Here is a 72089-nt window from a genome sequence, read left to right as displayed (position 1 = left end):
AACCATTCCTTGAAAAAAACAAATATTCAAGGGATAGTGCGGATTCTTATCAAGACTAACACTTTACACACTTGGTCTTAGTTGGTCTGTGTCTCATCCAAGACATCACAACTTACCAATCTCAAATGTACAAGAGTAGAAAACATTTTACTCTTACATTTGACTAGTGTTAATAAATCTTCCTTTATGTCACTCAAGGTTACAATCTTGGAGTATGACTCTAAGAACTGTTTTGGAACGAAGTATGATTCATCTTCTTGATTTTAACCAATCCAACAATTCATGACCTCTCTTCTTAGCCATAACAATGCACTAAGACATCCTTAGAGTATGAATTTGTGATATGGTTTCATAATCATTAAGATGATCATGAAATATGATACTAAAGTACTCTCCCATCCTTTCAGATTTGAGAAACTTTTATCTTTCTGCCTAATTTGTTTCTTCTCATTTGTTTTGTCATACATTGTAACCTTTCCAATGTTACAGAATTATACTTAACCTTATAAGTATAATCATATTTACTAATCTTTAGTAAATCATGACAAATCAATCTTTGTGGTCGACCTTGACCAGCGCACACCTAGTGTACCTAATTCCTTAGTCCTTCAATTGACTCACATATACATGTGATCAAAGAATTAGCCTTAATTTTCAAAGATGAAAATTCTCATTCATCATACAATACAACTTGTATGATTCCAAGTTTCTGTCCAATTGAAACTTGGGTGATGAAAAACTTTCTTCATTTGGTAAATTCATACACTACCACAAATGAAAGAATCAAATCCACTTTCCAATATTGCTATTACTGGAAACATATAAGCAACAATTTTCCACAGATGCCCTTGTAAGGATATTTTTAAAATAAATAAAATTAAAACCCTTTTTTTCTGTTATTTTAAAACTTTGCGGAAAAACTTATCCTTACAATCCACATGAAAACCTTGTTGTTATCTATTCATAAGCAATATATTATAATTCTTAAGCAACAGCTCAAAATTCTGATTACCGAACCATGCGATCGAAACCCACCTTCGCAATCAGAATCAACATATACTTACTTTAAGCTTCCTATATTTTCTTTGATTCTTAAAAACATCAACATGTGACCCATTCACATTATGTAATAAGAATCTCCAAATAGGAACTTAATGGAGTTAGTCAGTGGACTTTAACTGAAGTAGAGTCAAACTTTTTGACTTGATCAATCTTATGATCTTTCAGGTAAATATGGCATCTTCGCAACCAGTGTCCCTCCCTTTGGCAATAAAACATATAGACCCTTTGGTAATGGCCCATGAGACTATCTCAGACTTAGCCTTTCTCTTTACCATTTGGTCAACCGAGTTGACTATAGCCGATCCCTTTCCATTGGGAAGAGAAATGCTTTTCTAGATATCCAATGCTACCATTGCTAATGTCCATTTAAGGTTTGGGAAGTTGTTCTTTTAATCAAATTTGCTTTACTGGTATTCCAAATCATTGTTGATTCCACAACACCAAGCAAATAGATAAGATCATTAAGACTCGTGTCATAGTCTGTCTCATAGTAGTCCCAAAGGGACTCACTATGTTACCAAGAAGGTGATTAAACATCCAACTTTCACAAGACTTTGACACCCAACTCTCCCGGCTTGTCAATATGTGACTTTATCTCCAAGATATGAGCACACATAGACTATGCTTGCCAATAAGGATTGAGTGACTTTAAACTTTTCAAGAACTTGTGGGTGAGGGAGAATAATTGGAGGAGGTGGAGGAAGTGAAGCATGATGTTGAGGGACACCATCTTCAAGAGGTTTGGGAAGATCATAGTTGTCTGAACTAGACATCTATAATGGGAGAAAATCAAGTTAGTTGATTCAAAATCCTTAATATAATACCCAATATGAAATATTAAGGCTAGGACCCAACACAATATTTTATAATTTGGAAGAGGGATGCCGTAATCCAAGCTATAAAATATTTGAAGGTAGGCGAATGACGATTCACCAATTTCCACCATGAAAAACGAAATAATTTATTAGGTTTTAATTGGATTTGAAATTCCTAGATCTTTTGAGATTCATTTAACTTTTCAATGGCATGTTTCAATCTCGAGTGTGCCCTCTCAAATTTTGTGACTGGGATGCCGAGGATCACAAAACAAGGTGTGAATAACCATACCAATTCACTTGGTACCCTTAATATTATCACCTAATCAATGTGCCGGTTAACCACACACGCTCCATTGATCTATGACAAACATTAAGTTACCCTTCGTGATCCTTACTAGTCCAAGTTAGTGTGTCGGTTAACCACATACGCTCCACCAACGACTTGGTAAGGTACAAAGTGTGAATTCCATGGGCTAGCACCAAATTCACATTTTTCCTAAAGTAACCAAGATTGGGAATTAAATAAAAAATATTTAGTTACTTTATAATATTCATTATACTTTTAATGAGAATTTAAAGTCATTGTCCTACCCGTTCGGCTAACGACCCTCCACCGATCAAGCAAGCGGTGGGTGAGAGTATACACCCATTAAGTCGCTATTTTATAGGCAACAACCTTATACCCACCTTATAGATCGGCTTCGTGAATGAGTCCTACTAACGGTAAAACGACTTGTTCTTATACATATATATATAATAATTAACCATTAATGTTATAAATAGTATAAGTGTTGAATTTTAACTTTTAAAATTCTAAGTGTTGGAATTAAAGTTTATTAAAGTGTGTGAAACTTTTCCAAATTCCAAAACTTGAGGACAAGTTTTGTAACTCTTCAAAACTTTTCATTTCATAACTTATGAATTAAAGGTTCATAAAATGAAGACTCTTCATTTTATGTAACTTATGTGTTTTTAATGTGTGTTAAAGAAAAGTGACCTTTGGATATCCATAACTTGAGGACAAATTATGGATTCCATTAAAACACATAAATGATCAAGAATTAATCCTAAACAATTCAGCAAATAATTTCTATCATCTTCTAAATTCATAAGAACATGAACATGATTATCAAAGTTTCAAGAATTATATGAACACATACAAAGCATGAAATTTTGATATATGCTATTGTAAATGGATTAGAACAAAAATTACACCAACTAAAATAAGTTTTAAAATATCAAAACAATTTAGGGTAAAGTTTCTAGTCCATTTCCAGCAGCAAAAGTCGAAAATCTGCATTCTGAACCTTCTACTCGCCGAGTGCACGAACCTACTCGGCGAGTAGGATGAATTTTGCCTTGGACTCGACGAGTCCCCCCATGGACTCGGTGAGTCCATCATGCAGACGGCAAAAATTTCAACTTTTTTCACTATTGTGCATCAAGTATCAAACAAGCAAGCCTAGGCTCTGATACCACTGTTGGGTTTTGAACAATCTAACACTTCCTAAGTGTGCATGCAACCCTAATAAACCTTGGATCTATGTTTGTCTAAATACATGCAAAATAATAATTTTTCCAAGGTTCGTAAACTATCTAACATGGCATGGGGTACTTTTAAACATAAAAGAATTAGATGAGATTACATACCTTTTGATGATGAGTTTGATTCCTAAGGAGTTTGAGGGCCAAGCACCAATAGTGTGAATGCCTCAAATGGAATCACAAATCACCACAAACTCTTGGAAAACTTTGAGAGAGTGTATACACACTATAAAATCGGCCACACACAAACACACATACTATAGTTACACTAGTTTCACTAGTGGCTATTTCATGCAACATAAGCATGCTTATATAGTGTACATGATTAGGGTGAAACCCTAATAACCAATGACCTTTCCTTTTCCAAGGATCCATGGGTTAAAAGCTCCATGGATCATCCATGGACTTCCATACAAGCCTAGCCCATTAACAAATGAGTATTAGCCCACACCATATAAAACCAATAGCCCACAATCTAATTAGTCTTCCTTTTAATCTCTAAATTAATTCATAATTAATTTAAGACTAAGACTAATTAAATAACATGACTTCATATTAATATATTATAACTTATAATATATTAATAATCATATGTGTATAACTCTCATAAAATTATCCATAAATAGTTTGGATGAAATGCAACCCAAATGGACCATGCCGGGTCAGGTCAAGTATATACCAAATAAGTTATGGACTTAGACACCTTATCCAACATATTATTTGTTGGCGGGCGAGGCCCTGTGACAAGCGAGGCGGCCTAAGTAAAACAGATTTGTATCCGAGCGGGGCTCGAAGCCAAGCGGGGCCTGGAGCGGCGGGGCCGTTGTAGCGGTCGAGGCCCGAGGTAGGGGGCGAGGCCCAAGATAGCGGGCGTGGCCCAGTATGTGCAATATGTGGTTATGCATGGTATGTGGTAGGGTGGGGAACTCACTAAGCTTCGTGCTTACGGTTTTCAGTTTTGGTTTCAAGTACTTCCGGTAGCGGAGGGAAGAGCTCGGGGTGATCGCATGGCACACACCATAGATTAGACAGCCTGGGAATGTTTACTCTGATAATGAATATGTGTTTTGAAAACTTACACTCATATTATGTTTTGGAATGATGACTTTACTTTAAGTAATGATTTATTAAAAGAAATTTTTGGTCTTAAATTTTGGGTCGTTACAAGTTGGTATCAGAGCCTTGGTTTGAGGGATTCGGACATGCTCTCGGGTGTGTCTGAACTCAAACTGAGGAATTGGTAAGGAAGTTTTCAAAATGGAAAGATAGTTTTGGTAAAAAGAGTTTTGAGAAAGAAAATGGTTTTAGAAAAGTAAAAAGAATTCAGAAAGAAAAGAACTTTGACAAGAGAAAAGAGTTGTGGTGCATGCAATCAACCGAGCTCAAGTAAGTACCCCAAAATACCCATACGAGTTTATGATTTGATTATCAGTTAATAGAACAGCATGCTAGATTAGGACTAAGGATCTAGGGAGGATGCCTTATGTGCCTATTATATGTGTTTTTGATCTGCATGATAGTGCTGAATAGTCAGTAGTAGGATAGTCTGATTAGGTTATGCCTGAGTTTATGAGCTATATTGCATGCTAGTTAAGATTCTTGCTATGTGGATATGATTGCTTGAGTATGTTATGGTTAGGCTTTCCCTTGTATGAATGCTGCTTGGTTTGTGCATTGTGGGGTTCTAAGTGATGGGTTTTGAGCATTCTAAGGGTTCCTAACTGTACATGCAACCCTAATAACCTTGGATCTATATTTGTCTAATTATCATGCAAAGTTGAATTCCCAGGTTATATTCCTATCTAGCATACATGGGGAACAATTCTAACTTGAATAATCGATAGAATAACTTACCTTGTTGTTGTTTGTGTTCCTTGAAACCTTGTGAGCCTAGCACCCCAAGTGTGATGCCTCAAATGCTTCACACAACACCAAATGCTCTTGGAAGAACTTATGAGAGAACACACACTTCTTGAAATCGGCCAAGCCCTCTTGTTTCCTTAGTGTAGCCGATTTTGGTGGAGAATATGTTTCTTATATAGTGTTGACACATCTAGGGTTACACCATGTAAACCCTAATGTGTCATGACTCTTCATTTCCATGACCCATGGGTTTGTAACTCCAATGGAGCATCCAATGGGTAGAACCCAACTTGATGATCCATGGAGCCTCTTAGCCCACTATACAAGATATGGATGATTTACATAATCAACCCATATATTTAATTAGTTCTCTTTTGATCACTTAATTAATTCTAAATTAATTATTGATCAAACTAATCAAATAATATTATTAATATATTAGAACTTATAATATATTAATAATCTCCAAGTGTTATTTCTCTCATTTAGTCTATCCAATTGCATGGTGCCATGCAACCCAAATGGACCATGCCGGGTCGGGTCAAGTACATACCAGAAATAGTTATGGACTTAGACACCTTATCCAACAGTCTCCCACTTGGATAAGTCTAATAACTATTACTGCAAGTATGACTTCAGGAACCGAACAACAATCGTAGCTCTTTTCAAGGTTTCTCGGAACTGAGAAGATGATGGTATGCCATTTAAGATAAGTGATCGTATAATCCTCTGTTCTTAGATATCAGTCGGACAAATACATGGAACAATGTCTTACTTATTATCCAACAGTTTGTTTCCCGATTTCCGATTAGTTTGACACAAAACTTCATTGAACACATCAACTTAGTTCTGACCGGGCCCGGTACATAGGTCAAAACAAAATCATCGAGGGGCCTAGATATCAGCCTCTAATCCAAGAAGGAACAGATAAACTTCGACTCATATGTTTGTTCTACCACTCATTGAATTACACACAAGAGCACGATTTACAACATCGAGTTACCAATGCGTTTTTCGTACAATAAATGCTTAACCAACTTGTAAGTAACAAATCATATCTCTAGGTTTGAAGACTTATACGATATTACCGTCTCACGATCACTCGAGATAGAATTCCATGAAGTGATTCCAGTGAGCGTGGGTTGAGTCCAATGCTCAGAACTTATGAGCACTCATGATTGCTGTAGCCTTGTCCAAGACCTCTACAACCAAACATGACAGTCTTGATTCATAACTACTTCCGACATATGACCGACTGTGGAGGTTTGAATAATATGTTATACCAAACAAAGATTATTCTGGAAGTCAAAACATGCAAAAGAAATATAGTAAACGATCGACAAGAGATAGCAACACTTTACTCATAAATAAAACACTTTTATTTATCATCAGATGTCAATTACAATTTACAAATTTCGAGGTTATCTAACTACTAAATCTAATATCATCCTTCAGCCCTATGCTCCGAGCGTTCTGGAGATGCTTAACCCGAGTCAGTCCCTTCGTGAGGGGATCTGCCGGATTCTCATCTGATGATACCCTCTTTGCCACGAGGAGTCCTTCTTCGATCCGATGTCTGATGAAATGGTATTTTCTGTCGATGTGTCTGGATCTCCCGTGATCCCTTGGTTCCTTGGCTAAGGCAACAACACTTTCACTATCACAGAAAATTTCCATTGGCTCTTTAATAGTTGGTACAACTCCAAGGTCTCCAATGAAGTTCCTCAGCCATAACGCCTCCTTTGCCACCTCGCTAGCTGCAATATACTCTGATTCACAAGTAGAATCTGCCACTGTCTCTTGCTTGGAACTCTTCCAAGAAATTGCTCCTCCATTTAGGGTAAAGACCCAGCCCGACCGAGAGCAGAAATTATCCCTATCAGTCTGGAAGCTAGCATCACTATACCCTACAACTCTCAAGTCATCACTCCCACCGAGGGTAAGGACCCAGTCCTTAGTCCTTCGTAGGTACTTGAGAATATTCTTTACCGTAGTCCAGTGTGCCTTGCCAGGGTTCCCCTGAAACCTGCTAACCATGCTCAGGGCAAAAGCTACATCAGGTCGAGTACACGTCATAGCATACATGATCGATCCTACAGCCGAAGCATAAGGTATTCGACTCATTTGTGTTGTCTCAGCCTCAGTGCTAGGGCTTTGTGTCTTACTCAGTTTGGCGTTACTCTGGATGGGCAACTCTCCTTTCTTGGAGTCCTGCATGCTGAATCTCTTCAACACCTTATCCAAGTAGGTACTTTGACTAAGTCCAATTAGTCTTTTACTCCGATCTCTCAAGATCCTTATCCCTAAAATATAGGCAGCTTCACCAAGGTCCTTCATAGCGAAACACTTCCCAAGCCAGGACTTTACTTCCTGCAGGGTTGGAATGTCGTTTCCTATGAGTAGTATGTCATCCACATACAATACCAAAAAGCTAACTATACTCCCACTAGCCTTGACATACATACAAGATTCATCTTCACTCCTAGAAAAGCCAAATTCCTTGACCTTTTCATCAAAGCAAAGATTCCATCTGCGAGGTGCTTGCTTTAATCCATAGATGGATTTCTCAAGCTTACACACTCTATTGGGGTACTCGTTGCTGACAAAACCCTCTGGCTGACTCATGTAAACATCTTCAGCCAACTTTCCATTAAGGAAAGCGGTTTTGACATCCATTTGCCATATTTCATAGTCATGAAATGCAGCTATGGCTAACAGAACCCGAATAGACTTAATCTTGGCTACCGGAGAAAAGGTCTCATCATAATCCACTCCAGAAATTTGAGAGAAGCCCTTTGCAACCAGTCTAGCCTTATAAGTGTGTACTTTACCATCCATGTCGGTCTTCTTCTTGAAGACCCATTTGCACCCTACAGTCTTACGACCTGGTACATTCTCAACCAAGTTCCAAACTTGATTGTCATACATGGATTGTATCTCGCTATCCATAGCCTCTTTCCATTTAGCAGACTCGGGGACTGCCATGGCTTCCTCGTAGCTGTTAGGGTCATCTTGACTTACTAGTGTCCCATCACTAATAAGTGTCTCACCTTCTGTAGTAATATGGAATCCATAGTAATGATCAGGTGCACTCCTAACTCTCGTGGAACGCCTCAGAGGTACAGATTTGTCAATTGTCTCAACAGGAGTTTCCTCCTCAAGTTGAGGGCTAGAGTTTGAAGTTCCATCACCACTTGACTCTTGAATTTCTTCAAGATCAATTTGCCTCCCACTGTCTCCTTGGCTTATAAACTCTCTTTCTCGAAAGACTCCTCTTCTTGCTACAAAGACCACATTGTCACTAGGTTTGTAGAAGAGGTAACCAAAGGATTGCTGTGGGTAGCCGATGAAAATACACCTCTCGCTTCGAGGTTCGAGCTTATCATGAGTCTCGCGTCTCACGAAAGCCTCCCAACCCCAAATCTTGATGTGGTCTAGTTTAGGTACTTTACCAGTCCACATCTCGTGAGGAGTTTTGGCAACTTTCTTTGTAGGGACTAGATTAAGGATATGGGAGGCAATCTCTAAAGCATACACCCAGAATGAGATTGGTAGCGAAGCTCGAATCATCATGGAACGAACCATGTCTAACAAGGTTCGATTACGCCTCTGAGCCACACCATTCAACTACGGTGTCCTGGGAGGTGTCAATTGTGAGACAATCCCACATTCCCTTAGATAGTCAAGGAACTCTGAACTAAGATACTCACCACCTCGATCGGATCGAATCATCTTAATGTTCCTGCCCAATTGATTCTCGACTTCCTGTTTAAATTCCTTAAACCTTTCGAAAGTCTCTGACTTATGCTTGATTAAGTAGACATATCCATTTCTACTGTAATCATCGGTAAAAGTCAAATAATAACGATTAGCATCCCTTGTGGCATGTTTGAATGGTCCACACACATCCGTGTGTACAAGGTCCAACAAACCTTCACCTCTCTCATAAGAACCTGTGAAGGGTGACTTTGTTATTTTTCCAAGTAAGCATGATTCGCAACTATCATCTGACTTTAGGTCAAACGACTCCAAGACTCCATCCTTTTGGAGTTGGCCTATGCGTTTCTTTCTTATATGTCCAAGACGATAATGCCATAATGATGCTTTATCCAAGTTATTATTATTAGTAGAATCAATACACAAAACATTATTTCCTAAGTTATCTACAACAAACACAGCTTCATACACACCATCACAAGGTAATGCTTTAAAATAAAGAACATTATTAAAGAAAGCATCAATAGAACCAACTTCATTATTACACGAAAAGGTATACCCATGTTTGTACAAAGCATGAAAGGAAATAATATTTCTTGCCATTCCTGGCGAGTAACAACATTTATTCAAATCTAAACTAAACCCACTACTTAGCGATAAAGTATAAACTCCAATCTTGGTGACAGGTGAAGCTTTCCTATTCCCCATGATCAAGTTTATTCTTCCTTGCTCCATATCCTCACTTATTCTTAGTCCCTGCAAGTCACAAAAAATATGAATACCACAACCGGTATCAAGGACCCAAGATTTAGAATGGGGTGAGTTATTAGAAATGATAGTGTAAATACCTGCATGGTTGGGTTTGACTTTCCCATCCTTCACATCCTGCTGGTATTTTGGGCAGTTCCGCTTCCAATGAGCCTTTTCATGGCAATAGAAGCATTCAGCCTCTTTTGGGTCAGAAGAAGGAGTAATGAAACCTTTCTTGGTTCCACTTGAAGAAGAGCCATCAAGGGTCCGAGCCTTGGTACCCTTCGAAGATCTCTTTCTCTTCCTCCCTTGACTTCTCCCGATTGCCAAAACCGGAGTTGAGTTTGGAGTAGGAGTGATAGCAACCGACTTCCCCTTAAGACCTGATTCTGCGGTCTTGAGAAGTCCCTGAAGTTTGCTGAGAGTGACCTCTTCCTTATTCATGTGATATGTCATGCGGAATTGATCATAGCACGATGGTAAGGAGTGCAAAATAATATCTATTGCAAGCTCCTCAGGGAAGTTCACATTAAGCTTCAGCAATCGATCCACATACCTTTGCATTCTCTGCATGTGGCTCGTGACGAATTCCCCATCCTTCATCATGGTGGTTATCATGGAGCAAATGATTTCATACCTTTCTTGTCGTGCACTTTGATGGTATCTTTCCATCAAATCTTGGTGCATTTCATAAGGGTAGAAGTCTTCATAAAACTTTTGGAGTTCAGCTGTCATTGTGGCCATCATGATGCAAGCCACTTTGGTAGCATCTCTTTCATGAGTATGAAAGTCAGCGATATCCTGGGGAGTTGCAGTGGTCTCATCTATTTCCTTAAGCTCCTTGTCAAGGACATATTCTTTGTCCTCGTAGAGGGTAATCATCCTGATGTTTCTGATCCATTCATTGAAGTTGGATCCATCAAAGGTGACTTTCCCACACAAACTCATAAGAGTAAAGGAGCCATTAGGATTTGAGCCAGAAGCAGCATTGTTTGAAGACATCTGAAAGAAGAGAACAAGTTTAGTATAGATATAAGAGAGTCCTTAACAAAACACCCAAATGTAATATTAAGGCTAGGATCCAATCAAAATATAATATAACTTAGAAGAGGTATGCCGTAATCTAAGCTATACCATATTTGAAAGGTAGGTGAATGACGATTCACCAATTTCCACCATGAAAACCAAAATATTAGATATTAGGTTTTTATTGGTTCTTAGAAATTCCTAGATTCTTTGAGATTCAATGAACTTTTCAAAGGCATGTTTCAATCTCGAGAGTGCCCTCCAAGTTTTGTGACTGGGATACCGAGGATCACAAAACGAGGTGTGAAGTAACCATGCAAATCACTTGGTACCCTTAAAGTTTATCACTCAATCGATGTGCCGGTAAACCACACACGCTCCACCGATACTATAATAAACCTTAAGTCACCCTTTACCTACCTTGTTAAGTCCAAGTTAGTGTGCCGGTTAACCACACACGCTCCACCAACGACTTAGAAAAAGTGTAAAGTGTAATTTCATGGATTAGCACCTTATTCACATTTTCCTAAAGTAACTAAGATTGGGAATTTAATAAAACATTTACTTACTTTATAATATTCATCATACGTTGAATGAGAATTTATAAGTCCTTGTCTTACCCGTTCGGCTAACGACCCTCCACCAGTCAATCAAGCGGTGGGTGAGAGTAGACACCCATTAAGTCACCATTTTATAGGCAACAACCTTATACCCACCTTATAGACCGGCTTCGTGAATGAGCCGTACTAGCGGTAAGACGACTTTATTCTTATACATACATACATATATATATATATATATATATATATATATATATGTAATTATTAAATCAACATAATATAAGTATAAGGGTTGAATTTTAACTTTTAAAATTCTAAGGGTTGGAACTAAAGTTTTAACTTAACTTTACTTGTTCCAAAACTTGAGGGAAAGTTTTGTAACTTTCAAAACTTTTCATTTCTTGTAACTTATGAGTTTAATAGAGTAATAAAATGAAGACTCTTCATTTTTCTAACTCTTGTGTTCTTTTTAATGGTTTTAATTCAAGTGTGACTCTTGGTTTTCCATAACTTGAGGACAAGTTATGGACTCCATTAAAACACATTATGATCAAGAATTAATCTACCATGTAGGTTACAAATAATTCCTATGATCATCTAAAACATCATAAGAACAAGAACATGAATATGAACACATTCATAAATCAAAATTACACTTAAAACTTGTAATTTTGATAACTAGTTGTTGTAAATGAATTAGAAAGAACATTACACCATCAAAACAAGTTTTCAAGAACCAAAACAGTTTAGGGTAATGTTTCTAGTCCATTTCCAGCAACTAAAATCGAAATTCTGCAATCTGTCGACCCTACTCGCCGAGTGCATGAACTTAATTGCCGAGTTGGTTGAAGATACACATGAACTCGACGAGTCCCCCCTATAGACTCGACGAGTCCATTCGTAGACAGCAATATTTTCGACTTTTTTCAACTTTTAAGCACAAATAAAAAGCAAACAAGCCTAGGCTCTGATACCACTGATGGGTTTTGAGCATTCTAAGGGTTCCTAAGTGTACATGAAACCCTAATAACCTTGGATCTATGTTTGTCTAATTATCATGCAAAGTTGAATTCCAAGGTTATATTCCTATCTAGCATACATGGGGAACAATTCTAACTTGAATAATAGATAGAATAACTTACCTTGTTGTTGTTTGTGTTCCTTGAAACCTTGTGAGCCTAGCACCCCAAGTGTGATGCCTTAAATGCTTCACACAACACCAAATGCTCTTGGAAGAACTTATGAGAGAACACACACTTCTTGAAATCGGCCAAGCCCTCTTGTTTCCTTAGTGTAGCCGATTTTGGTGGAGAATATGTTTCTTATATAGTGTTGACACATCTAGGGTTACACCATGTAAACCCTAATGTGTCATGACTCTTCATTTCCATGACCTATGGGTTTGTAACTCCCATGGAGCATCCATGGAGCATCCAATGGGTAGAACCCAACTTGATGATCCATGGAGCCTCTTAGCCCACTATACAAGATATGGATGATTTACATAATCAACCCATATATTTAATTAGTTCTCTTTTGATCACTTAATTAATTATAAATTAATTATTGATCAAACTAATCAAATAATATTATTAATATATTAGAACTTATAATATATTAATAATCTCCAAGTGTTATTTCTCTCATTTAGTCTATCTAATTGCATGGTGCCATGCAACCCAAATGGACCATGCCGGGTCAAGTCAAGTACATACCAGAAATAGTTATGGACTTAGACACCTTATCCAACACTAAGTGATGGGAGTTAGCCATTAGGTGGATACCTCACGTCGCATGTGATCAGGGTTGAATAATCTCAGAGTGTTGGATTTGGTCCTATTTCAGCTCTTGTTTGAGTCCAACCATTGTAGGAACGAGTCTTTTACTTGAAGGATTATCTGAGCCTCGTCACATGTGATGGTATCCAGGTAATGGATAACTAGCATTGCAAGGAGGCCTTCAGCAGCTGAGGACTGGTTTGAGTTGAGTCAAAGGTTTCCCTAAGGTAAGCCTAGGATGAGGTAGTGCTGGGAGCAGTAGTAGTAGAAAAGGGACCTAGTGGAGTCAAAGCAGTTCTTGAGGAAACTACAAATAGATGTGGAAGGTAGTATAGGCACGTACTACTGAAAGCAGAGGATCCGTACTCGATTCAGGAAAGGCCGAGACAAGACCGGGAACCTGGTAGTGAGTATGTTTGGTCTCGCGGCAGTGTGGAGTATTCTGATAATGGTTATGTTATATGTTTCAATATGGTGACATTGCATGAGGGACCAATGGGCGGATCAGGCGCTGGTGAGGGATTGGGCTCGGGTGTAGGGGCTAAGCAGCTCGAGGAGCGGATGAGAGAGTTGATATCAGCCGAGGTGACGCGCAGTATTCTAGCTCAGACTCCTGTGATCTTTGGCACGGTTAAGGAGGGTATATTGGAGATTTTGGATGAGAGGCTGGGAGCCTTCCGTACTGAGATGATGGCCTTGATAGGAGCGTGTACCTTGACATTTCGGGAGTTCAGGGCTTGCGGGGCACCAGATTATCATGGGGCTAAGGACCCCATCGCTAGCAGCAGATGGTTGGCTGATGTTGCCAACGCATTACATACGAGCCGGTGTCCTGAGGAGGACAAGGTCAGACTCGCTTCCTGTCTTCTGAAGGACAGAGCGAGGGATTGGTGGGAAGAGATTGGTCATGCTTTGGGTGATGATGCTGCATTGGACGTGATGACTTGGAGTGCTTTCTCAGCTAGGTTCAGAGCGGAGTTTTCGCCGATTATTGAGGTGCAGCAGTTGGCCCAGGAGTTTCAGGATTTGACGTAGACTACGGAGACTGTAGCGGAGATCACCGCCAAGTTCAGGGAGAGAGCCCTCCTTGTTCTGCAGTATGTCGCGGATGAGGAGATGAAGAAGGCACGATATCACGAGATGCTGAGGGATGACATCAAGGAGTTCGTGAGCAGGTCCGGTTGTAAGACGCTGGAAGATATGATTTCTCGGGCCAGGGAGAGGGAAATTGATTTGGAACAGATCCGGAAGAGGAAGCCAGATGAGGTTCAGGTAGCCACAAGTTCGGGCAAAAGGCCCAAGGGATCGGAGTCGAGATCGAGGGATTATCAGGACCGTAGTCGATGCGGAAGGTGTGGCAGGACGCACAGGGGCGCGTGCAGGAGTGGTAGTGGTGGTGAGTCTGGCTGTTTCAGGTGCGGTCGGACTGGTCATTTTAGCAGAGATTGTACTGTTACCATCACTTAGGGATCAGACTTGATGTGTTTTCACTGCAATCAGCGGGGCCACAAGAAGGCCCAGTGCCCCAGTTTGCTTTCAGCAGGACGGGTGATGGCACCTGCCCCTGCAACTTTAAGGATCACAGACGGCCATCAGGGCCGTGTGGAGGCGCCTGCAGTTGGAGGCGGGGCTTTTCCGATGGCTACTTTCGAGACGCGAGCAGCACCGAACGTTGCAGGTATGCAACTTCCGTTTTCAGTTCTTTTATTTTGTGCATGATTATATTGTTATGGTTCTGCATCATTATCTATATGAGTATTTTATTTTTTGAGCGGGTTGTATATGATCGAGTTATATGACATCTACATACCTTGGATATTGGTTAGTAGTTAAGGGATGGGTTGTATCGAAGAAGGTTACTTAGGGTGCAGTATCTGCAGCATGCCTTGGAGGGACTCGGTATGTCTCGCTAGTTCGGAGTCGTATAAGTTTTAGAATGGACAAGTTAGATCCTTAGCTATGGTAAGCTTGGGATTCCTCAGCGGATTGATTCTGGTAGCAAGGATTGGGATTTCTCTTCATTAAGCATCGAGGCGTGAGCAGGATCGAAGTGGGGGAGAATCCTCCGAGTGTATAAGGGTAAGGGCACGCAAATCCAGATCGGGTATATGATTTCTGAGAAGGAAAGGAGGTAATTCAGCGTTTGACGGATTGAGTAGTTCAGGGTTGGGAGTTTGAGAACTTCCCATCAGTGCGTGCGTGTAAAGGGTAATGGTGGGTATGTGGTTCGGATTCAGGTTAAAGGGGCGCATGTAGGACTCGTGTGAGTCGGAATGGAGATCTTGAGGTCAAATAGCAGGAGATGTTTTCGTGTTAGCAGTCAGTGGTGGAAAGTGATGTAAGACTATGGGGAGGTCGTAGCATTCACTAGCAGTCAGTGGTGGAAGTGTTGTCAGACTACGGGGCAGCCGTAGCATTCTGTAGTAGCTTCGTTGGCGGAGTCGGGGCGGGGCCCTTATCTCCTAGCATTCAGATAGGGATCGGGAATGGGGAATGGATGAGAATGGTATGGAGTTGCCTGTATAGCCATTGAGAGATGAGACCTTGGAAGAGGCCGCTCTAGGATATAGTCGGGTGAGACCCGTGGGCGAGGCCCGTATGAGGATAGCAGTATAGGTGAGACCTAAGAGCAGGGTTGCTCAGTAGTATGGTTGGGTGAGACCCGTGGGCGAGGCCCGTGAGTTTTAGCAGCATAGGTGGGACCTGGTAAGGATCTTAGTGTCTAGATAAGGGGATCGGGGATCCCAAGAAATTGTATTGCCAACATGGTAGAATAGATTGAGCAATATAGTTGGCGGAAGTTTCTTCGAATGTCGCTGGGAGCGACTAGTGGTTGTGCGGGGTCAGCAATCGGTGAGAGTCGGTAATCCAAATATTGATAGGTTGGTAGGGACCAGGATGGTCTCAGTTCATCCGGAAGCCAGATAAGGAATAGCAGGATTTCTAGTCAGTAGCAGTGCGGGGATGCAGAGTATGGTGGAATTCAGTTAGTCGATCGTGGGTTGCTCGACACCGAATGATAGTAGAAAGAATGCCAAGTGGATACTGGCAATGATGACCCGTACAGAGTAGCGGGAGTAATAGATTAGGTGAAGACAGGGTCTTCACAGTGGCAGAGGAGATAAATGGTTATGGAGCGTTGCCTTGGGAAGGCAAGGAAATCGCGCAAGGAAATAAGGGGTGAACCCCTATGTTGCAGTACTCGGAGAATACTAGAAAGATTGCCGGTTGAGTAAGTTGTGTTTCCAGGATGTTCAGGGTCAGGATGCACCCGAGATTATTACCGGTAAGGATTGACGTTAGTTTGAATGACTGAGTGGAAGGCCAACAAAGTTAGGCAGCTGGTGTTAGAATGGATGGTGGGTTATTGGAGACAGATCGCAGGCAGTGGAGTGTAGTAAACTTCGAGGATGAAGTTTAGTTTAAGTGGGGGAGAGTTGTAACACCCAAAGTTTCGAAGGACAAGAAAGGAAAGAAAAGCCCTAATTTAAGGGTAGACTCGGCGAGTCCAAGGAGGGACTCGGCGAGTCCGAACGGGATCCGGGTCGAGGAGTAAGCGACCAACTCGGCGAGTCGGCCAAGGTGAATCGGCGAGTCTGTTCTGAACAAGGAAAACCCTAATCTCGGGAGTTGTATCCTATTTAAAGGGTGTTATGTCCCTCCCTCAGCCCCCATATCACCCTAGAGAGCCAGTGCACCCTTGATTTCGGGAGAGCTTCCATCATTTTGAGAGTTAAAGCTTGGAGGAAGGAACTTTAGGGAAAGGAACTTGAAGGGCCAGTAGGTTGCTTCAAGGAGGAGGTGTAGATCCGAGATCTACTTCAGTGGTGTTCATCTTGGAGGTAACAAGCTGCTATCTCCCCTCATTTGCACCTAGATCTTTGTGTGTGTTTTGGGCATTCTTGGCTTAAGAGTAACCTTTCAGCTAGAGGTTCAGATCTGAGGTTGCTACCTCAGATCCATGCTTATTTTGGTCTAGAATTCCGTAAAGTATCAGCCCTTGAGTGGATCATGGAGCCTTTTTGCCTTAAGCCCTAGTTTATAGCATATTTTGCCTAGATCTCCTTCTCTATATGTAAAGTTTCCAACTTTACGTGGGGAAAAGGCTTGGGAAGGGTGGATCTACAGTTTGGAGTTCATGCATGACTCAAATGTCCTCTGCATGTAAGGAGATCTGAATGGACTCGGCGAGTCCTTTGAGTGGACTCGGTGAGTAGCATGAAGTTGTGGAGAAACTCGACGAGTGGGATGGACAACTCGTCGAGTCGTATGAAGATTGCCTTGTACTCGGCGAGTCTGTTCTTGGACTCGGCGAGTCAGGTCGCGAAACCCCAAACCCTTCGAGTTGAGACTCGAATCAGTGAGTCGGGTGGAGACTCAGTGAGTTGGACAGGTCAGGACTCAGAAATCGGTAGACTCGGCGAGTCATGGACTGACTCGGCGAGTCGAGTCGCGAATGGAAGGAATCTGATCATTTTGAACTCGGCGAGTCAGTAGGGTGACTCGGCGAGTATGGTTGACCTGGAAGGTTGACTTTGACCAGGACTTTTACCTTGACCAGGGTTGACTTGGTTGTCTTTCGGGGGTCAGTTAGACTCAGTGTTGCATTGATATTGGTAGTTCGGGGAGCAAGGGGAGCAGGAGTTCCCTGAGCTGTCGGGCAGCAGCTAGTGAGATCTACAGCAAGTTCAGTCAGTGCAGGTGAGTTTCCCTTTGTGTGAATGTGTCTAAGGCCACAATTTCGGCCCATGTAGTTATGAGTAGAAGACACGGGGGTTAGCCCTAGGCACAGTATGCTAGTATTATTTTCAGGACGAGGTCCAGTAATAGCGGGCGGGTGCCCAAGGAATTGTTTATATGATAGTTTATACTTGTTGTCTGTGTGATACATGTATGTGCCTGGTAGGGAGGTGAGTGTGGGCGAGGTCCCGTATCTCACCAATAGCAGAGTGTGGATGGGGTTCCATATCTCATTAGTAGCAGAATAGGGGCGAGGCCCAAACTAGAACAGGAGTGAGAGTGGGCTAGGCCCGTACCTCACTACCATTAGGAGCGTGGACGGGGTCCCATGACTCATCAGTAGCAGGACATGGGCGAGGCCCAGGATAGGCGAGGCCTTAGGACAGAACCAGTTGCATGTGTTAGTTATGTGTTGTGAAATGTTTATGTGTATTATTTGTTGGCGGGCGAGGCCCTGTGACAGGCGAGGCCTAAGTAAAACAGATCTGTATCCGAGCGGGGCTCGAAGCCAGGCGGGGCCTGGAGTGGCGGGGCCGTTGTAACGGGCGAGGCCCGAGGTAGGGGCGAGGCCCAAGATAGTGCGTGTGGCCCAGTATGTGCAATATGTGGTTATGCATGGTATGTGGTAGGGTAGGGAACTCACTAAGCTTCGTGCTTACGGTTTTCAATTTTGGTTTCAGGTACTTCCGGTGGCGGAGGGAAGAGCTCGGGGTGATCGCATGGCGCACACCATAGATTAGACAGCCTGGGAATGTTTACTCTAATAATGAATATGTGTTTTGAAAACTTATACTCATATTATGTTTTGGAATGATGACTTTACTTTAAGTAATGATTTATTAAAAGAAATTTTTGGTCTTAAATTTTGGGTCGTTACACTTTTGGAGCTAGGTTATGAAGATGAGAGGTCCCTTTTGATTTATACATTAGATCTACACCTTGATAGGTCCAGAGAGTCCCTTGAGCTTAGCTTTATGTACTTCCATGAGTGTGTTGAGCCTAAAACACCATTAAGGTGGTTATTTCATCAAATAGAGCTCGATATGTCATGCATGGACATCAAGTTCAGACCTTTATTTGACTTTTGAGTACTAGAAGGCCAGATCTATGGATTAGAGGAACAGATCTGACCTCAAAAGGTCAAATGATTAATTCCATGGAGGATACTCACTGAGTCCATGAGAGAACTTGACGAGTCGGATCGGGTTGCCCCGCGATTCGTGACCATTGGTAACCCGTTGAGTTGGGAGGTCAGCTTTACGAGTCGAGTGAGGTATTAGAAGGATTCAGGGTATACACATGAACTCCCTGAGTCAGCGAGTGCACTCGGCGAGTCTGTTCAATTTTGACCATTGACTGGGGTTGACTTCCGAGGACCTTAGGGTTTTGGTCAACTGATTCAAGAGAGGCCATGGAGGGGTAGAATGGTATTCTACCTATCCTTTGGAGATGAGAGCATAAAGAGAGTATTGATTTGAGATGTTATCAATGCATAGGTGAAGGCTAGAACGAGGATATCAGGCACAAGAGTTACTAGACATCTTACAAGGTGAGTCTTCTCACTATACATTACCTAGAGTGGTATCTATCTGCAGACCGGAGGGTCTTATGTGTACGTGTATGTTTGTGATTATTTGCAATGTGTTATATGTATGATATGTGATATATAGACCGGACCAGACGGTCCAAAGACTAATGAGGCCAGAGGGTCCTCGATCAGACCGGACCGGAGGGTCCAAAGAGCTAGACCGGACCAGAGGGTCCAATGAGCTACGGGACTTGAGGGTCCCGTCGAGACACATTGACCGGAAGGACATACTGATTTATAGCCTCGAGTGGTTTATGTGATGTATGTGGTGTTTTGGTCCATGACTAAGACCAAAATAACACCTAATCAATATCGAATACTCTATACTTGGGGTAAAATGACCTTTTACCCCTGGCCTAATTTGATCCATGACTAAGACCCAAATCCACAATATAAAAGGCCCAACACTAACTAATCTTCCAAGGCCCACTTGTGGCCTAATTTTCCAAATTGGGCCCAAACCCCTCCAATGGGCCTTACCCTAAAGCCCAATAATTTCCTTAGTCCAAAAGCATGTTTTCAAATGGCCCGCTAAGGCCTAAAGCAACTAGATCCATGAAATGGCCCAAACCGAGGCCCAAAGGAGCGAAACCCATTCTGATTGAGTACGCAGGGTGTACTCAGTTGTACGTTGTACGTACACGCTTGATGAATTGTACGTTGCACATACAGACTTGTACGCCAATCGTACTCCTCTATTAAGCCAACTTTTTCCATTAAGCACTTAATTCTTAGCCCAAAGGTCCAAACCATAGATCTGAGTCCTAATCAATTTCTAGACCCATAAAGTCACTGACTTGGTGACTTTGCATGCCCAAATGAATCCAAACTCAAAATATAACATTCTACATTCATGAAAATTGCCCTAACTCATGCATTGATGGATCTAAACCTCAAAAATGGAAACTTTATGACTCAAGGACCAAAATAACACTAAGAGTGGAAACTCTAAGCTTCAGAAATGATATGAACTCATAAGATCTTGTCAATGGGACCAAAAGGGTCCATAAACCCAAACCAAAAGAGATCTAAGTTAAGAAGCATCAAGTTCAATACTTTTTACCTCAAATGAGTGCCAAATGATGATGGGGTTCTATATCTATAAGCCTTCACTCCTATAGTGAAGCTTCAAGGATGATCACCTTCCTTCAAAGCACCAAAATGCACCTCAAAATGGCCTTCTAAGCTCAAAAACACACAAGTATGGAATTAGGGTTCGAGTATAGGGTAAGGAGGACAAGGAGGCTGATAAAATGAGGGTTTCAAGTCTATAACGATGCTTAAATAGTGGCCAACCTTGAAAATTAGGATTTTCAAGGTCTTAATGTATGCCCCGTGTACACTTTTATACACCCAGTGTACACATCTGGATCCCCGATCAATACCCTTGCATGAGTAGGCTAAGCATACCACGTGGTATGCCCCGTGTACTCGCTTCACCATTTGTATGCTAAGCGTACCTTTTTGTACACCTCGCGTACAACTCAAAGGTCAAAATGGGACAAATTTAATTATGCAAGGTCAAAAGAGAAACTTACCGAGATTCAAGTGTTACAAAGTAATTTTCCATCTCATATATAGATTTATAACATATAAAACTCATCACAAAAAACCAAGATCTAGACTTTAAATCTCAAAGGGACCAAGAATGCATCTTTCTAAACTAAATCCATTATGTCCAAGTCTCCAAAACTCATATCTGAATCAATATGATGTTAAATAGATAAACTTTCCAACTTTATCCATTATAAGGCCACAAACTTCCAAGATCTAAAACCCTGACCAAAAACTCATCATTCTTTACATATGGAGTAAAGAGAACTCTTGCATGCACTCTCTACTCCACCAAATGACCATATATTATCCCAATATCAATCAAAAGCTCCAGAGCTTTACACACTCTATGGAACAAGCCACTAATGGACCAAAATTCATTAAATTGGATGAAAACTCCATATATTCATAGATCTGAAGATAAAACATAACAAAGCTTAGAACTTTATGATTGAAAAAGGTTTAGGATGTGAATGGAGGTTGAATGCTTTAAATACATAACTTCAAAGACCAATCTTTCTTGTTCTTCTTCCTTCTAGAGAAAAATACCACTAAAAGAAAGCACCAAATGACCATTAAGAGAGTACCAAAATGGATTTAGCAGAGAGGATGAGTTCCAAACACTTTAATAGAGGCTAGGGTTTCACTGGAGGTATCTAGATGAGGTGGAGTTTGAAAATGACGAAGTCCTTAGGGTTAATGGCCTTTAAATACCCCCAAACACTACTAGAAAAACAGCCTTTTACGACGCTCATTGCGCGTCGTAAAACGCTCAGATGACGCGCAAATGCGCGTCAAGGAAGGCCCTGTCATAAAGAGAGATGACGTGCTTTTACGCGTCGTCTATAGACGACGCGCATTTACGACGCGCATTTATGAGGCGCATTTACGACGCGCAATGCGTATCAAGGAAGGCCCTGTTATAAAGGAAGACGACACGTATTTGCATGTCGTAACCTTACGACGCGCGTGTTTATGACACGCATTGCGTATCAAGGAAGCCCCTGTCAAGAAAGGCCATGTCATAAATAAAGATGACACACATTTTTGCGTATCGTAATTTTATATGTTTTAAAAAAAAAATTTCTAGATTTACTAATTTTTGAATTAAATTTTATTTAATCTCACTTAATAAATAAAATATCATATACAAAAATACAATTCATTGCACAAAATATAATGTCATACAAATAATCGTTCCATGGAAAGATAAAACAAATCAATAAAAGTTATAACGGAAATTTACAAACTAATTAGATACAAGAAATATGAAAAACTTGAAATCTCTAAGATTAATAATTCTAGCATAAGCTTCACGTGAGATACATACAGTTGGACCAGTAAGCATGGATGTTCCCGAATCCACAATAGCAGCAGAAGAACACGTACACGATATCTTTTGCAAGAAGGTGCCTGTCCAAAACTACTGTTGAAGGTTGCCATGATAGCTGTTAAGATTTAAGCATAACAAGAAACCAATCAGTGACTATAATAAGCTAGAAAACAAGCAACTAATAAACAAAATAAGCAACTATTTAAGTCAAACTATGACTATGTATTGTTCATGCAAGAAAAAGAAGGAAAAAAATGTTGATTTATTGTTGTTCATACAACACTCTCCAGACAACACTTAATTGAAGAAAAGAATAAGGCTAAACTTACAAAGAAAAAGAATTCAGGAAGAAGACAAGTTTGAAAGCATACAAAATAACATTTAGCCAAGCAAGTGTGATCTACTAGTAAACTTGAAAATGCAAAATTCTGAGTAAATGCCCTAAATACCCTCAGAATCATTAATCATAATAACAAGTAGCAGACCTTGTAGGAGGCAATGCAGAGGTCTGGCCAGATGGCATAGCATGATAAGCACCATCCATTGTGATATAAGGTGAAGCAGCCAAAAGCCCCAGCAGCACCAGCCAAAATAGGTAGCCTACAACAAAATTTCACAATTTTAACCATTTAATCACCTAACTATTATTATCTTAAATATTTATTTACTTATATATATTTAAAGTACCATGTCATTTCTGAATTCCCCATTCCATTGGGCTGAGTAACGTAGCCAGGGAATGCCATGCCAACAGCAGGAACTCCAATATTAGTTCATATATTTGTTCGTATCATTAGTTCATTAATTACAATATTATAATTTTGTAGGTTTTTCAAAGTATGATCTCTTCATGAAAAAAATATTGAAAGTAGGATGCTATAATAAACAAATAAATGAAAGTACCCCGCTATTTTTTGCATTTATCCCAGTTAACTCAATTACCTTCAATTATCTTGAGTTGCATCCTTTTTAACAATGTTCCATTTGGATTTTAAAGCTTGAACGCATAAAACATAAAGTGAAATTTAAGAAGCAACAACAGATATACATTTGTAAATTTGGTATTTGGATCTAGCAACGAAATGAATAATGTAGTTGGTGGTTACCTTTAGTTACTTGAGATTTGTGTAACGTGCCTACCTGTTTCACTTAATGCAACAGCAGTCATAACTTTCTTCCTATATAAACCAACATCATTTCATGCCCATCTATATCTGCTCTTCTAAATCAACTTATCTTCACCATTGCTAACCCAAACAAACAAAGCCACAAACAAAAATTAATTATACAAACATAGATTCACAATTATAAAATAAATTAAAAAACTTTACTTGAAATCAACACCATAAGAAGCACTAAGAGCCATGACACGACTTGGATGGAAAATAATAGCAGAAACTATAGAATCCCTGTAACCATCACATATTCAAAAAATGTTATACCTGAAAAAAAATCTATATACATATTAAATAAAAAGGATTTTATAAACAGCAAAAAAAACAACCTATGGGGCACATATATAACAATAGACAAGGTAAAATCATTGTTGTGTGGCCCACATTCCCAAAACTTGTGTGTTACAAAACCTCCTATTCCTTGTACATACATTCTGGTTTCAACAGTACCCATCACAGGGCCATAACACGAACAACAGCAACTTCTAGACTATTAGCACCATGTCATTTGTTAGTATCTGCTATTTGTTCATGGTGTTTAGGCGAATGGTGGATGATTTTGTTTCCAAAATCCACTTTTCGTAATTTTCAACCTAAGAAATTAGAATTTGATAAGAGAATATAAAAAGTAAAGTATATAAAAATAGTAATAGAAGACTATTAGTATCACCTCAGCTAGCATCTTTGCACAGAAATCTGGGTGGAGCATATCGAATGTGAAAACTCCTGTAACAAGTTCAGACATTAGGTTTCTGATACTTTGATTTCTGCTGACATCATCATTAGCCATGAATGCGTTTATGAAAGAGGGCACAAAGAAGCTTGAGCGAATCAGTTCATATAGTTCTCTATGAAGAGGCTGAAAACCAAGGAAAAGGAAATCAGTGATTGCTGATTATACAACATATAAAATATAAAATATATATCAAATATATTACCTGATAATTGTATATGATTCTTTCCCTGTATATGTTGTGCTTCTTAGCTTGTTGAAAGTGATGAAAAAAGATGGATTAGTTATTAAAATAGACTTTAACATATAAACTTCAAGTCATTTAAGACGATTAAGGAAAATTTCTTACTGTATTTCATTCGTTATAATGGTCGATAATTAGAGAATTTTTCTATATAGGGAAGTATTATATTAATGATATGAATTCTAAATTATTGTAGGTTATTGAACTCATATGAAGAAAAAGGTGCTTAACAAATGTAATCCCTAGCCTTTTTACATAGACTTGAATACAATCACTCTATGCATAAACATTTTGTCAACTTTATGTGTAAAGCACTAATTGTGTTTGCTTCCTAAACAGAAAAAACACAGGGAACATAGAAATCACTGGTACCATGATTTCCTAATGCCCAAATGTTGACAATAAATTTGGTGCAGCATGTGACAATGCAACTGCAATAATCCTCATTGCTTCTAATAATCACAAGGTCCTGCTCCACAAGAAAAAAATAAGAATTCTAAATGTACAAATTCAACCCTTTTCATGAATTGTTTTTTGACTTCAAATCAATATATTATCTTCGGTTGATGATATCTAACAATTGGAGTTAAAGTTGTAACATATTTTGCATTTAAATGGTTGGATATGAGGAGTTATAGAATGACGTAACTTACAAAAAAAACATTTATTAGTAATAGCAAACTGTAATAAACTAATAATCACTTTAAATGAACATACATATAGTACTTAAGGAGTTAAGTCAATGGAGTACGAGCTCATGGGGTAATAACTTGAAAATTATATTCAGGAATCTTACCAGCTTCTCTACATTGTCCTTGAAGGCATTTCCTTCAGCTGCAAACGTTATAAAGCTTCTGTATTGCTGGAATGATTTAGCAACACTGCCACCAAATAATTCTGTTTGACTTTTGAGTTTTGACCAGAATTTCAATTCAAAACCCCCCTTTGAAGGAATCTAGACTACTGCAACAGTTTGAATGTTTTGACAGAAGGGTCCTCTAGTAGCACAGAGGACCCCTCAGTGCTTTTGAAAAGCTAGTGTAGTGATGTGGAGTCAGAGTTTGTTAATAACTGAATTTTATAATGTCAATGAAATTCGACCCGAGTGTATGCATTATTACTAATTTTATAACAACATAATGGTTTTTAAATTTCTTTCCCATACTATTTCAATTCATATATAGCTGCCAAAATCAAGAATAAAAAGTGAATACGAGAAGAGTACTAAACATATATATATATATATATATATATATATATATATATATATATATATATATATATATATATATATCAATCTATTGCTTATGAATTAATAATGGTTATTAATAACCACTCACAAATACTTTTTAATTCACAACAGATTGTTAGTCTTATAATTTTTATTGATTTCATTTTACAAAACTTAATTAGAAACCGGGTACCCGGTATCGGAACTGGTGCGGCGGTTCCGGTTCTGGTTCCAAAGTTTCAAGAACCGGCGGTTCCGGTTTCGGTTCTAGACAATTAGGTCGGGTACCCGCCTATGCTCATCCCTACATCTTACAATCATATATGGAAATAAGAATTTGTTCGGCGACTCAATAGATATTTTATTACAAACAAGTAAAATATCATTAACCTTTAACTTCATATGTCTGGATCCTTACAAGGCACAAAGCAGACATCAAGAAAAAAAATGTTAACATCTTCCATCATTACTCTATCCACTTCACAGCTATGTCTAAACTGCAAAAATGATGAGAACTTACATTTTATCGAACATTTGGTAGGAATATGATCGAATCCACTTTGAAGTTGTTTATTTGTAGCATTTCTAAACTGCAAAAACGATGAGAACTTACACTTTACCCCTTGATCCAAACAAACATGTTTTTTTTCATAGCACAAATCTTGTAGATATTTACCTGAACCAAAGAGATAAATATTGTTCCACAACCATTGGAGATTTTTATTTTATAAGACATGAACATATGCTATAATCTCGAACTCCACTTACGGTAATGACCAAACTACCCTTGAGCCAACATCAATCACCTCCAACCCACATGCTGCCACGTCAGTAGCAACAAGAATTGGAGTCTTCCGACTCTTAAATGACCTCAATGCCAACTCCCTTTCCTATCAATAAAAAACAAAAATTAGAAATTAACTTTTACTCATTTTTTTAACTTTAACTCTAATTTTTTTTACCGGTTGTGTTTTGTCTCCATGAATTGTAGTAGTGGGAAAACATTATATAAATTAAAAAACTATATATTAAAATGATTCAAATTAATAAAATAAAATTAAAAACTTGGATTTCTCTAGGAAAAGTGGCACTGAAAAGCATTGTTTGTCTTCCAGGAGGTGGAGGCATGTCTGTTTGTTCCACAATTTTTCTTATGTGAGGCTCAAATCCCATATCCGACATATGATCAGCTTCATCAAGAGCTAAATACCTTACCATTTGTAATGACACTTTTTCCCTTTCAAGTAAATCAACTAATCTTCCAGGTGTTGCCACAATTAAATCAACTAGCTTCATCTTTCTTTCGCGTTCTTCTGTTTCTTTGCCTTGGTGCACAAGGTGCAGGGGAGTAAATCTACACATTTAAGATAATAGAAGTAGTGAAATTAGTATACTATAAATATGATCTTACCCATTACTATGAAAAATTATTTTATCTCTATCAATAAATATCAATATCAATACCTACATCTCACATGAATGGTGTCAATGGAAGGGAAGAAGTAAGATGTAGGCAGCCCCTGGCCCCTGAGTGGATGATCTCTTTAACCTATAGGATAATGATTTTGTCTTCTCTTAGATAATAAATAATAACTACAATCCCATATACATTAAGACATGTATACTGAGTTTCTTGGACTTTGTTGCTCTTTCTGCAAGAACTTTCATATCGGTACCACTAGTTTGAAACATAAACAAAAGTCTGCCTCAGTTTCACCTATTGTGTCTCTGTTAACTAAACTAATGCAACTGAAACACTTGTACACCTCAATGAGTGAATATCACACATAGACATGACAACATCCACAAACACTCTATAAATATATGATCTCATGCATCACACTAAACTGGAAACAAGGTAAAATCAATTAAGTTCTTGTAGTCTAAAAATGATACTCAAACAACTTTGGAAAGATCTATATATAGCCATAGCAGGTACCTTGAGCTGTAAATTTCTCATCAACCAATGAGATGTCAACAAGCACCGATCCATTCTGTAGAAGGTTCCCAATTGATGAATTTAGCATGAATGATTCTAAAGGCGATCGGTACCCAGGACTCCCACTCAAAGTAATCTTCAATAAACTGCCATTTTTATGGGAGGATTATTCATTTTTCATATACTTGTGTGTATGTATGTGTTTCTGTGTAGATGAAATTGAAGAGAGAGAGAGAGAGAGAAGATTACCAGATGGGATGATTCTTAGCCTTACAAAGGTTTCGTGCTCTGGTTCTTTTCTAAGAATATCAATAGAATGAAAGAAGATTAACTTCAGTAGATAACAGAATGTGTGTGGATGGGTCCGTTTATCATAATCAAAAAGCTCTGATCTTTCTGGTAGTATAGGACCTCCAGTCTCTTATGAAAAAAAACCCTAAAAAGAGAAAACACAATCGATCCAATAATCAGTGATTTTGACCCAGGAGGGTTGTAATACTGATGATATAGAGGTGCAGAAAACAGCTTCAAAAGCGTCATCGTCTTCAGGGTGCAAAAACAGGAGAAGAAAAGTAGATAGACACCGCCGATTGTGCTTGGAGAGATGATCATTCGGTAGGAGCATGGCCGATGGGGAAGGACCGGTGGTCAACGACAAAGGTGAGGAACGAGATGTTTGATGAGACCGATAAGAAGGAGGTCAGGAGTAGCGGAGAAGCGGATCGGAGAGGAAAGAGATGGACCGAGATGGGAGAGTCGATTTAGAAGATGAATGATAGAAAAAAGGTAGAAGGCAGGTTTTCAAAAATTTGGGGATTTCGTTTCCCGTCTAAACACGCGTTTCATTAAAATTATAAAGCGACAGGTACAGAGGACGCACGTTTAAAAAAAGTGCCCTCCGTGTTTTTAATTTTTTTTTTCTTTAGACACTAATCTAAGGGCACGCAATAATGCGTGACGTAAATTATTAAATTTTTTGAAGAGATGACACTATTTTAAGATCACTCTCTTTTGCGTAACATAAATCAGCGCGTGTCGTGGTTTGCACGTCGTTAAAGGCTATGTTTCTAGTAGTGAAAAACCCTAAACAAGCATGCAGCCCACTGGGTCGGGGGCGCTCTATGCTCTTAAATGGCACTCTATGCTTTCCGATTAATTCTTGATTTTCCATGTTTTGGCTTCAGCTTCAAACGATCATAACTTCTTTTTTCTGACCCGTTTTCAGTGACCTTTATATGCATGCGAAGGTATTGACAAGACCCACAATTATGTCCACTTTACTTTTGTCTTGAAGCATATATAACTTAATTTGTTAATACATATAAAAGTACATAATATCACTTTTCCTGTTTTACGCCTTTGGCTCCAACGCACAATTCAAGGACTCAAATCACTTAACCAACATTATCAGCATCCAATAAGGTTTGAACTATATTCCCTTGAAGCGCGAGACCTTTATTCAATCAAATTATATTCTGCTATCTCAAAATCAGAAACATCCCAAAATTAGACGTTACATTTTTTATTAAGAAAATTACTTTACGGACTCCAACAAGCCTCTCGAAACTGATATCGAAAATTTACTTCAACCTTACTAAGCATTGGTTTTAAGAAATCTCGTGTTGATCACTCTTTTTTTCATCCATAAACATGAGAACGCATACGTAGCAACACTTATCTATGTCGATGGCGTAATTATTGTGAGTAACAATGATGATAAGATACAAGAAACCAAAGACTATCTTGTTGAAAAATTCAACATCAAATATATTGGAATTTTGAAATATTTTAGGGCATTAAGGTTGCTCGAACTTCAGATAGTTTTGTTTTAATTCAACGAAAGTATACATTAGACATCCTTCAAGGTAGTGGGTTACAAGGTTATCGTCCAAGTTCTTTTCCTAGGGAACAAAACTTGAAACTTGAAAAAAGTGAAGAAAGTCCCAAAGACTATCTTGTTGAAAAATTCAACATCAAATATATTGGAATTTTGAAATATTTTTAGGGCATTAAGGTTGCTCGAGCTTCAGATAGTTTTGTTTTAATTCAACGAAAGTATACATTAGACATCCTTCAAGGCAGTGGGTTACAAGGTTGTCGTCCAAGTTCTTTTCCTAGGGAACAAAACTTGAAACTTGAACAAAGTGAAGAAAGTCCCAAAATTGATGCAAATTGGTATCAACGTCTTGTTGGAAGACTTCCCTAAAGTCACGAGGTTGGATATTGTATATGCTATCAACATTCTTAGTTCATTTGTTGTTGGTCCACCAGGATGCAACAATACGTGTCCTTTGTTATCTTAAGGGGACACGTAGGCAAAGGATATTTTTTCCCAAAGCAGGAGGCTTAAACCTTGTTACTTTCTGCGATGGTCATGGAAAACGAAGAAATAATTAGTATTTTCTTGTTCTTCCGTTGAAGCTGAGTACCGAGCCATGACTACTACAATTAGTGAAGTTCTCTTCTTACAATGGCTTTTAAAATACTTAGAGGCAACTCCTATGGGCCCCACTCCTTTTTTGCAACAATCAAGGTGAATGTCATATCGTAAATAACCCGGTGTTTCATGAACGCACAAAGATGTTCGAAATGGGTATCCAGTGTCGTAACTAATTGGTATAAGTTTGGAGATGATAACAAATTCCTTTTAAGGTTGCCCTTAAAAACTAAAATAGCTAGAAAATGATTTGAGAGAGTGATATAAATAGTTTATTAATTTATCATAGATTGATAAATTAATTAGAAATTAGTTGAAATTAATTTAGAATTAATCAGGAAATCATTTAAAGGTACAAAGACTGAATATTATTTGTTCAATATTTGAACAACTGGAATGTTCTGGAACCAATAGGGTTAGACGAATTTAGGGATAAATCCCTTTATGATTTTCGTCCATTGCTGCTGCTGGTAAGGGATAAAAATCATCATACTTCCTATATCGAGAACCCCCCCCCCCCCCCCCTCCCCCGCGGCAATTGAAGCAAATATTTGTCCTTTCGGTGGTGGGAGGATTGACGAATGCCATGACGAACAAAGACATTATTGAAGACACTTGTTATTTCCGTGTGAAATGAATTGTAATTATTAAAAGCTATCGGTAGGTTTGTAATTATTAAAAACTATCGGTAGGTTACGAATTATATTCCAAACGAGGCTAACACTGACTTCAGCAACATCGCTCTACCACCTTTCGATAGAGTTATAACCTTCCCGTAAGACTTTTTTTTCAAAATCTATCCATCACCTTATTCTATCTTTCAACCCTTGTCATGTTTTGTCCCACCGGTAATCTTAAATAAATGAATGACAATTTATGAGGTTTACACCCGGTAAGAGAAGCATAATACATGATCCCTTCAAACGTCACCCCTTGTAAGACCCGACATCAAATAAAAACATTATATGATGCTCACCATATTAACGATATTTGTGTGTCCCCCGTCTCACCATTATAGCATCATCCGTATAAAATTAGTGAGATTGAAACGTTATCCACCCCTATCATCAAACCTTGGCTTATAAACGGTATTGTTCATAAGCCGGACGGGTTTTAATATATTTAAATTTAGAAAATGAGGTTCACTCCTAAATCAGCTTCCATTTTGTTAAAGATGTTACAGGAAAATGACTAATTTTTTTCTGTTTTCAAATTACTTAACTGTCCCAATATTTTCAAACTTCGAGTTTCTGATCTATTTTTATATGTTAAAGAAGGGCGATAGGAATGTAAAGAAAACTGAGAGAAACGTCGCATCCTGAACAACTGTTAGGGTCAACACCTTGATAACATCAATCCAATCTTTTCGTGTAAAAGCTCTAATACGGAAAACCGAAGGACACAAAAAAACCAAAATCTATTTCTTTTTCCTTTTCGTTTAATACATCAAACTTTTCTCTTTTCTTTTCTTGTTCAATTTTGAATAAAAACTATTTACTTTATTATTATTATATTACTGCCAGTATTTTTCTACCAAGTGAATTTCTTAATATATTAATCTAACCTTCTGCTTTTTCCAAAAAAACAAGAAAATGTAACCATAAAAAAAACAACCAAAACAGTGTGTATAATCAATCTCTCTCAAAAAAAAAAGTAAAACAGCATCCAAGCTCTTTTAGCAACAGAAAGAAAAACCTCGAAAAAATAATAAGATCTAGTATCGGCTTTTACTAGACAAGTATTGAAAACCTACATATATCATAAAACACCAGCAGCAACAGCTCTACAAAGAAGCCCCAACTCATTTTACACACTACCTCCAACTGCACCAAAACAAAAAGGTTAAATTTATAGATGATGAATATTTTAAATTATGTTTTTTTTTTTTTTTTAGTGTATACACTATACACACCTGAATACATGGAAGAAGTTACAAATCATCTGATCTGCGCAGGAGAACACAGTAAACCCGAAGCATCAGATCCCACCACCGCAAGATCACAAACACTACAAATCTTTCCTTCCTGTGAAACAACAAAATGCGAACTACAATACGGACACAACACATCCTTCTGCCCACGATAAATCGGAACATAAGTGGCCCCACAAACAACAAACGGATTCCTAAAATCATAATTCAACTCCGACGAATCCTTCATATTCCTCTCAGCAGCTTGCATAACCGAACGCGCTGTTTTCGCTTGGTTTTCCGCCGGGTTCGTCTCCAATATTCGCCTCGCAAAATTCGACGCGGTGATCAGATTCCCCGCTTTGTAACAGACAGTCATCGCGTTCATCAACGCGAGCCTCAAGTGAGGTAACTGAAGGTTACAGTGAGTGAAATAAGCTGCTAATTCTTGTTGACGAATAGGGTTGTCTTTCGTTTCCCTTCTTTTTAACTCCATTTGTAAACCCAAAACGTATTCCTTCACGATTACAATCAACTCTTTGACTTCATCAACCTCTCTACGTGACTCCACAACAATCAAAGGAATCGTATGGAGAATGTTGAGGAAAACGCGTAGTGCTTCGGTGAATTTCCCGGTAGTTGTGGCTTTGTAACCGGATTTTAGCTTTTCTTCTAACTGAGAGAAGGTGAACACGAGTGTGGGTGGGGCCCGCACGTTTGGAGTTGTTGACTCGCTCCAGTTTCTTTCGATGGCGAGTGAGACGACAGGAGCTGAGGAGAACGCGCGTAGGAAACTATGGCTTCCCGTGTGGAGATCCATGAATAGAGATTTTAACGGGGTGAAGTTTTTGATGCCGAGCTGGCGGGTTAGTAACCGCATGGCGGTGTCGAAATTCCCGGCTGCCACGTGTTCGGCGGCCAGCGATGATTTTTGAACCCAGATTTGGCTCACAGGCATGCCAGGTGGCGGTGCAACGAATGCGGTTGAGCGGGTGGTGGTGGTTTTCGGTGTGTCGGTGTCTACCGGAAGTTCGATATCTTCTAGACCCCAACCACCCTCTTCGTTATCTTCGTTTTGTTCTTCGCCTTCTTCCACAACAACGCTGATGTCACCATTCTGGGTGTCGTCCACGTCAGCGATATTCAAACCTTCACCCCAATCGGCATCCGCAGCGTCTTCGTACTCTTCGTGTGCAACATTTTCAAGACCACCTTCAAAGATTCCTTTCATGACTCTCAACAACGGCCAGTCACCGCCACATAGGACAGGAGTTGGTGGGACCAAAAGGGAACCGGATTTCCCCGAGGGTAAAATTGGAACATTGTGTTCAAGTTTAACAGAAAGCTCTTCAGCAAGATCAGTCAACCCATGGGTTTTAGCAGTAGCATAAGCCAATGGCAAATGCCCAACATTTTCCAAAATCTTGATTCGTTCCTTCACATCGCCTAAATACAACGCGTTATGAAACTGACCCATGACATCGTTTTTCACTTCCGCGATTTTCATCATTTTAGATAATTTATCTAAATTTCCTGTGATGAGATACAAAAACGAAAGCCTCTCGAAGTTTTTCGTCCTCTGATACGCGTATTCCACAATTCCAGAATTACCCTGGCGAAGAGCCTCGACACCTAGCCTATACCAATGATCTTTTTCATCTATCTCTTTAGCGGAAGCAACAGCTATTTGTATGTTCCCACTTTCTAAAGCTAAATTGAAACGGGTTCTTTCGTCTTTTACAAAATGAAGGGCAACTTCGGGAAAACCTTTTTGTTGTAGATACGCGATCATAGCTTGTCCGCATAGCTCTGAGTTTCTTATCATGCTCATGACATGGTCGTATCTCTTTTTCAATAAAGACAACTTGAAGATATATTCGGTTGAATCGATAACAATAGGGCGATTTTTTCCATCTCGATCGAGACAAAAGATTGTGTTTCCGAATATTTTTGTGATGTATAAAGGGACATCGAGTGTCTTTATAATTCCACTATCGCCATTGGGTAAACAGTATTTGATGTGTGTTAATGTTGTGTAAATGAACACACCATTATCATCCCATGATCCACTTTTGACACGGATTGTTTCATGAAGAGTGCATCGATGAGTGAGTTTTTTATCAGCTATGATTATCGAATGCTTACTCAACAATGCAACATTCTCCATGTCGTTTGACCAAACAACGTACCTTACAAAAGAAGTTTGAAGGTCCCCGAGGATTAAACGTTGTTGAAGGTCGAAAATGACGACTCTGTCCTCCGCTCGACATAGTAAATTACCTTTACCCGCGTAGAAGATAGCATCAGAAGCAACTGGAAGAGCACTCTTTTTCACAATTTCATTTTTCAAGTTTTTCACCAACACTTGATTGGTGCTCTTTTCAAGAACTGCAAATCGATTGCGAGCTATGAAGATTGCAGAGCCACCAACTCCTCTTTTTGCTTCTTGAACTGTGTCACCTCTTGAGAAGCTATCTTTAGGGACAATGTAGAGTTCGTATGATCCGCCTTCAGCTTCTGAACAGATTAAGACTGCGTTTTCTGTAGGGCTGTAAGAAAGGGTTCGTGGGCCCTGGTTTAAACTGACTGATCCTGGCCTTCGGATTGGAAGGATTTGAGTTTCTTTTTGAGTTGAGTACTCATAGAAACGAAGAAAACGATCTTTGATGTAGAAAAGAGAGTCACTACTAACAGAGAAAGCAGGGCGTTCTCTTTCTAATTTGAAAACTATCATGCCACTATCGTGTCCAGCTGCAAGAAGATTCATTTCAGGGTGACACCCAAGAATCCAGAATCTATCATGCTCCCTGCGAAAAGTTTGAAGGCCTGTTCTTTTTGTAGCATCCCATACTCGTATGCTTTTGTCCTCTGAATTCGATACGATGATGTCTTGTTTTGAGTGAAAAAGAACACATGACACGTTGTTCATGTGACCTCTTAACGTGTCTACTTCCCAAGCCTTTGTGTCTGAAACAGAAAAAGTAAATCTTTTTTTAAGTATATTGGGATTTGGAATGTGAAAAGTCTATAAAACTTGAAAAAAAAGAAAAGGGTACCATTCATTCGCCAGATCTTGACTTGGCGATCATCAGCTCCTGAGACAATAAGAGGGAGAGTGGGATGAAAAGAAGCCCAATTGACTCCTCTATCATGACCCTCTAAGACATATTTTACAACAGCATCAACCCCACCGAAGAAATCTGTATTCATTTGACCTAAACGAAGAATGTCATCAGCAGGAGAAACTGTTTTCTTCCTCAGAGCACCAATGTCCCAAACCCTAACAGTTTGATCTAATGATGCTGATACAACAAGGTCTTCTTTTGGATGGAACAAAGCGCACATTACATAGTGATTGTGTCCTGTCAAAACAGAGATACAAGTACGAGATTGCCAATTCCATATCCTGATAGTTTGATCATCACTTGCACTAACAATCCAAGGGTATTCATGGTGGAATTGAACTGTTCGGATGTAATCAAGATGCCCAAGAAGTGTGAACAAACATCTATGGAGTTTGTAGTTCCATACTTTGATCTTGTAATCATCTCCTGCATGAACCATTACATGTTTAGTGTAATAGACATTGTGTCATATATCTTATACACATTTGAGAGGATTTGAATTTAACAATATAAAGGAATATATACATATAAGACAAAGTAAAGAGGCCTTCTGTTTCTTTTCAAATGATACTAAACCCTTCAAGGTTTGTAGATCTCACTTAATTTCCATAACTAAAGGCACTTACAAGGATGCATTATGTAAAATCCAATGTAAATTTCATAATCAGATTCAGAGTCATTTCCATATTTTTCATACTATGTGCATCATAACGAAGTAAGGCTGCACTATGGCCATTCTATATAGTAGTGAGGTTCCAATCATCATTACAATCAAAAATTGAATTTTGTAAAACCAACAATTCATACCTGTTTAAAGTTCAGATCAGTCTAATTAAAAGCAAAACAGGAGCCTCTAAATTTGCAAGTAAAAGAACAAACGTATTGGTGCTACATTGGATGTTAATTCTCAATTGTTATAACTTATACGTAGAAGGAAATAACTTCACATGATCTCACAATGCTATGTACATTACTACATTCGAAAAATAGATCAGCCTACACAACCGATTATAAATCTGTAAATCTCAAGCGTTTCAATTATTCAAAAGTTTTACAAACCTCCGGAGACGAAAAGAGGTTGTGATTTGTGAAAATGAACGCCACGAACGGGGCCATCATGCTCGTCAAATCGATCGATGAGAGTTCCCATTCTGTAATCCCATAGTTGGATCACACCGCTGTGAAGACTAGCCAAGATCCATGGTCTCTTGCTGTGGAAACTTAGGCCTTTCACTCTATTGCTTTTGGTTTCAAACTTCGTCAACATCTTCGCTCCGCTTCGTTAATCAATCAATCGCACAAACATCAATCCATCCAATCAGATTCATTTGATTCCGTGCATTGAAAACAAACAAATAAACCTAGATTTCGAGGGTGCATGATAATTACCTTAGATCTGAGAATTCGGAGCCCTAAATTTGATGATTGTTCGGATCGGTCCTTTAGATGTGAAGGTGAGGAGTAGCAGATTTGTGCGTGCGTAGATCAGGTGTCATTTGAAAGAGAATTAAGAAACGAAGTTGCTGGTCGATCCCCTCTGTGTTGACAACGTCGGATCTGGAGCATGAGAAGATCCGGGCTTTCTTAATATATGAAGCCCACAATCCACATTACCTTGTTAGTTGTTACATATCCGGTCCATTTCATAGAAATGGTTAATGTCATTTATCAATCAATTATTTAAAATATAATACAATTATTTCCATCTAGGGGTGAGCAATTCGGTTTTTTTTCAAACCGAACCGGTTTAGAAAACGGGTTCGGTTTTTCGTGAATAGTAAAATTGGTTCGGTTCAAACCGGTTCCGTCATTATTAAACTCGAACCTATCTAAACCGGTGATACCGGTTCAATCGGTTCTAAACCGGTTTGATTAGTTTGTCTACCGGTTTTAAACTGGTTCACGGTTATTAAAACGGTTCCAATGTCTAAAATCTTGAACGGGTTCAAACCGGCGGTTCGGTTCTTGAATCGGTTCGGTTCATAGTGGACCGGTTTACCTGTTCGGATCCTGAACCGGTTTTTTTGTGCAAGCCTACCTCCATCCATGCAATTTAACTACTTTCATCACATATATATACACACTTGTGTTTTTACCGATATGTGTATTATCATCACTTGTATGCCAATTAAAAGTCTTATAAAAGTTTCTAGTTCACCCACTTTGCAAGAAGATTCCATCTATGGAATCTCTTAGGCAAGAAAATACTAGATCTTTTTGGTGTCAACTCCTTTTCTTTTGTTTCTAAACCACATCATCTACATAACAGTACATTTTCCAAAAAAATGCAAATTCCATTCTTTTGTCTAGATGTTTCTCGTATTTCAAGTTACGGTTATAAAACTCTTTTGCACTCTTTTACCTCATGATTAACTACATACCACATTATTACATGATAGATGTATCAATTAACTAAATGTGAGATATGAATCACTTTGAACACATTAGTAGATTTATGTTTTGTAAGCCCCGATTGCACACGCCATAGGTTTTAAATACTTTCTTAACCACGGGTCGTGATTTCCTTAAAAGAGAGGTTTAATGGCATAGGAAATACGGGTTTGAGATCTCATCACCGATTCCCAACTTCCTAATTTCATACCATGCATCTAGTTTTACATCAATGACCATTGGTCACATTTTCATATACGTAGAATTAGCATGAATATCCTTGTCACATTTACCTTCTCAACCTTTGGTAACACCATTTCATCCCATCACTTTCTTTGACTTGTAATCCATCATGAATTTTCTTTTGGCCAATTGGACTTTTTTCTTGTTTAAAAACTTGAAAATAAATAGCCAATCGAGAGAAGTACCAATAAGAAGTTAAAAAAGTAATAATAAATAAATAAATAATCAAAATTAATACTTTTGAGATAGAGCTTAATAGAATATCAGTCAACAATTACGGGTGCGTTTGGTTGTGGAAATTTGTTTTCATTTTCTTAAAAAAATGTTTTCGAAAAATAGAGTTAGGTTTTCATTTTCAATTTTCAATGAAAATTTTAGAAAATTCGTTTGGTTGGAATCAGTGAAGTTCTTAAAAATTTAGAAATTTTGGAAAACTGTAAAAATTATTATTCTAATTTACATACAATTTGGAAAACAAATTTTTTTTATTTTCTAGAATAAAAATTTGAAAACTAAATCAACCAAACGCATTTTCAAAATTTTAGTTTTCATTTGAAAATTTTCCGCAACCAAACACACTCTAATCCATTATATAAAAAAAAATTAAAAAAGTAAATAAAACAATATCCAAAAAATAGATACGATGGCATAGCTTACTTCAATTCCCTGCTTTTTCTCTCTTCTATCACCTGATTCAAATTTTTTTTTATACTTTTCATGTTCCAAAATCAGTGAATAATAATATTCACGCTTCCAATTATAAGATTATTTCTTATAGCCTACTTACACTTAAAAAAAATTGGGCCTTTCAACATTTTGGGCATGTGTAATGGGGCCTGGTGTCATGTCAATGAATATCTTGTTTGTCAATCCCAATCTCATTTCCATCAAATTTTCCTTCATTATGCAATTTATGCTCGATTTTACCATCATCCAACATCTTCTTCAAACTACTTTCAGCCTTTGAGGTTTTCCCTACACAATTACATGTGGTTAAAAACACTAAATTTAATTAAATTGTCTAATAATAACTAGATAAGAATCCTGCAAACACCAAAGAATTGAACGTTTCTTTGATCATGGAGAAAACAAATTTAAAGGTATGTAACCAAATTATTTATTTCTTTCATAAATTTTTAGATTTTATTTTTTGTCAAGAAGGCATTTATCATAGGCTTTGATTTCTTTTCGCCATCACAGGAGACTCAGAAATTGCAAACATTTCTTATTTTTTGATAATTGATTTAGACCTCAGTTATCATTCCATGCAATATTGTATCATTCTATGATCCTTCATGTCTTCAATTCGCCAATTCAAGAGTACACGTATGTAGCAAGATCTATTTTATCATCTAATGCCTACATTTATTCATGTAATATATTTTTGTCATCTATTTATGTGACAGGGGAAATTAAAATAAATACAAAAGGTTTAGGTACTACACAAAGTCATAAAAATACATTACTTCTCTCTTAAATTGCATCATACCTTGTTGCAATATCCTAAAAATAGGAATATAGAGAATGTTTTATGTTGTATTGAAACGATAGGACACCGACCTATTTAGGTTGCGTTTAGTTACGGAAAAACAGTTTTCATTTTCCGTTTTTTGTTTTCCCTTTTCGATTTTCGTTTTCCGTTTTCATTTTTCATTGAAAAATTTAGAAAACGCGTTTAGTTAAACTTATTTATTTTTCATTTTCAGTTTTAGAAAATTAGAAAACGTGTTTAGATGTGTATTTTTCTATCGGTTTTCATTTTTAAAAAACCGTAGCGGTGGTAGGGTGGGGGTGGGGGCGGTGACGGTAGCGGGTCGGCGGCGGTGGTGGTGATGACAGGCGATGGTGGTGGCGGCAACAATTGTGTCAATGGTGGTGATGGTAGCGGCAGCGGTGGTGGTGGTGCTAGTGACGAGTTAGTGGTGGTGGTGGTGGTGATGGTAGGTCGGTGATTGTCATGGTGGTGTTGGGTTGGTGGGGGTGCGAGTGTGTATTTGTGTGTGTTTGTGGGGTAGGTGTAAGTTTTTGTGTGTGGGTGTATGTGTCTGTGAGGGTGGGGATGGGGATAGGTGTGGGTTTGTGTGTGTGTGTGTGCGCGCGGGTGTGTGTGTGTGTATGGGTGGGTATGTATGTGTGTGTGTGTTTGTGGGTTGGTGTGTGTGTGTGTGGATGGGTATGTGTGTGTGTGTTTGTGGGTGTGTGGGTGTGTTTGTGTGTCGGTTGGTGTGTGTGTGTGTGTGGATGGGTATGTATGTATGTGTGTGTGGGTTGGTGTGTGTGTGTATGGGTGGGTGTGTGTGTGGGGTGGGTGTGTGTGTGGGGTGGGTATGTATGTGTGGGGGGGTTGGGTATGTGTGTGTGTGTTTGTGGGTGTGTGTGTGTGTTTGTGTGTTGGTTGGTGTGTGTATGTGTGTGTGGATGGGTATGTATGTATGTGTATGTGGGTTGGTGTGTGTGTATGGGTGGGTGTGTGTGGGGGGTGGGTATGTATATGTGTGTGTGTTTGTGGGTTGGTGTGTGTGTTTGTGTGTCGGTTAGTGTGTGTGTGTGTGTGTGTGTTTGGATGGGTATGTATGTATGTGTGTTTGTGGGTTGGTGTGTGTGTATGGGTGGGTGTGTGTGTGTGTGGGGTGGGTATGTATGTGTGTGTGTTTGTGGGTTGGTGTGTGTGTGGGGGTGGGTATGTGTGTGTGTGTTTTTGGGTGTGTGTGTGTGTTTGTGTGTCGGTTGGTGTGTGTGTGTGTGTGTGTGGATGGGTATGTATGTATGTGTGTGTGGGTTGGTGTGTGTGTGTATGGGTGTGGGGGGGGGTATGTATGTGTGTGTGTGTGTTTGTGGGTTGGTGTGTGTGTGGGGTGGGTATGTATGTGTGTGTGTTTGTGGGTTGGTGTGTGTGGGGGTGAGTATGTATGTATGTGTGTGTTTGTGGGTGGGTGTGTATGTGTGTGTGTTTGTGGATGTGTGTGTGTGTTTGTGTGTGGGTTGGTGTGTGTGTGTGTGTGGATGGGTATCTATGTATGTGTGGGTGGGTGTGTGTGGGATGGGTATGTATGTGTGTGTGTTTGTTTATAAAAAAAAATTTGAATTAGAAAAATGTGGAAAACAATGGTTATCAGTTTTCCAAAATTTTCCAACTTCTTTGTAATTTTAGAAAACGAAAAATTTTCATTTTCCGTGAAAATTTTAGAAAAATAGACGAACTAAACGCGTTTTCAAAATTCTCATTTTTCTTAGAAAATTTTTCCGAAAAACGGCTTATTTTTTCGCAACTAAACGCACCCTTAGGGATTTTATTTTGTTGAGTTTTTAACAGCTTTCAAGAGAAACATGTTCAGATGATACGCCATCTCAACAAACCTACAACATTTCAAATAAAACATAAATAATATTGTACTATTTTACCCTATGTTGTTTAAAATAAGAGTATAATGTTTAATTACCTTAAAACTATTCCATTCAAACAAAAACCATCTAATATACTCAACATCTTCCTTTCCAATTACGATCTCTAAAATCCTTATAGCAGTATCACTTTAGATTATAGAACAATTAAAGTAAGAAGTGCAAAAAAATTAAGGTAAAGTCAACCTATTATCCTCCTTGTCCATAGCTTACAATGAAAATAGAGAAAAAGAAATGTTATGTACTTATTCATTTAAATAAACTAAAATCCTATTAACTATTATCATACCATAACATAGTAATCTCCTTGTTTTCCATTATAGTGAACTTTAAGCACTCCATGACTACCACCCAAACTATTGATTTGTTTAAATAAAAATAGAAGAATGTTAATCTGTTTACTAATCTAAAAAATATAATATTCATTGTCAATAGAAGTGCATTGTCATTTCGTGCATTTAACATGTTGATTAATATTTGAAGAACAAATTCTGATTATTTAAGAAAGTAATAGTAAGATGACTAAAAATGATATCCTTATATAAAGTTCAAATATTAAAATGTTCGAATGACGATTAATTTTCTTTTAACTATAATTAAAAAAATTTATAAATTTGTTTATTCCACCAATTATCTTTTTCGCTGATTACTCAAATGTGGCGAAAAAAATCGTTAAAAAAGTAAACATATTAATGTGCAAAACATCCCAGATTTGTCCATAGGTGAAAGACAAATGATGACCATATTAAATCTTTAGATCTTAGGCAGAATTTTTAACTGAAATTTAGAATTATGGAATTAGGGTTGGATTTGTGTGTCTAGCTGAACAGGGTAACCAAGCATAAGAAAATTAGAAAGACAAATATACAAAAAAAAAAAGTCGATCTTTGGAAGTCGAGGCTGGTAGAAGCACGCAATTTCTAATGAAATTGAGGAGATATAGAAAAGCGGAGACAAAGGTACCTAATTTGATTGCAAATATTTCTTGTGTATAGGGTGGTGATGGGGAGTGACGATGCATAAGGCGATGGTATTAAGAGATTTTTCTATGAAAGCAGACAAAGAAGAGGCTGTAGGAAATCAATGGAACATAATACACACAAATCTTAGTAAAGCCTTACACTGATTCCATAAACAATACTGATGTCGATCCCTTTCATCAGCCTTAACCCACCGCCCCAACCGGTCAAGTGAAGCAATCAAGCAGCTTCCGTCGCTAGTTTTTGCTTAGGTGACTAAATAATATGTTGAAACAGACGAAGAAAAGACGAATAGACGATATCTGTGAATATGATCTCCAAATTCCAATAGTAATAGCTAATATGTGATTGGAAGATAATGGAGGGCGATGAAATTGCTTGTGGTGAGTGTACAACCCACGAACAACAGTAGCTGTCTATTGTAGGTAAAGTGAAGTGGGTGTGGGTTTGGGATAGATGAATTGACACAGTGGCGGTGGAGAAGAAACTGGAAGAATCACGGAAAGCTTAAGACGAAAATGAGTCGGTGACAGTAAGCTTATTTCTATTGGCTTCTCTAGTCGGTGGATATCTGTGGCGAGTTAGAGTAACCTGCAGGTGGTGGATATCGGCGTATTGATTCGGTGGATATCTGTGGGCGAGTCAGAGTATACTGGCAGTAGAGACGTTAAAAAAAAAAATTCACCAATGGCAGGGAAGAACTATTCACAATGGGTGTTCTCTTTAGTATATTATATAATAAATTATATAAATTAACCAGTAAAAAAATTATTAAAATATTCATTTCATACGGATAAGACAGCCATTTACACGTAGAGTGACTAAAACCATAAAAAAAAGTTCAAAGTTAAAAGATAATCGTTATAAAAACAAAGTTAGACTGCAATCTTAATTTGTTATCAACACATGAACCTATTTTGCGAAAGGGTTTGTAGTTTATCAGTATCAAAAGTTTGTGGAAAGATGTCTCTCAGCCATAGATTGATGGTTAAGTCTATTTGGCGACAAAATGAGTAGTTTAACAGTAAGATTTACAGAGTGTGTGTATGTTTAGAAAAAAGAACAATAACTTATTATGTATTTTATTCTAATACATGGGTAAGAACTTAGAACTGACACTTTGTGTTTTCATGTCGTTTATATGATGAATTTAAATGACACGAAATTCATGGACAAAACCAAAATTTCATTATAGATTACATCACAATTATTTTAATAACTGTCTATATATATATATATATATATATATATATATATATATATATATATATATATATATATATATATATATATATATATATATATATATATATATATATATATATATATATATATATATTCTATTTTACTAATTGTTGTCAGAGTATTGACAAATATTGAGTTGCTAATATATATATATATATATATATATATATATATATATATATATATATATATATATATATTCAGGTTCATTTGAGACCAATCTAATTTTGTGAGATCGTAAGATCAAATTTAAAAATAATTTCAAAATGTAAAATAAATGGAAAAATCCAAAAATTCTTTTTTTAAATATTATTTTCGGAACATGAATTAACTAAAAAAAATCCCGTTTTTTTTTTTTTTTTTTTTTTAAATACGTGAAATGCTCTAATAGAATATTACAGTGACATATTCTAAAAATAATTTTAAAATGCAAAACAAATTGAAAAATCTAAAAATTCTTTTTCTAAATATTATTTTCGGAACTTGAGTTAACTAAAAAAATTAAAAAATAAAAAAAATCCTATTTTTTTAAAAAAATACGTGAAATATTCTAATAGAATATTACACTATACATATTCTAAAAAATAATTTTAAAATGCAAAATAAATGGAAAAATCCAAAAATTCTTTTTTTAAATATTATTTTCGGAACTTGAATTAACTAAAAAAAATAAAAAATAAATAAAATTAAATAAAAAATAAAAAAAATGCATCTCACGGTCTCACAAAATTAGATCGTCTCATATGAATCTAACACTATATATATATATATATATATATATATATATATATATATATATATATATATATATATATATATATATATATATTCGAAAAATACAAAAACTTTTTTATATTTGTTTATTATAACTATGTACATTTTTTTGTCACAATTCATCTTACTGAAGGATCACATTATTATGTACACCTACAAACTTTCATCAAGAAATGATCACAACACTATACGAAAAATGATTGCCAACACTATACAGAAAATGGTCGCAAAAGTTTCCAAAATTTATATTGTTGTAATGATGATTAAATTTTAAATTGTAGTGATAAAACTTATATCGATACATATAAGTGAAGTTATACAAATAGTTTAAATTATAACATCCATACTTCTAATAATAACTAAAGTTTAGTAATAAATATATGGAAGTCTAGATGAATCCATAGTAGGATTTACTGATATTAAATTCCACACCTTCTAATTAATATATCAATAACTATATGAAGTATAAATCGTGTCTAAAGGTAAAGGTAAGATGTGAAAATAATACAAAGTTTCTATAAGAGTATAAAATACAAATGGAGTTAAAATGATAAAATATAGAATAGTTTTATAAGTTTGAAGGACTTAAAAGAATAGTTGTCAAAATTAATTATCAAAAAAATTCTTTATGTTAGTATAGCATAATAAGTCTATTAAATAGGTTAGGAGGGGCAAAGCAACCACTTGCCCATCTACTAGCTTTGTCATTGACGAATTTGTAAAATATAAAAAGGACACGATTTGTAAAATATGGTTTGGGTATCAACCACGAACAATACATGTAATTAATCTATGTGACACATTACACGATACAAATATGCACATTTTTAACTGTGTTACACGAAAACATACTTACACAAGATTATATACGAATTTATACACGCATTGCCTATTACCATTTTTTAAGTTAAGAAAAATGAATTTATGAAACATCAACTTATTAAACTTTTTCTAGAATATGCAACTAATAAGCAAAATGACAATAACATATAGATTAAATTATAGTCCAAACACATTTAACATCTTAGAAAATCTAGAAAAAAATATATGATGTTATAAATTTATTGTTAAATGTAGCTAGAGCACATAATCTCATAAGAAAATGCTTTATAAATCATAATCGTTGAATAATCAGAATCAAAATCAAGGATAACTTAAAAGCATGTAGAATACAAATGCTTGAATTGTTGTTGATTTATAAATCAGAACAAGTATATCATAAACCCTAACTACATAAATCGAAATAATTTATTACCAAGTTATAGTTAAAATATAGAAAAAATCAATACCTGTTCTGTAAATTGGAGAATGATCAGGTGTAGAATCCGAATATGAATCTATAGAATGAAGCCTTTCTATGACCAATTTAGTATTTATCGTGATGAAATCTGAAACAAATTATAATCACGAAAAACATGTTGATTCAGAAATAGATGAAAATTGAGCTTGGTGATTATGTTTTCTAGGGTTTTGATTTTTTACAACAACAGATAATATCAAGCATAATATATATAATTTTATATTAAAGTACACATTTCAATTCATAGACTAACAAGATATCATGTAATAACATTTCAGAGTATATAGAATATTTTACTAGAACATACGTTATAATAATTAGAATAGTTAAAATATAACATAATAACAATCAAGAATATATAAAATAAGGGAAAATATCATTGTAGCCCCACGAACTTTCACATTTTGATTTAAAATGTCCCTATTGTTATTTTTTGGCTTTACAAGGGCAGGAATTCTCTTTTTACCGGCTTTTAAAGCCATTTTCTAGAAAGTGAAGGGGTCACCCCTTTCACAATCAGCCAGTTATCTTGTACACATTATTAAAAAAAGCCAACTCATTTGTCATATCAGATGTCACCTAATGTATACGAATAGGAGAGCACGAAATTGAGGGAGAACAACCATGTGGAATCCATCGCCATTATCGTCACTTCCCCTCAAAATAGCATGCATCATTTCTTTCTTTCTTTCTCATTGCTACTTCTTCGTCTTACTCTCCCCCAACCCCCAACCCCCGTTATTATTCCATCTCAATTCTGAAAGTCAACTCCAAGAAACAACGACTACTGCCACCGCTGGAGACATACTCGCACTCCTTGGCACACCTCAGCAGGTTGCATTCGTCGACCCCCAATTGAGAATCTGAGATAAGTCAAGTATCCAACAACGAACCTATTCGTCCAAATCAATCAAACACAACGCCAATTCCGAGTCGAACGTTTAGGTAACATAATTTTGACTTTCCCATTGACCCGTAAGAACATCTGTTCAATTTCCGATGACAGATTAAAGTTGCGCTTCTGATATATGTACTTCAAATCCGATTACACCATTCATAGATCAATAATTCCAATTTTGACCTTTTTAGTTTGACTCACAAGAACACCCTTACAAACACTATTTCATTCCATTGAGTTCCTGTCACGATTTCATTCGCTCGTATGACACACCCTGTGAGTTAAATTAACCATTCAGAACCCAGCACATCATAAACACCAAATCCCACTTCTTCAAATCGATTTTAAGATCAAACAGCTCATCGGTCGAGTTCATTACCACAATTATGTGACAATCGTCAATCTTGAGTCAACTCGAGTCATCAAGTCAAACCGGTCAACTCGATTAAACCTTGTGTATTAGAGTTTGTGTTATGTTCATACTATATAACTTGCTATATCAATGGGAAAATTTCACTTGGGAAAAATCTTGTGTTAAAATTTCCTGAGCCTTAGAGTAAATCGACGAACTAAACTGATAAAAACCATGTTGAATACTCATCGGGAATGTGTAAGATCCTTAAACAAGGCTTAACAGTGTTTGTGGACCTTACTATGCGAAGCCGGACACTCACAAATGCCACACTCGAAACCTCTCTCAATCGTTTTCACTCTATCTCTCTCTATTTGAAATCTCTCTAAGTATGTGAAATCTCTCCCAAAACTCTCTTTGTATGAGAAATCTCTCCAAGAATATCAAATCTCTCCCAAATCTCTCTAAGTATGTGAAATCTCTCCCAAATCTCTCCAAGTATGTGAAATCTCTCCCAAATCTCTCCAAGTATGTGAAATCTCTCTCAAATATCTCTTTGTATGAGAAATCTCTCCAAGAATGTCAAATCTCTCCTAAATCTCTCTAAGTATGTGAAATCTCTCCAAGTATGTGAAATCTCTCCCAAATCTCTCCAAGTATGTGAAATCTCTCTCAAATATCTCTCTGTATGAGAAATCTCTCCAAGAATGTCAAATCTCTCCCAAATCTCTCTCCAAAGTTTCCCGTAACTTTTTAGAATCATTCGGGTCATTCCGACGCTTAACCGTGTCAAAAACGGCTTAAAACGGGGTAAAAACGAGAAAAATAGACATTAGGAACCGAAACCTCTCAAGAAGAGAGAAGCTTCTTAGGACTCGAAGGTCCTCTTAGGGACTGAGAGCAAGGAGGAGCCGAACCCTCCTGAGCTGAAACCGAACCCTGCTTAAGAAGAACCGAACCCGAACTCTGCTTAGGAGGAACCGAAACCGAACCCTGCTTAAGAGGAACCGAACCCAAACCTCGCCCAGGAGGAACCGAACCCGAAGGTACTGTTCACCACTGTTCATTCGGCACCTTTCGGTCGGACGCGTCGCCTCTTATCTCCGGACCGAACCCCCCTCTCGCCTTCGCCTCTCGCTTCCTTGCCCCTTTCGCTTCCCTCTGTTCGTTTCGTTTCCGGCTATAGCCCCCAGCAAGGACCGAACCTCGGCCTAGGGACCGAGAGGTCTCGCTGGGAATGCCTTTCTTCCTGGTTTTCGCATAGTTTTGCATTTAAGGCCCGTTTTTAATTATTTTAACGCGGAATTTTCTCCAGAAATTATATTTTAACATAATAAACTCTAAATATTCACAATTTAATCATATTTTTATGAAAATCATTATCTAAATAATAAAGATCTAATGGGGGATTTATTTAAGGTGGAGTGTTGACTTTGCCTTAACTTATGACACAAACAACCACCCCACACCCACTCTATGACCAGCCATACCTCCCCACCTTACCTATGTCACTTCAATGCCCCCTTACACTCAAATTTCAGTCACTCCCACGTTTTTTTGAGCTGGAACAAACAACCACACTCCTCATTTTCTCTCATTTCTCTCATTCCACTAAGTAACAAACACCACTTTTCTCTCAAACTTTTTCTACACAAATTTTCGAGATTCAAGGCTGATTTCAAGTGTTCTTCCACTCTTAGTAAGTAAAAAAAAATTCATCCTCCCTATATTTATTTCAATTCCTTCTACTCAAATATTTGATTGCTTACACAAACTCCATAACTATAATGTTAGATTCTCGAAAATCTTCAAGGTATCTCCAAGTGTTCTTGAACTAAACACTTCCATTCTTCAACAATCATCTACTGAAATCACTTAAGGTGAGTTCATACCCCTACATTTTCATGTTTTCTCAAGTTTTCAAGGGGAAAATACAAGTTAAAACACCAAGAACATAACTAAATATTTCTAACAGCCTTCATCAGAAAAGTTCAACTCCATTCACGGACTGTTTTGGGCATCTTAAACATTTTTGTTTTCAAACTTGTACAAGGTGCAAATAGTTCAAGTTTGTAGCTTTAAAATGACTACTTGCACATCTCCATAAGATTTTTCTACAATTTATGGTGATTTTTACAAAACTGCCTATCATTTCAAACAACAATCCGGACCAGTCTGTGATTATGGACTTTTTCACCCAAGTTGGAGGTCATTAAAAATCGTGATAAAAATTATGAGTAAACTAGACACATTTTGTGAACTCTCAGTATTTACGGATCTAGTTTTTGACTTCGTATGATTTTTTTATGATTTTTCCAAAACATGGCAGAATGGCTAAAGTTAGCCAACAGCATGTAAATATCATAACACTTTGTATTATGTTGAGCAAAGTGTATAATCATAAGTTCTAATATTTGAATGTGTTTCCTTGTTAGTTTATCATTATGAACTGAAACTAAGTCATTCATATTAAATATTATTCATTCACTTTAGAACACGTATTTTTAACTATAAAAATTATAGTTTGATAAATTCACAACACTAATACATTTCCATAAAAGAATTCATACATACTACATACGTTTTAGATAAACTATAATAGGTATAGTTTATGATACATCACTCAACACACTCGTACAAAAAGGGTACATTCATACAAGAAAGATTTATATTCACACACATTTCACGTAAACTTGTTAACCTATGTTGTGAGACTCTCTCTCTCCCCGTACGTCCGAGTGCGGGATATAATTCCTGGTAGTTATAATCAAAATCTCCTTGAGGGAGAACGTGATACTTGTATATAGATCTATATTGGGTTTGACACCCCACACCTTGCTGCTAGCTACAGTGGGACCTGCAGGTCTACAGGTGACAAATGTCATTTCATTTTCGCGACGCCTGAGAAACGTTGTGGCAGGTTCACATAGTCACAGTATGATTATAGCGACTCACTTAGGGAGTTAACAATTCATAAAGTTTACGGGATTTCATAAAACCGAAGTAGGTTTTAGGTTGAGTAAAAATTTACTTTCCATGTCATTTTAAACTCACGACATTTCTACTAAGTAAGGATGATTTCTTATACATTTTGGTCTTTGGTTATAAGGCTACATTTTACGGAATTCAAGGAGAATATCGGATTTTTCTGAAACAAACGCGACATTTACATGTGAAAGACTTCTACTAAGTTTATTAATAAAAGCTTATGAACTCACCAACCTTTGTGTTGACACTTTTCAAACAACTTGTATTCTTAGGAAAACACTAAACAGGTAATCAAGTGCTTTTGAGGATGGGACGTTAAGGCGTCAAACTTTTCATATTTTGTCAACGTATTGTAATTGATTTTGAAACATGTAATTCTTACAAGTGATGTAACTTTTTCAATTATATATATGTTGGTTGTGTTTGCTTAAATTACTATTGAAATTGTGGTTGTGATACTATACATGAAGTCCTCCACCCCCGGACGTTTCTGCCATCCTTGGTTTGGGGGTGTGACAGATTGGTATCAGAGCACGGTTTATAGTGAATTAAGTATGTCAAACCACATAAGATATACAAACTATAAACACATTTGGGACTAAAAGTCTCTGATTCTTAAAGTGCTTTAACGAGTTGTACTTTTAGAAAACAAATAATTTCTTGTTTTAAATTATACTTACATGCATTCTATACTAGCATGGTGTCATAACTTAGGAGAACATAAATTGAAAGAGGAGGAGTCGAACATTATTAATACGCCTTAGCATGTGTAATCAGTTCTGGGAGGGATATAGCCTGATCAACTATATCCGTCCAAGAAATAAATTACGCACACTAAGGAATAGTCGTAATGAGCGACAAATCTGATAACCTAATTACACTCCATAAAGAACACGCTAAGAACCAAATATAAACATTTAAAAATACTATAGGAGTATTTGTACGTTTCTATAGCGCCAGATTATTATTTTCCGATATGTGCTTCTTAACCCCGTTTCTCGTGCAGACGACATGGCAGGATTTCATATACCCGGGGACCCCTATTTTCCCAATCAGGGAAATGCGGGATAGATCGATAATGAGCCCGAGGAGGATCCCGAAGAGGATCCCGAGGAGGAGCCCGAGGAGGAAGACGAACAAGAAGAAGAAGAGGAAAACGACCAAGAAGAAGAGGAAGACGAAGAGGAAGAAGAGGAAGGTGATGAGATAGTCATGTTTGGGAACGAAGCGGAGGAACCACCAGAAGTAATCAACCCTCCCTACATCGCGAGGGTACCCGCGCACCGTTTTGGATACAACGGACCTGAACCCCCTTGGGTAACAACGATCGAAAGATGGAGCCGACAACAACGCCAGCGGTCACCATATGGCTACCAACGGGGTTACTATGATCTCACTCATGGTGGACCGGCTGACAGAGCTCTCCCCGTCACGATACAACGAATAGCAAGTATGGATGATCGTGGTAGGACGACGACCGATCAGGTCCAGGAGTTAAGTGCCATCGTACAGTCTACTACTGATCGCACCAGAGACCTGGAACGAGACTCCCACCACAGAGACCAACTCATTCAAGACCTTCTCGCAGCTCAAGCAGAAACAAGAGAGTATCGGGAAAGATACATGGCACTCGAAGAGAGAATGGTTGCAGCCGAACGCAGATTGGCGGAACTACAGGGCGCATCGACATCATCGCAACCTCCGTCAAAGAAGGGTCGTAGTGATTAGAACTCGTTACTATTCTCACGTCTTGGTAGTAAAATTTTATGAGTACGCGTTGGTGCTACTCTTTGTATGTAGGTCGACCCTGCGACTATGTGATTACACTATTCAAAGGGCTTTTGTAATGCCAAGACTATCTTTTGTAACGATGTAATGTAGACCCTTATGAGGTCAAACTTTTCCCTCTAAACGTTATGTACTAAAAGTTATCAATGAAATTTGGCATGTGTTTTATTTATTGAATGTTTGGCACTATACATCATAACCTGATCACACTAACAGTTTACGAATAATAAAGTTATGATAAAATACAAGAGGGATGAAACCAGTAACACTCGACTCGTTATCACTATTGAAGTCTTACCGACTGGTCATTTTTTTTTATGACAAAACCATGCCACCAAGGAAAAGACCAAGGCCTTCCAACAACACAGTGCCGCCTCCACCACCACCTCTGCAGTTTGATCCTGCAATGTTCCAGGCTGCAGTAACGGCAGCCGTGGCGGCAGCAATGTCACAAATGGGAACCAATGGTTCTGGATCCGGAGCTACCAATTCCATTCATGGGGATAGCACGGGGCGTACGAAGGAGTGCTCTTACAAAGACTTCACGAATGGAAAACCCGACCCTTTCAATGGAAGCGGGGGCGTTATCACGCTGGTGCAATGGTTCGAAAGGACCGAGGCAGTTTTTGAAATCTGCGCTTGTCCCGAAGCGAGCAAGGTCAAGTATGCGGCATTCACATTCACTGGAAAAGCACTTACTTGGTGGAATGGCCGAGTTAAATCACTTACTCCCGCAGTAGCTAACGCAATCAGCTGGGAGGATTTGACAGCCCTAATGTTAAAGGAATACTGCCCGAGGGGAGAAATACAAAAACTTGAAGAAGAACTTTGGAACCTCAGAATGACAGGCGCTGATCTTGAAACTTATACTGCCTGTTTCAACGACCTAGCACTTCTCTGTCCAACAATGGTCACTCCAGAAGAGAAGAAGGTGGAACGATATCTCTGGGGGCTGTCATCCCAGATTCAAGATAGTGTATTGGCCTCGAAACCCACTACCTTTGAGAGCGCCAAGGAATTGGAACAACAACTCATAGATCACAGGGCTAGCCGTGGTACCGTGATAACCACCACCGACCGAACAAAAGGAGGAAACAATAAGAGGAAGTTCTGGGGAAATAAAAAGAAACAACCAATGCAGGACCCCGCCAAAAAGCAACAGATTGTTGCTGTTCGTGCCGCCACTACTGCTGTCGCTCCAGCGTCGCCGAAACAGTATACGGGAACTCTTCCCAAGTGCAACAAGTGTAACTACCACCATAACGGTGCTTGTCGAGAGTTACACTGCAATAACTGTAACAAAAAGGGGCACACTGCACGATTCTGTAGAGCGACTACCCAACCCGCCGCACAAATCGCTATGACCGCCAACACCGGAGCAAGCCAAACCTGCTATGGATGTGGTGAAATGGGACACTTCAGGAGGAACTGCCCTAAGGCACGAGCCCCTAATGCTGGGGGTGTAGGGAGAGTCCTAACTTTAGGGCAGGGAGAAGCAGTCAAGGATCCCTCTGTGGTTACTGGTACGTTCCTCCTCAATAACTCTTATGCATGCGTACTTTTCGATAGTGGGGCAGAAAGAAGTTTCATAAGTCACCAATTCAAACATATACTTAGCAAAATTCTCAACCACTAGAAGATTCTTACATCGTAGAAATGGCAAATGGAAAGGTTGAGCGCGCTAATGATATTTACATAGGGTGTACTCTCACTCTAGACAACCATTTGTTCAAAATTGACCTTATGCCGGTCCCCATAAAAAGCTTCGATATAATCATTGGTATGGATTGGTTAAGCCTTCATCGTGCCGACATTCTATGTTACGAAAGGGCCGTCCACCTCAATCTGCCGAATGGCAACGTTCTCACCGTTTATGGCAATAAACCTAGTGCGAACCTACAAATCATCTCTTGTGTTAAAACCCAAAAGTACCTCCGAAAGCAATACCATGCTTTCTTAGCCCACATCGTAGACAAGAAACAGGAGGTGAAGGACATCAAAGAAATTCCAGAAGTATGCAACTTCCCTGATGTTTTCCCAGACGATCTGCCAGGTGTACCACTCGCACGACAAGTCGAATTTCGAATCGACTTAATCCCAGGAGCTACCCCCGTCGCCAGGGCTCCATATCGCTTAGCACCGGCAGAAATGCAAGAACTATCCAGCCAGTTGAGTGAACTATTGAGCAAAGGGTTCATCAGGCCAAGCTTCTCGCCCTGGGGAGCACCAGTCTTATTTGTAAAGAAGAAGGATGGGTCTTTTCGCATGTGCATAGACTATCGAGAACTAAACAAACTCACTATCAAGAACCGTTATCCCCTACCCCGAATCGATGACCTCTTCGACCAGCTCCAAGGAGCCAGCTACTTTTCAAAAATCGACCTGAGGTCGGGCTATCATCAACTACGAGTTCAGGAAGAGGATATCCCCAAGACGGCATTCAGAACTCGCTATGGGCACTATGAATTTGTAGTGATGCCATTCGGGTTAACAAACGCGCCTGCGGTGTTCATGGATTTGATGAATCGAGTGTGTCGACCCTTCTTGGATAAATTCGTCATCGTATTCATCGACGATATCTTAGTCTATTCGAGGAGCGAAGAAGAGCACAGACAACACCTACGACTAGTTCTGGAGATTTTAAGAACCGAGAAGCTTTACGCCAAATTCTCAAAGTGTGAATTTTGGCTCCGTGAAGTAGGATTCCTTGGCCACGTAGTAAGCAAAGAAGGAATACATGTGGACCCCTCAAAGATCAAAGCAATCGAAGATTGGTCAACACCTGCAATGCCAACAGAAATCCGACAGTTTTTGGGACTCGCAGGCTACTATCGAAGATTCATACAAAACTTCTCCAAGATCGCTAAGCCTCTCACCACCTTGACTCAGAAAGGGGTGGTGTTCGAATGGGAAGATAAACAAGAAGCCGCCTTCCAGACACTAAAGCAAGCCCTATGCAGCGCACCAGTCTTGTCTCTTCCAGAAGGAACTGATGATTTTGTGGTGTATTGCGATGCTTCGAATCAAGGCCTCGGCTGTGTGCTCATGCAAAGGGGAAAAGTCATCGCTTATGCATCAAGGCAACTAAAGACACATGAAGTTAATTATACAACCCACGACCTTGAACTGGGAGCGGTGGTGTTCGCCCTGAAGATCTGGAGGCACTACCTCTACGGCACCAAGTGCACCATCTTCACTGATCACAAAAGTCTCCAGCACATTCTTAATCAGAAAGAACTTAACATGCGCCAAAGAAGATGGGTGGAATTACTGAATGACTACGAATGTGAAATTCGCTACCACCCGGGCAAGGCCAATGTAGTAGCCAATGCCTTAAGCAGGAAAGAATACTCGGGTCGCCGAGTAAAATCCCTAGCCATGACCATCCACTCCCAACTGGCCACCCATATCAAGGATGCCCAATTAGAAGCCTTGAAACCAGAAAACGTGGCAAGCGAAGCACTAAGGGGGTTGGATACGAACTTGGAAGTCAAAGGGGATGGAACTCGTTATCTCATGAATCGAATCTGGACACCGAAGTTCGGTGGGTACCGAGACGTTGTAATGAACGAGGCCCACAAGACTCGATACTCCATTCACCCTGGGTCAGATAAGATGTATCTCGACCTCAAAAGGTTATACTGGTGGCCAAACATGAAGGCTGAAATTGCTACTTATGTGAGCAAGTGCCTCACTTGCGCCAAGGTCAAGGTGGAATATCAGAAGCCATCAGGACTACTTCAACAACCGGATATACCCGAGTGGAAGTGGGAGCGAATAACCATGGACTTCATAACCAAACTGCCTAAGACATCAGGTGGGATGGATACCATATGGGTGGTTGTGGACAGATTGACCAAGTCCGCGCACTTCCTGCCAATAAAGGAAACAGACAAGATGGAGAAGTTAACTAGGACGTACATTAAAGAGATCGTGCGACCACATGGTGTACCAACATCCATTATCTCTGATCGAGATAGTAGATTCACCTCGCGTTTCTGGCAGTCCCTACAGAAGTCTCTGAGAACCAGGCTAGACATGAGTACGGCCTACCATCCACAAACTGATGGACAAAGCGAGAGAACCATCCAGACATTGGAAGACATGCTGAGAGCCTGTGTGATAGATTTTGGTAAGGCATGGGATACCCATCTACCGCTTATCGAATTCTCTTATAATAACAGCTATCACACTAGCATTGGAGTCGCTCCATTCGAAGCTCTCTACGGTCGCAAGTGTAGATCACCACTGTGTTGGGCCGAAGTTGGAGATACTCAGCTAGCCAGAGGGCAAGTCCCTGATAGCACCCTTACTGGGCCTAAAATCATAAGGGAAACCACAGAAAAGATCATTCAAATTCGGAAAGACTAAAAGCGTCGCGTGATCGACAAAAGAGTTACGCGGATAAGCGACGCAAACCTTTAGAATTCCAGGTCGGAGACCGGGTACTACTAAAAGTTTCTCCCTGGAAGGGGATGATACGTTTCGGTAAACGAGGGAAACTAAACCCAAGGTACATCGGTCCGTTCGAAATCCTTGCTAGGATTGGTCCTGTGGCGTACAAACTCCGACTACCACAAGAACTTAGTAATGTACACCCTACCTTCCACGTATCCAACTTAAAGAAGTGTCTGTCTGACGAGACACTCGTAATACCACTCGAAGAAATCAAAGTTAATGAAAATCTCCACTTTGTGGAGGAACCCGTCGAGATCATGGATCGAGAGATCAAGAGAACAAAACAAAGTCACATACCCATAGTGAAGGTTCGTTGGAACGCGAAACGAGGGCCTGAGTTTACTTGGGAACGTGAAGATCAAATGAAGCAAAAGTATCCACATCTTTTCCCAAACCCTTGAAGTTCCCAGCCGAATTTAAATTTCGGGACGAAATTCCCTCTAACGGGGGGATGATGTGACAATCGTCAATCTTGAGTCAAGTCGAGTCATCAAGTCAAACCGGTCAACTCGATTAAACCTTGTGTATTAGAGTTTGTGTTATGTTCATACTGTATAACTTGCTATATTAATGGGAAAACTTCACTTGGGAAAAATCTTGTGTTAAAATTTCCTGAGCCTTAGAGTAAATCGACGAACTAAACTGATAAAAACCATGTTGAATACTCATCGGGAATGTGTAAGATCCTTAAACAAGGCTTAACAGTGTTTGTGGACCTTACTTTGCGAAGCCGGACACTCACAAATGCCACACTCGAAACCTCTCTCAATCGTTTTCACTCTATCTCTCTCTATTTGAAATCTCTCTAAGTATGTGAAATCTCTCCCAAAACTCTCTTTGTATGAGAAATCTCTCCAAGAATGTCAAATCTCTCCCAAATCTCTCTAAGTATGTGAAATCTCTCCCAAATCTATCCAAGTATGTGAAATCTCTCCCAAATCTCTCCAAGTATGTGAAATCTCTCTCAAATATCTCTTTGTATGAGAAATCTCTCCAAGAATGTCAAATCTCTCCCAAATCTCTCTAAGTATGTGAAATCTCTCCCAAATCTCTCCAAGTATGTGAAATCTCTCCCAAATCTCTCCAAGTATGTGAAATCTCTCTCAAATATCTCTCTGTATGAGAAATCTCTCCAAGAATGTCAAATCTCTCCCAAATCTCTCTCCAAAGTTTCCCGTAACTTTTTAGAATCATTCGGGTCATTCCGACGCTTAACCGTGTCAAAAACGGCTTAAAACGGGGTAAAAACGAGAAAAATAGACATTAGGAACCGAAACCTCTCGAGAAGAGAGAAGCTTCTTAGGACCCGAAGGTCCTCTTAGGGACTGAGAGCAAGGAGGAGCCGAACCCTCCTGAGCCGAAACCGAACCCTGCTTAAGAAGAACCGAACCCGAACTCTGCTTAGGAGGAACCGAAACCGAACCCTGCTTAAGAGGAACCGAACCCGAACCTCGCCCAGGAGGAACCGAACCCGAACTCTGCTTAGGAGGAACTGAAACCGAACCCTGCTTAAGAGGAACCGAACCCGAACCTCGCCCAGGAGGAACCGAACCCGAAGGTACTGTTCACCACTGTTCATTCGGCACCTTTCGGTCGGACGCGTCGCCTCTTATCTCCGGACCGAACCCCCCTCTCGCCTTCGCCTCTCGCTTCCTCGCCCCTTTCGCTTCCCTCTGTTCGTTTCGTTTCCGGCTACAGCCCCCAGCAAGGACCGAACCTCGGCCTAGGGACCGAGAGGTCTCGCTGGGAATGCCTTTCTTCCCGGTTTTCGCGTAGTTTTGCATTTAAGGCCCGTTTTTAATTATTTTAACGCGGAATTTTCTCCAGAAATTATATTTTAACATAGAAACTCTAAATATTCACAATTTAATCACATTTTTATGAAAATCATTATCTATATAATAAACATCTAATGGGGGATTTATTTAAGGTGGAGTGTTGACTTTGCCTTAACTTATGACACAAGCAACCACCCCACACCCACTCTATGACCAGCCATACCTCCCCACCTTACCTATGTCACTTCAATGTCCCCTTACACTCAAATTTCAGTCACTCCCACGTTTTTTTGAGCTTGAACAAACAACCACACTCCTCATTTTCTCTCATTTCTCTCATTCCACTAAGTAACAAACACCACTTTTCTCTCAAACTTTTTCTACACAAATTTTTGAGATTCAAGGCTGATTTCAAGTGTTCTTCCACTCTTAGTAAGTAAAAAAAAAATTCATCCTCCCTATATTTATTTCACTTCCTTCTACTCAAATATTTGATTGCTTACACAAACTCCATAACTATAATGTTAGATTCTCGAAAATCTTCAAGGTATCTCCAAGTGTTCTTGAACTAAACACTTCCATTCTTCAACAATCATCTACTGAAATCACTTAAGGTGAGTTCATACCCCTACATTTTCATGTTTTCTCAAGTTTTCAGGGGGGAAATACAAGTTAAAACACCAAGAACATAACTAAATATTTCTAACAGCCTTCATCAGAAAAGTTCAACTCCATTCACGGACTGTTTTGGGCATCTTAAACATTTTTGTTTTCAAACCTGTACAAGGTGAAAATAGTTCAAGTTTGTAGCTTTAAAATGACTACTTGCACATCTCCATACGATTTTTCTACAATTTATGGTGATTTTTACAAAACTGCCTATCATTTCAAACAACAATCCGGACCAGTCTGTGATTATGGAATTTTTCACCCAAGTTGGAGGTCATTAAAAATCGTGATAAAAATTATGAGTAAACTAGACACATTTTGTGAACTCTCAGAATTTACGGATCTAGTTTTCGACTTCGTATGATTTTTTTATGATTTTTCCAAAACAGGGCAGAATGGCTAAAGTTAGCCAACAACATGTAAATATCATGACACTTTGTATTATGTTGAGCAAAGTGTATAATCATAAGTTCTAATATTTGAATGTGTTTCCTTGTTAGTTTATCATTATGAACTGAAACTAAGTCATTCATATTAAATATTATTCATTCACTTTAGAACACGTATTTTTAACTATAAAAATTATAGTTTGATAAATTCACAACACTAATACATTTCCATAAAAGAATTCATACATACTACATACGTTTTAGATAAACTATAATAGGTATAGTTTATGATACATCACTCAACACACTCGTACAAAAAGGGTACATTCATACAAGAAAGATTTATATTCACACACATTTCACGTAAACTTGTTAACCTATGTTGTGAGACTCTCTCTCTCCCCGTACGTCCGAGTGCGGGATATAATTTCTGGTAGTTATAATCAAAATCTCCTTGAGGGAGAACGTGATACTTGTATATAGATCTATATTGGGTTTGACACCCCACACCTTGCTGCTAGCTACAGTGGGACCTGCAGTTCTACGGGTGACAAATGTCATTTCATTTTTGCGACGCCTGAGAAACGTTGTGGCAGGTTCACATAGTCACAGTATGATTATAGCGACTCACCTAGGGAGTTAACAATTCATAAAGTTTACGGGATTTCATAAAACGAAGTAGGTTTTAGGTTGAGTAAAAATTTACTTTCCATGTCATTTTAAACTCACGACATTTCTACTAAGTAAGGATGATTTCTTATACATTTTGGTCTTTGGTTATAAGGCTACATTTTACGGAATTCAAGGAGAATATCGGATTTTTCTGAAACAAACGCGACATTTACATGTGAAAGACTTCTACTAAGTTTATTAATAAAAGCTTATGAACTCACCAACCTTTGTGTTGACACTTTTCAAACAACTTGTATTCTTAGGAAAACACTAAACAGGTAATCAAGTGCTTTTGAGGATGGGACGTTAAGGCGTCAAACTTTTCATATTTTGTCAACGTATTGTAATTGATTTTGAAACATGTAATTCTTACAAGTGATGTAACTTTTTCAATTATATATATGTTGGTTGTGTTTGCTTAAATTACTATTGAAATTGTGGTTGTGATACTATACATGAAGTCCTCCACCCCCGGACGTTTCCGCCATCCTTGGTTTGGGGTGTGACAAATTATCTGTATTTTCAAAACTTTAAACATCGAATCTTCATATCATCATTAATTTCATCGAATGACATAAAAAAGAAACTAAATTGATGTTGAAACGAGAATGAGTAGATAGACTTTTTTAAACAAAGAATCAATTGATAAAATCAAAATTGATGTCGATAATGCCATTACTCACAAAGACCGATTCCAGAACAGATGAGCAAATGATTTAACAATCATGGATAAGAATCGTTAATTGTTGTTCGTTGGCTGCAGCTTCTGCCCCCGGCCCTGGATGCCCTTTCCACCATTTCGATGGCGAGAGCCAAGTCAAGGACGTCATCCATATGCTTCAGCATCATCCAAAAATCCCTAATTCGATTTCATGTTAAGATACAATGAGATGGCTGACAACCTGACATTTTGGTGAATCTCACAAATTTGGCAACGGAAATGGGTGATGAATTGGGTGACCACTGTATCCTTAGGGCCCAAACAAGGCAACTCGTTAGTGAGTCGTTGATGTGTCATCTGAGTTGGGTGAGTTGACTCTGTAACTGAGTTAGGTGATGACTAGGAAAAGAAACCGGTTAAATTGGGGGTAAAATCCCTAATTGGTCGGTAAAAAGAGAATTCATGCCCTTATAAAGCCAAAAAATAATGTTAGGGACCTTTTAAACCAAAATGTGAAAGTTCGTGGGGCTACGGTGACATTTTCCCATAAAATAAATATCTATCCAAAATATACATAGTATTCAACTAAAACATACATTATACTTCATATAAGAATTAGCATATCATATCAAAACATTCCAGAAAATATAGACTTTACTGGAATTATAAATGTTCATGTTTTGCAAAGTGGAGATTCATCAGGTATATAATCAGAATCTGATTGTGTAGAATCAGACATTTTTGTGATCATTTTAGTGTTTTGTTGTAATGAATATGAAATAAACTAACTTATATTAACTATAAACATCAAATATTAGTAACATTCAAAGGTTTTACAACATACAAGAGATTCAATTAACTACCAAATCAAAAAATTAAATTGATAATCCATAGATTAATATAAATCAAAATCATATACAAATCAGAATCATATAAGAATATCTGGAATACTAACATATGAACCCGTATTATACATATTTAATACCAGGTCATGTCATTAATCAACAAATCAATTTCTAAAATCAAATCTATAATTAATTAAATAAACAAATCCAATATTATTATGACATTACAAGGAGATAAAAACAAATTTATCAATTAATGAAACCTAAAATACCTGTAATAGATGTAATTTCCTCATGTTCTAGATCTTTTAAGTCACCAAGGAAAGTTTTTTTGTATGAAAACTTAGATCTGAAGCCTTTGATTGAGAATTAACTACTTCTCACGAATCATCACACAAACCAGAGCTAGAATTAGCATCAATTTTAGCAGAACGAGCCATGATTAATGCTCAATTAGACAAAAAAAACTTCAAATTGGTGTACCGAAGCTTGAAATCTATTTGAATATTGCAATTTCTAGGGTTTTTGATACCTTCCAATCGAACAAGAAGCTAGGGTCTTATCGACTGATTTTTCAAGATTATTCCATCTAATTACACCCTTTGATAAGTAGATAAATGCAATTTTTCTGGAAGATGGTGGGAATAAGATTTAGAGGAAATTTGGATTGAGAAAATTTGGGCGAGAACGATGTTACGATGAACAAACTTCTGAACGTGAATCGATCAGATATCATCCATTAGAGTACACAATTCCTATTTTACCCCTCCGTGTCATCAAATTAATCCTAAACTTTGATAAATTTTCAAAATTGTCACCGCTTCTTATCAGATTGTATGTTTTGATCTCAGTTTTAGATTATTTTTTATCAAGGGATATAAATAGTTCCCCATGTCTCACAAAATATTACGGTTTCATATGAAGCTATATATATATATATATATATATATATATATATATATATATATATATATATATATATATATATATAACATAATTGTCTAGACAAAGTTGATAGCTGAGATGATTAATGATTAATGGCGGGAAAATAGACATCATGTTGAGAAAGAAGTCAAGAACAACGTTATCATCCGAAAAGCCTCCTAGGATTTGGCGTGTACGTAAACCCGCCACCTCGCACGTTCGCCCTTTTGTCCACCAAACCAACTTATGCTATATCACTCGTTTCCACTTTTCTTAAAGGTTTGATTGTTATATCTTGTTAAAACTAAATAATTAACATATAATATATATTACTTAATTTAGTTTATAAATCATGGAAATATCATAATGAATAGTGCAAATGAACCACACGTTTATCCGGCCATTTGTTGGAAAATTCGTTTATATTTTTATTTGATAAATAAACAACTATTATTAATATTTTTTATCTGTTTAGTTAAAAGAACACAAACGATGATATCTTTTTATTTATGATCATAAACATTCATTCGATTATGTTCTATAAAACCAGTGATGCAGAAAGTTTTATAATTTTTTGTTTGAATGTGTTTGTTTATATATATTCATTTATGTTTATTTGTTTATGTTCGTTTATTATAGTTTATAAATATTCCTTTAACATCTTTACGAATATAAATGAATGAACTAGAACTCTTCTTTCATGTATGATCGTTTAACCTTAGGTATTTTCTTTTCTTTTTCTTATAGGACATTGTCATTTGTCCACCATTTATTTGCTACTTCTTTTTCATCTCTCGATTTCAGTATTTATTTCATTTAGCCGTTTGAGCTCCATTTAGAGTATTTGCACTACTTTCCTGCATCTATTTAGTGTTTACACCGACTTAGTCTCTGCATTTATATTTTATTACAGGTTAATCTTTTTTTATATCTTATGCTTACATGTGAAAGAGTTGTTCTATACAATTATACATCTATCTCCTATTACTATATTTTTTGAACGATAAATATAACTTACTCCTATATTACTTCTAAATCCACCTATCTTCCATTACTAAATTGTCATGGGATTATAGTTTTTGTTGATGTTGATTTACATGTTGCTAAGTGTTGAATTATCATGTATGTTTGATTTTTGTGTGGATTTACTCCTTCGAAGCACACAGTTTTCTTTTTGTTGAAAGAGAAGAGTTGAGACTAAAGACTAAGGATGCATTTTCTAATCCATATTTAATAAATGATAGTTTCTTAATTATTCAAAATTCAAGACAATGATGGTTTATATATTTCCTAAGAATGTAACAATAAGATGCTATTTTTTTATTATTAAATAGACTTAATAAGGATACAACTTAACCCTATAAGCTATACATACATGTATTAGTTTTTAATATGATACAAAGATAACAACTTAATAGACAAAGTAATCGCACTTTTGCCAATCAAAGTTCTAACTTTTTATGTTTTTATCTTTATTTAATTCGTCTTCAATTTTTTGTGTATATTGTTGTTCTATAAAATATTTTCTAACATCATTTCATTTATCAAGATAATATAGGTGCATTTAAACCTAACATATTTTATCAAATTCCCAAATATTTCATTTTGAAACCAATTCAGTTATCCTAAATTCGTAACATGTATTTTTATTTTACAAAACAAAGATGAGTAAAATTACTAGAATACCCTTTGAAAGTGAACATACAAGGGTTCTAAATGTAATTGGCTAATTAAACCGCTTTATGAATCTCTCCTACCCTTTTCTCTTTTCGGGCAATGGCTTCCTATTTCTAGCAACAATTCCACCTCCCTTTCTTCCTGTTCCTTTCCCTCCCCCATTCTTTACACACGTTTTCTGTCTCCATCTCTCCCCACCACACAAATTCAAACACAGTTTCTGTGTTCTTTCTCTTCACAAGCAACTTTTTACGAAAACCTAATGAGAACAACATTTCGGATAGATCGATAGATTGATAAAGCTTTGCTAAAAAAGGAGATCGATCTACTAGCTAAGAAAATCAATGGCGAGAGGAAAGATCCAGATAAAGAAGATAGAGAATTCGACGAACAGGCAGGTGACGTATTCCAAGAGGAGAAACGGATTGTTTAAGAAGGCGAGTGAACTCACTGTGTTGTGCGATGCAAAGGTGTCGATTATCATGGTTTCATGTACTGATAAGCTTCATGAATACATCAGTCCTTCCATTACGTACGTATTACGTTTTGTTAGATTTTTTTTTTTGGGTAGTTTTTCTAACTTTTTTCAGTTCTTATTGATTTTGATTTTGCGGATGAATGTTTGGATCAGGATGAAGCAGTTCTTCGATCAGTATCAGAAGGCTACAGGAATCGATCTCTGGAACTCTCATTATCAGGTAACTATTTGGATGATATAAAAGATTTTGTTAAAATCTGGGATTCGACCATCATCATTGATTTCAAATGTTATATACAATTATACAAACTATCACTTAATTAGAGGAATTATAAATAAGTAAATAACAATATGTAGCGATTAATTATTTGATTAGAAAAAGTTATTACTGTTTTTTTTAAGAAAGGTAATAAACAAATAAATGGAATACGTGTTATATATTGTATTGAAAAAAGGTAATAATTTTCATAGGGTAAAGATAAATGCATGCCATACAAAAGTTATTAATGTTTTTACTAATTTTCATGCAGAAAATGCAAGAGGAACTGAGACAGCAAAAAGAGGGAAACAGAAATCTTAGGAAGCAAATTAGGTTTCAATTTTCAATTTTCTTTTATTTAATTTAAAACTTGGTTAAAAAAAATTATCCATAATATTTTAAAATTGAAAATAAATACATTCTTGAATTCTTTTGTCTTTCTTTTACTTGGTAGGCAAAGATTGGGTGATTGCTTGGAAGATCTCAACTTTGAAGAATTGCTTGCGCTTGAAAAAGATTCACAAGAGGCTGTCTATATTATTCGTGAACGCAAGGTTCATTTCTTTTAAATATATAATTATATATCTACTGGAATTTTATATTTAGAAACATAATTCTCTCTAATTTTTTTTTTATTAAAATTACAGCTCAAAGTCATTGGTAATAAAGTGGAGACTTCCAAAAAGAAGGTAATTGATGATACTATAATTTTTTTTTTTCGAAAATTGTTTTTTTTTTTTTTTCTGATTATTGGTAATTCAGGTGAGAAGTGCCCAAGATGTATACAAGAAACTCATGCATGAATTTGTAAGCTTTCTCATATTTCTTCAATCTTCACATCTTGAATTGAATTAGTGTAGGAAAAAAAAAAGCAACAAAATATGATCAAACAAATACATTCATATATGATTTTAGAGAGAATACATACAAATGAAACATGTACTTTTGGCCATCTAAGTTCTTAGTTATAAGGATTCATTTACATTTTGAACATCGGTTTTCCTTCTCTTTGAAAAAGAACTCAAATATGGTTTTTAAATCTGTCTTACATGTCTATTTAGTTTTATTGATTTTGAAACATATAATAATAATAATAATAATAATAATAATAATAAAAAATTATTATTATTATTATTATTATTATTATTATTATTACCACTGTTATTATACCAATAATTTGGGATAATCTCAAAAATAAATAAATAAATAAATAAAATAAAATTAAAAAAAATCCCAAATTAGGGATTATGGAGAAATAACCAAATTTAATTTTCGATTTTACAAAGATAACTATCATGTTTGAAATGAGGCATTTAAATTAAAATATGATTTTATGTCACATGAAAGTACCTTTTTTTTTTTTTTTTTTTTTTTTTTTTTTTTTTTTTTTTACAAAAACAAATATATTATTTCAATTTAAATTAGGGTTTAGGTCATTTTGTCACTTAACTTTTGGTTTTATGTTCATTTGATCATTTAATTTTTTTTAAGTTTTAAAAGATCATCAAACTTTTGACGTTGTGTTAATTTAATCACTTAACTTTTTGTTTAGTCAATTAACTTTTAGATTTGTGTTCATTTAATTGTGTTAATTTAGTCACTAAACTTTTGAAAAAATTTAAGAGTTCAGTGACTAAATGAGCACAATTTTAAAAGTTAGGTGACTAAGTGTGACAAAACTAAGAGATAAGTGAGTAAATGAGCACAAAACCAAAAGTTTGATAACTTTTTAAAACTTAAAAAAAGTTAAATGTAAATGACCAAATGAACAAAAAACCAAAAGTTAAGTGACTAAAAATTAACCTAAACCTTTTAAATTATGGATTGTGGATTTCTTATAGGAAAACATCCTCCGATATTTTAAAAACTTTTCTGAAATACGATAAATAAATATGAAATACCGAGAAAATGTTTCTTGTTTACTAAAATTTAAATAAAAAAGTTAAATAACCAAACTAAGAACTAAGTTATAGTACCACACATGACACATGAAATATATCATTTAATTGAAAAAAAACATTAATAGTAGACATTTTAGATTTACGGAAATTTTATTAGAAAAATATTTGGTACAAATAATAAAAAATATACATAATATACCATTAAGTGCTGAAATATTCATGTCAAAATTAACTGTTATTATGGCAAATGTAGAAAAGTTAGGTTATATATCAATATTCTACCAATAACATTTGATTTGTTTGTGAATATCATATAATATTTTTTATTATAACTATTACTATTATGATAATGATTTGTAATGAATGGTTAATAAAAAATTTTTCTTTAGAAAAAAACATTGTTTTTAAAAAGTGATATCATAGAGTACACAACTAGAATTTTGTGTTAAGAAAATATCATTAAATAATGGATTTAATATATTTTTGTGAACAAAAATGTTTATTACCCGATTCTAGCATTTAAAAAAAAGTATTTTGTAAAAAGAAAAAACTATTTGTCGATTATTGATGACATTAATCTGATAAAACTGCAAAAATGTTCCTTATGATATGCATTTTTTCTGAAGTTTAATATAAACCTCGATTTTTTTTTGTTTCATTATCCTTTTGGTCTAGTTTGTACGTGGAAATGATCACTCCGAAAGTTACAATGACTATTATAACATTTATTTTATTTTTACATTTTTATATATCTATTTTAATATCTTAATAATTAAAATAATAGAATATGCCACTCTCTCTCTCTCTCTCTCTCTCTCTCTCTCTCTCTCTCTCTCTCTCTCTCTCTCTCTCTCTCTCTCTCTCTCTCGTGTAAACTAATGGAAATGGGAAGCCATAGGTAGCAATAACATCATCTTCTTGCTGCTTCTTCTGATCATCTACAAAGCTCATCCTCCCACCCATGGCCATTCATCGGAAAGTGGACATCATGTAATAGTGCCAGTGCCGATGGATGAGTACAATTACAAGGTTTGAACAAGAAAAGCATATACATTACAGAAATCAGAAATCCAAACAGAAAAGAATTTAAAGTTTGAAAAAGAATACCTAGAAAACCCAAACAAAAAATAACTTAAACTTTGAACGATGCTCAAGAATAGTGGAAGAAATCAACATCGATTACTAAAATCATAAATCCCAAATGGAATAATCAAGAAAAAAAATTCACAGAGACCCAATTCACAAGTCTAAAATCCAAGATAAAATGATTAAGAAACAGAAAATCCATGAACACCAACTTCAAATATCAGAAATCCCCAATTGATTGATAAAGCAAGAAACAAGAAAGCCCAGAAAAAGCCAACAGGAAGATCAAGCATATCTCATTCTCATCTTTCTAGTCAGGAAAAGTCATCACGGCTAGATGGATTCCAATAAAAAACACAAGACCCATTTGCTCCGACCCAATTCTCTATGAACACCCCTATGATTTGGACATAAGACCCATTGAGACACCTCTTACAAAAGGTTCTTACACACCCCTATGATCTAGACCTTCTCTGATACGCGTATACGGCAACAAGTTAAAGCAGCTCCTATGTGCCATCTCTTGAAGTCGCTTCTTATACATTTCTTTCTCTGAAATCGAGAAGAAGAGAAAATCTCCAAATATCACTTCTATTAACTTCGATCAAAGCCTCTATTGTTATCAGGGTTTGGATTTCTGATTTTTGGTAATGTGTATGTTTTTTTTGGGAAAAAGACAATCAGGTCAAGAAAAAGAACACACACACACACACACACATATATATATATATATATATATATATATATATATATATAGAGAGAGAGAGAGAGAGAGAGAGAGCTCATATTTATTTATTAATAAAACATTTAATTAAATAAAAAAAATATAAGAATATATGATGAGGGCATTTTAGTCTTTTTAGTTTTTCGAGAAACCATTTCCACTTACAAACTAAGTCAAAAAGGTCATAAAGCCAAAAAAATCAAAGTTTTGATTAAACCTCGAAAAAAATGCATACAACAAGGACAATTTTTGCAAATTTGTCCATTAATCCTTATTGCAAGGATATAACTTATTGTTACGGGACATTTTCAACCAAACACCATTTTAATGTAAAAAGTGGTGTAAATCTTGTCTGGCAAAATATAATTTCATACATACTATGTCAATTTTATTTATTCATACATATCTAGTTTATTTAAGTTTCAAGTTTGAGTTTATATATTTGAAATTAATTTAATTTAGTTTATTTAAGTTGTTTCAAGTTTGGGTTTATATATTTAAAATTAGTTTAATTGTATTGCAAAATATTTCTATGAATAAATCTGTGTTGTTTATTTAAATATATATTTTATTAATAATATGTTTGTTTTAATAATATCACAATTACGTGAATTCAATTACATACAAAATTATCTGTTTGGTTATCTTTATAACTTTTAAAGTCATTGTAGCAAAATATGTAAGATAGATTTGTAAAAAACTAACAACCGGGAGTATTTTTACAAACCATATAAATTAGAAAAGAAACTGGAAATATTCTTTTTGATATATATATATATATATATATATATATATATATATATATATATATATATATATATATATATATATATATATATATATATATATATAAAATGGTTTTTGATATAGATAATGGTATGTGGTTCACTAATTATTGTGTAAACAATGGTATTACATATAGTGATGGTCTTACTACTAATCTTAGTAGTTCCAGAGTAAATAATAATAATGATAATTATAATAATACTAGTATTATTGTATTTTAAGTTTTATCGACATAAATACAGGATTTAAGAGGAGAGGATCCACAATACGGGATGATAGAAGATGGGTTGGAGTACGAAAATGTCTATGGATATCCACAAATATCTCCACCAAACATCCTAACTCTACGATTACAGTCAGAGTATCCTAACAACCTTCATATCGTACCTGGTGGAGCTAATGCATCCGACATGACCACTTATGGTTTGCTTGGGTAGGACAATGCATATTGCTAACTAATGAATTGATTGAATTCCAAAAAAATTCAATCGTGTGAACTAGTTACGTTTCATAAAGTTTTGCCTTGTTTGGTTGGCATATGATAGACATTTTGAGTGTTTCTTATTTTCTGTTTTGAAGTAATTCACATAGATGGTGTTTGCGTTATCCATATATCATTTTTTGAGTTAGTTTTGAAGTAATTCACATATATGGTGTTTGCAAGTTACCATACATTTTCCACCATTAGAAAGTTTGACATATTTCAATATATATAGATGAAAACAATTTTAATTTTATCAAGCAACGTTACAATTTTAATTTTATCAAGCAAAGTTGAAATAAAAAAAAAAATCCAAATATATTCAAGATGATGTGTTCACATGGATGAGAAATGTTACACAATGATCATTTGCATCTTAATTTTATGATATGCGTTTTGATGATATGTCAGACTTCCATGTGGTAAAGAGTGGTTACCTCCAACTTTTCTTGGTGTCTTGAATTTTGGTATCACATAAGAATATGATGTTATCCACTTGATTATTGTTGGATTAAGGTGTCTAAATTCATAACTAAATTGTTATAGACTTCAAAATAAAAGCAAAATCATTTTGGGTTGTCATCATAACCAATAATAAAAGCAAAATCCTTTTGGGTTATTAATATATATTAACAACTGATATGTTAATTTGATATGTGATTAATAAATTAAAATGAGATCAATAGTTAAACAATTGATTTGTTAATTTATATGGTTAATAAATTAATAATAAATCACTTAGGATTTATTAATTACCATTTAGAATTAACCTTGAATTAATTTAGGATTAAATAAATTTAATTAAAGGTGCAATGGATGAATTGTAATTGTTCAATAGCTGAACAAAAGAAGCAATTATAGAATCATCAAATAGGTGAAAGAAATTGGAAGTTTTTCTAGGGTTTCTAGAAGCCTCCTAGTTGCATAAAAGGAAAAGATTTGAATTAGGATTAAATCTTTTATTTAATCAATTCAGATTCTGCTTTGCTTGCAAGTTACCTAAATTATAAATAAGACTCCAAGGCCATCAATTTTCGTTAATGACATTCCTAAAAGTATTAGGAACGGAATTCCCTTCTCCTCCATCTCTATCCTCTTCATTATAGGGTTTCTATGGTTTTGGGTGTGAGTCATCATAGACACGAGATTTCTGATGCTTTTCTTTCTAGAGCTTGTTCAAGAAGGATTTTTATTGAGTGTTTACAACAATAATCAAAAGGTATGTAAACCCTAATCTCTTTGTAAATTTTGAAAATTGTAGGGTATTCCTAGGGTTCTTGATGTTCAATTGTTTGTTGCAATCAATAGATAAAGCTTAGATCCAATAGGTTGCATTTGAACTCAGGGTTAAGTTTTTACACCACATATTTTTGTAACCTATAAAACCTATCAATGGTATCCAAGTCATAGTTTTCAATTGATCTTGCACAATTTTGAATAGATAAAAAATTAGAGTTTATAGAAATTAAAAGTCCACCCTTAGAATTTTCGAAATATGCTAAGGTTCTTGAAACCCTAGCCTCCGTAACCCTTTTTTCAAAAATTAGGGAGCCATTTTAGGGTTTATCTTGTTTCCTTAATTGTTATTTTAAAAGCCTTAAAATTTGAATAATGAACACCTGATAAACCCAAGCCTTATTTTTGAAAATTAAAGGGTTTTGGATTAGGATTAAATTTTAATTATTTTATTAATTCTTTAATAGTAGATAATTATTTAATCCATAAATGATTTAATTAATATAATTAATTGGTTGATTAAATATAAAGATAAGTCACAATACGGTTTAATATTAATTAATTAAAAGATTTCATTTAAATAATTAATATTTAAACCTTGTATTTGAAAAGTTTTAATATATATATATATATATATATATATATATATATATATATATATATATATATATATATATATATATATATATAAAATTAAAAGTCAATTACTATATGTATAAGAAAAATCAATCAAATCAATAGTAGGTGTAACGTCCCGAAAAATCTAAGGTAACATTTTCATTTTAAAACAATAAATCATACAAACAAGTTGTTCCAAAACCAATCAAAGTGAATATATTATTTAAATATTAGAGTAATATCATTAATTGCCAATGCGTAAAACTCTGGGGGAAGTTGTGCAGTTACGCCGGAGCCTCCTCTTTCGAACCGAAAGTACATGAAACCATAAATATGAAACCGTATGCACAAAGTTAGCGAGTTCCCCAAAACACTTCATACACAAAACATATAAGTGCCATGGGCTACCCCCATGGTCTTTCCTTGCAATGTCGAGGGCCAAATCCCAGTCTTACATACAAGTACCATGGGCTACCCCCATGGTCTTTCCTTGCAATGACGAAGGCCAAATCTCGGTCTTACATACAAGTGTCATGGGATAGATCCTGTTCTTTCATACAATTTCCAGGTACCAGATCCTGGTATTTCATGCAATTATCACAAAGACAGCTAGCGTTCCACATAACAAGCAATGAGTTGGCATTGATGCCTTCGACCCATGCATATAGTGAGAAAACCCACCTTACAGACAGATAAGAAAATTGAATAGAACGTCACTCCGATATCAATTCTACCAATCACCTTAGTGAATTTAACAACAAAAACTTAACTTATAGGCCAAAATACCTAAAATACCCATAGATCAAACCCTTGCGAAAATCCGGTCAAATTCAACCGAGTCAGTCAGATTGACTCAGTCAGTACGCATGGCGTACTCCTTGTGTATGCGGGGCGTACTTCGTAGTTGAACGAGGATCGCGAATCTGACCTCGTACGCATAGTGTACTCCTCGGTACGCC

At 36.8% G+C, this 72089-nt stretch overlaps 2 protein-coding genes across 2 annotated transcripts; one reads left to right on the top strand and one right to left on the bottom strand.

Annotated features, from left to right (window-relative positions):
• Positions 1-31664: 31664 nt before the first annotated feature.
• LOC144998406 (coatomer subunit alpha-1-like) lies at positions 31665-36690 on the bottom strand. Its single transcript, XM_078958181.1, has 5 exons — positions 36517-36690; positions 36187-36404; positions 35059-35553; positions 32006-34969; positions 31665-31916 (listed from the first exon to the last, which is right to left on the bottom strand). Exons 2-4 carry the CDS (start codon positions 36392-36394, stop codon positions 32031-32033), a joined length of 3642 nt encoding a protein of 1213 aa, XP_078814307.1. The 5' UTR covers positions 36395-36404; positions 36517-36690; the 3' UTR covers positions 31665-31916; positions 32006-32030.
• A 27075-nt stretch (positions 36691-63765) lies between these two features.
• Positions 63766-69405, top strand: LOC144997565 (floral homeotic protein DEFICIENS-like). The gene is made up of 7 exons (XM_078957461.1): positions 63766-64093; positions 64193-64259; positions 64570-64631; positions 64753-64852; positions 64946-64987; positions 65061-65105; positions 69038-69405. Exons 1-7 carry the CDS (start codon positions 63906-63908, stop codon positions 69230-69232), a joined length of 699 nt encoding a protein of 232 aa, XP_078813587.1. The 5' UTR covers positions 63766-63905; the 3' UTR covers positions 69233-69405.
• The last annotated feature ends 2684 nt before the right edge of the window (positions 69406-72089 follow it).

The sequence above is a fragment of the Lactuca saligna genome, chromosome 5 (assembly GCF_052625555.1).
Source record: "Lactuca saligna cultivar CGN05327 chromosome 5, ASM5262555v1, whole genome shotgun sequence".
Lineage (NCBI taxonomy): Eukaryota > Viridiplantae > Streptophyta > Magnoliopsida > Asterales > Asteraceae > Lactuca > Lactuca saligna.
The sequence above is the reverse complement of the archived record's forward strand: the minus strand, read 5'-3'. Positions and strand labels throughout refer to the sequence as shown.

Excerpts from the sequence above, each read along its gene's own strand:
- LOC144998406 (XM_078958181.1), bottom strand. The coding sequence starts at position 36,394 with ATGTTGACGAAGTTTGAAACCAAAAGCAATAGAGTGAAAGGCCTAAGT. Across the intron at positions 35,554-36,186 it reads ACCTCTTTTCGTCTCCGGAG|GAGATGATTACAAGATCAAA; the intron begins GTTTGTAAAACT and ends TGGTTCATGCAG. Across the intron at positions 34,970-35,058 it reads CAAGATCTGGCGAATGAATG|ACACAAAGGCTTGGGAAGTA; the intron begins GTACCCTTTTCT and ends TTTCTGTTTCAG.
- LOC144997565 (XM_078957461.1), top strand. The coding sequence starts at position 63,906 with ATGGCGAGAGGAAAGATCCAGATAAAGAAGATAGAGAATTCGACGAAC. Across the intron at positions 64,094-64,192 it reads TACATCAGTCCTTCCATTAC|GATGAAGCAGTTCTTCGATC; the intron begins GTACGTATTACG and ends TGTTTGGATCAG. Across the intron at positions 64,260-64,569 it reads TCTGGAACTCTCATTATCAG|AAAATGCAAGAGGAACTGAG; the intron begins GTAACTATTTGG and ends ATTTTCATGCAG.